Source organism: Miscanthus floridulus, chromosome 3 (genome assembly GCF_019320115.1).
Source record: "Miscanthus floridulus cultivar M001 chromosome 3, ASM1932011v1, whole genome shotgun sequence".
In the NCBI taxonomy this organism is placed as follows: domain Eukaryota; kingdom Viridiplantae; phylum Streptophyta; class Magnoliopsida; order Poales; family Poaceae; genus Miscanthus; species Miscanthus floridulus.
The window spans coordinates 48,690,571-48,762,659 of NC_089582.1; the positions used below are offsets into that span (position 1 = coordinate 48,690,571).

General features: G+C 44.2%; 1 protein-coding gene and 1 non-coding gene across 3 annotated transcripts; one reads left to right on the forward strand and one right to left on the reverse strand.

Moving 5' to 3' along the window:
• Positions 1–28,342: 28,342 nt before the first annotated feature.
• LOC136547686 (U5 spliceosomal RNA) lies at positions 28,343–28,462 on the reverse strand. Its single transcript, XR_010781650.1, has one exon. It is a non-coding gene; the product is annotated as a U5 spliceosomal RNA (small nuclear RNA).
• Positions 28,463–38,016: 9,554 nt separating this feature from the next.
• On the forward strand, positions 38,017–43,291 carry LOC136541630 (serine/threonine protein phosphatase 2A 57 kDa regulatory subunit B' theta isoform-like). 2 transcript variants are annotated; one of them, XM_066533613.1, is made up of 5 exons: positions 38,017–38,331; positions 38,480–38,550; positions 38,791–40,197; positions 42,382–42,761; positions 42,854–43,291. In XM_066533613.1, exons 3-4 carry the CDS (start codon positions 39,028–39,030, stop codon positions 42,739–42,741), a joined length of 1,530 nt encoding a protein of 509 aa, XP_066389710.1. In that variant the 5' UTR covers positions 38,017–38,331; positions 38,480–38,550; positions 38,791–39,027; the 3' UTR covers positions 42,742–42,761; positions 42,854–43,291. The 2 variants fall into 2 exon arrangements, with proteins under 2 accessions (XP_066389710.1, XP_066389711.1); XM_066533614.1 differs by lacking the exon at positions 38,480–38,550.
• Positions 43,292–72,089: the final 28,798 nt, after the last annotated feature.

The following is a 72,089-nucleotide window of genomic DNA, read 5'->3' on the forward strand; positions in this document are numbered from 1 at the left end:
GGTCTTCTTTGTGCCATCGTAACAATTTTGCATGTTCTTTGTTTCTGAACAGACGTTTCAAGCGTGGTATTATAGGAGCATACCACATAACCTTGGCAGGGATTTTCTTACGTGGACGTTCGCCCTCAACATCACCAGGGTCATCTCGCCTGATCTTATACCGCGACGCATGGCATACCGGGCATGCATCCAATTTCTCGTACTCTTTGCCACGGTATAGGATGCAGTCATTAGGACATGCATGTATCTTCTCTATTTCTAGCCCTATAGGACAGACAACTTGTTTTGCTTCGTAGGTAGTGGCGGGCAATTCATTGTACTTCGGAAGCATCTTCTTTTGGATTTTTAGTAACTCTCCAAATCCCTTGTCAGATACACCATTCTTTGCCTTCCATTGCAGCAATTCTAGTGTGGTTCCCAACTTTTTCTGCCCTGCATCACAAGTTGGGTACAACAATTTCTTGTGATCTTCTAGCATCCGCTCGAACTTGATCTTCTCCTTTTCACTTTCACATTCTCTTTGTGCATCACGAATGACCTGAGAAAGATCATCAGCCGGCTCATCTTCTACGGCTACCTCTTCTTCAGCTTCTCCCATTGCAGTATCATTGAAGCACGCACCATCAGGAATAATATCATTGTCGTCCCATTGTTCTTCTTCACCTTCTTCCATTACAACACCGGTTTCTCTGTGCTTTGTCCAACAAATATAGTTTGGCATGAAACCCGACTTGAACAAGTGTGAATGAAGAGTCCTTGAGCAAGGATATTCCACCGTATTCTTACATATGGCACATGGGCAGCACATGAAACCGTCGCGTTTGTTTGCCTCGGCCGCACGTAACAAAGAATGCACGCCGTCAATGAACTCTTGGGAGCGGCGATCAGCATTATACATCCAATGACGGCTCATCTGCATTACATGACATAAATATCATATTAAAACCTAGATCATAATTAATTATTTATACAACATGCGTGCCACCACAAAAGATACAAATTTATGAAAGCATCGCTACAATGTAGACAATCCCAACTACCACTAAAAGAACTAAAGCTAAAATACATTTCTGGAGCACAAGGATTTCGCGACCAATCTCAACTAAAACAGACAGATCCCCCGATTGTGCAACATCTTTGGGCTTCTTCGGCTGGATCACTGCCTCATTAGCCGCCGTATCTGCCTGTTGTGCAAGATATTTTTGCACGAGTTCAACATACTCTTCCTCCCAGTAGAAGCCTGAACATCGTCCATTGCCATCCCACTGAAATTAAAACAAAAAATTAGAACTTTAATCACAACCATCATAAAAATAGGTATAAACTAACCATAATCATTAAATACGATAAAATAACTCACATTGCGATCCGGACACTTGTAGAAGATACGATCCTTGTTGGGACCCTCCTTCTTCACTCGGTACTCCATCACAATCTTCGTCTCATCACGACACTTGCCGCATGGAATGAGAGGAAGGCCCGGCCTAAGTCGCTTTGGAAACCCATGAGAGGCCGAGGACCCGGAAGCAGTTGCCATCTACTCTCTATACTCATTTTTTAATACACTATAAATTTCTCCTTTTATAAACAAATAAAATTAACAAACTATAAAATTATCTAGATCTCTAAACAATGATATTTTTAATGGTCATTGTGTTCTCGTCTTTTACTGCGGCAGGTAAGTAATTCATATGATATTTCTGCAAATTAACAGAAGAATGGGAATGTACACACATAACAGACTACTACGACGATATCGGGACGTGTGAATAAATAACCATCCGTACTAGTTGACCTTGCTTACGTGATCATCTCGGCGAGCATTTCTCCACCGGACGGCACCGTACTTGGCCACGGAAGAGCTCCAATTCTACGAGGAAGGGAACACGGTCTTCCACGACCGTTGCCGCTCTCCCTCGTAGAATCAAAGCTCCTCCTTGACGTCCGTTACCGCTCGGCAGAGAACATGCTCGCCGAAATGAACACGGTCCGCTAGTTCAACTAGTACGGATTTTCTATAATTTTCTAACTATTTTCTAAGTTTTTCATTTCATAAAAAGTTAAAATAAAAAGTACGGTGATTGACAGACTACTGCGACGATATTGGGACATGTGAATAAATAACCATCCGTACTAGTTGAACTTGCTTATATGATCATCTCGGCGAGCATTTCTCCACCGGACGGCACCGTACTTGGTCAAGGAAGAGCTCTGATTCTACGAGGAAGGGAACACGGTCTCCCACGACCGTTGTCGCTCTCCCTCGTAGAATCAAAGCTCCTCCTTGATGTCCGTTACCGCTCGACAGAGAACATGCTTGCCGAGCTGAACACGGTCCGCAAGTTCAACTAGTACGGATTTTCTATAATTTTCTAACTATTTTCTAAGTTTTTATTTATATATACTACGTTTAGGTACGGTGATTGACAGACTACTGCGACGATATCGGGACATGTGAATAAATAACCATCTGTACTAGTTGACCTTGCTTACGTGATCAGCTCGGCGAGCATTTCTCCACCGGACGGCACCGTACTTGGTCAAGGAAGAGCTCCGATTCTACGAGGAAGGGAACACGGTCTTCCATGGGCGCAAGGTCCGGGACTAAAGGTCCCTGCCACCTCTGTCTGGCGCAGTAGCCGTTGGGCAGGGACCTTTAGTCCCGGTTGGATCTACCAACCGGGACTAAAGGTATCTCTAGTCCCGGGCACAAAAAATCCCGGGACTAGAGCCTATTTTGGCCGAGGATCAAAGGTCTGTTCTCTACTAGTTGAACTTGCAGACCGTGTTCAGCTCGGCAAGCATGTTCTCTGTCGAGCGGTAACGGACATCAAGGAGGAGCTTTGATTCTACGAGGGAGAGCGACAACGGTCGTGGGAGACCGTGTTCCCTTCCTCGTAGAATCGGAGCTCTTCCTTGACCAAGTACGGTGCCGTCCGTACTAGTTGACCTTGCTTACGTGATCAGCTCGGCGAGCATTTCTCCACCGGACGGCACCGTACTTGGTCAAGGAAGAGCTCCGATTCTACGAGGAAGGGAACACGGTCTTCCACGACCGTTGTCGCTCTCCCTCGTAGAATCAAAGCTCCTCCTTGACGTCTGTTACCGCTCAGTAGAGAACATCCTCGCCGACCTGAACACGGTCCGCAAGTTCAACTAGTAAGGATTTGCTATAATTTTCTAACTATTTTCTAACTTTATATTTATATATACTTTAACCTTCTTTCATGTAAATATGCAAGCTTGAAGTGATTTTGAGCTCAAATTGCTTACAAATGAAAAAAACCACAATAAAGAACCATAAATATATATAGTGAACAAAATGGCATAAGAAAATGGTAAAAAATGAGAGTATAAGATTGGTAACCTTTACAACTGAAGAATCGACGGAGGAATCGAAGAAATCGACGGAGGAATCGAAGAATGGATGGAGGAACAATGGAGGGAGGGAGGAAGCAAGAACACTACTGCAGTGAGCTTCAAAATGTGCTGAGCTTGGGCTCGGGGAGGAAGGAGGAGACGGCCGATTTATAAAGGGAGAACATTTAGTCCCGGTTGATGGATCCAACCGGGACTAAAGGTAACTTTCCAACCCCGGGCGCAGCCACGGCCCGGGAGTAGACCTTTACTCCCGGTTGGAGCCACCAACCGGGAGTAAAAGTATACCTTTAGTCCCGGTTGGTGGCTCCAACCGGGACTAAAGGTCCCTACCACCTCTGTCTGGCGCAGTAGCCGTTGGGCAGGGACCTTTAGTCCCGGTTGGATCCACCAACCGGGACTAAAGGTATCTCTAGTCCCGGGCACAAAAAATCCCAGGACTAGAGCCCATTTTGATCGAGGATCAAAGGTTTGTTCTCTACTAGTGATACTCATATGCCCGGGTCTATAACTCCCAAAACACTTCCAAAGTGAGCAGGTAGGGTTTACTATGAAGTCTTTCAAAGATTCGTCTAACAAGTTAGGACCATTAGATTCACTCGGCAAACAGATGTAGAGCCCCCCTCCCGATGGCACATTGACGCGCAGCCTATACACATGGAGACAGAGGCCGCACTATACCCGATTCGGCAAGCCATTCTTACGCCAATAAAGGTAACCACTAACAAGCTAGAAAAGATCCTCATACTGAGCTAAAGCCAGAGCCATGTAGCCCTCACAGCTGTACTATAAGTCCCAGATGATCACTTACAGATAAGTCCTTAGGGAGAGAAATCTGAAGCATTTAGAAAATAACTAAACACTCCAGCCCCTATTTTCAAGTTGCTAAAAAGTCATGTTTTAATGTTTATTGCATATTCCATTAGTCAAGTTACAAGATCATAGTTTAGTTGAGCACTAGCAAAGCTACCCAATGCATATCCCATAGGAGTCAAGGCATAAGTACAATTCTAAAAAATCCTTATCAAGGTGACACATGCAAATATGGATTGATTATTAGAGTGAATAGGTAACAAAGATGATCCCATGCTATACTTGCCTTGAACAAAGTGCTCCTGCTAATCCTGCTCATCAAAGTAGTACTCTTGATCACCCACGAATTACTCACCGTCTATACTCAATAATCACAGCAACATACAAGCATCCAGAAGCAATCATGCATAACAAACAAAAGTTATAGATTAGAACAGTACACCAACAGTATAAAATCAAGATAAAAAGTTTGTAAAACGAATCTACGTCTCGTTATGAACACACAGACGCGAAGATCACGGAAATCGGAGCTAAAACGAAGAAGTTACGAATTAAACAAGATTTCCTTTAATGAAATAAAAGATTAAATCTGACCTCAAATTTTAAAAGTTGAAAACATGTCTAACAGTAAGATGAACATGTAGATTATAGAATAACGAACCTAACGCAAGTTGAACGGATCAAATCGGAGTTAAAACTAAGATTTTATGGCTAAAACAAAATTAGTGGCAAAATTATAAATAGATGAAAACGTATTTTGAATCTAATCCAAAAGTAACTACGCTTTCAAAAGAAGAAAACGTATTATATGAATACGCTTTGGACTGGGGGTGCGATAATAAAAAACCTGAGGGGTTCTTTAGCAAATATAACAGGCGAAGGGGTATCTTAAGATCTAGACCGTTGGATCGGGATCGAACGACGCGGATTAGATCGAGAGGAGGAGAGAGAGTGCAGTCGCCGGAAAAGAAGGCCGGCGCGGCGGCTGCCATGAACGGCGGCGAGAAGCTCACCGGCGCACATGAATCAAGGCCTACGAACCACTGTTTGGCAAACTAAGAGCACGGGGAGAGAGAGAGAGAGCGGCACGGCGAACACGTTGGAGGGATTGGAGGGGCCTACGACGGCACGGTGGCGAGCTCACACACGATTCCACGGCTCAGAGCTCCGGCGGAACTTCGGCAATGCGGCACAAGCAACAGAAAGCGTAGGAGAAGAAAAAGCGGGTACCGGGGCTTGCTTACCTCGCTTAGAAGCTCGGCAAGACAGTCGCGGAGGCGGAGAAGCGGCGGCGCGGCAAACCGACGGTGGTGGCAGATCTCCAAGCTCGCGGCGGCGCTGTTTTAGGTCACGGGGCGGCTACGGCTTGGTTCCAAAGCTAGACGAGGAGGGGTGGGTGCAAGGCTCGGTATTTATGGGAGGGCCGTGCATGGAGCGCACGCTAAGACCGGGACGCGGCGGCGGGGCGGATGCGGACTCCATGCGCGGGACAGTCCGGCTCGGTGACGAGAGGAAAAGGATGACCCCGACAGGTGGGTCCCACCAGTCAGCGAGACAAGGAGGCGGGTCTGGCTGACAGACAGAGACGAGGAGGCGCGCTTGCGGGCTTCCGCTGCTGGGCTAGCCTGCTGGGCCGCTGCGCGAGAGAGAGAGAGAGAGAGAGAGAGAGCAGGCCGCACGGGGAAAGCGGCCGCGCAGGAAGCCAGGCCGAGCTGGTCTGCTCGGGCCGAAATCAAGGGAGGGAGAGAAAAAAAATAAAACTCATTTTCTATTTTCTTAACACAATTTCAAATCCAATTTAAACTCAAATTCAAATTCTTTTGCAAATTCCAGTCAAACCAAAGCATCACAAAATAAATATGCAGCAGCATGGATGCACATATATGTATGTAGACCTATATTTGATTTTATTTTTGACAAAGTTATTATTTTTCTAAATTTAGATGCTCACGAAAGGCATAATTAAATCATCTCTTCTATTTTAAAATCATGTAAATTCTTGGGTGTTACACTGACGCCTCGAAGTGCTAGCTTCTTGAGCATGGGGAACAGAAGCGCCTGGACGATGTCATCAGAGAGGTGGCATTGGCTGAAAGTAGCGACGCAAAGGCACGACGAGAACCGGGAGGTAGATGCTGGCATATCCTGAAAAATGTAGGGGATCCAGCAATCAATCTCTTGGAGATTGTCCAGTGCGCGGGGTCGGAGCCATGCATCCAGAGTGGCAGGGTGGTCCTGTAGGTGTTGTGCGGGGAAGCGAAAGTGGCGGCCGGGGCCCGGTGGGCGGAGAGGATGCGGGAGACGACATCGATGGGGAAAATGTTAACACCGTCGAGGTTGAGAGGGGCGGAACGCCAGAGATGGCGCCACCGGGTGGCGAGGATTCGGGTGCGGGCGGCATCCTTGGTGGGGAGCAGAGAAATGACCTCACCCAGAATGGCGTTCGGAAGGCTGCTGATTCGGTCGACCCCATCTTCTTCTTCTCCACCAGCTCCAGGCGGTGGATCTTGGATGTAGGATTCGTCTCCCCCAGCTCCAGGAGGATTGGAATCAGGCGCACTCGTCGCCGGTAGTGGTGAGATGTTTGCTTCGCCCTCCTGTTCCGAGCTCTTGGGTGTCTCCGGCTTCCTTCTCTTGGCACGGCGATGCCAGAGTCTCCATGGCTGGTGGGGTGATTGGGGGAAGGGGGAAACACGGCTGGCTCAAGAGCGCCGCCCACCGCCACGCTTCTCAACCTGACGAGGTCGGGTGCGTAGCGTGCACCGTGCAGCATCCAGGCCTCCCGTTTCCGGCCCATAGGCCCAGCCCACCTACGTTAGGCCTCACAACCACATTTCGAATACAGCTCCCTTTTCTCAAAAAAAAAAAAGAATACAGCTGCAGCACAACAGGGGATTGGTAGATGATGATCATGTTCCTAAAAAAAAGAAGATGATCATGACTTCCCCTCAAAAAAAAGAAGGAGATGATGATCATGACTTTGCGCTTAAACTAACAAGCTGTTTGGTTCCCTCACAAGTAAGGGAAATGTTATGGGAAACAGATTGCGCGAGGAAATGGAGTGCGATACTGTTTAATTATTTTGTTTGGTTGCACGTGGTAAGGGTATCAATACCATTACGGGTGTTTGGTTTGCTGCTACAGTATTATAATCCAATTTGAATACAGTACTAGTATTCTGTCGGGTGGCATGTCAGGCACAAGTAAAAAGAGACATGCTTATCAGAGCATTATCACAAGTAATCCATGCTTATCAGAGCATCATCACAAGTAAAAAGAGACCTGCCAGACAACACAAACGCAAGAATATCTTTTGATAATAACAATCGAAGATCAAGGCCGAGATCCAATCATATATAAATAAAACTCCAACACAGTTTAGCACTTGAGAAAGGGTGAAATGAAAGACAACAAGCATTCTCAATGCTCTTCTTCTAGCTTCAAGTCTTCAATGCATATGCAAAATCCTATCTTCCTCCACCTTCTATGTGCTTCCTTCTCTCCTCTAAAAAAAGGAGTTTATAAAGAATAATTCTGCAAGCTTGATCAAGTGCATGGTTTACAAAGACAAATAGTACATAGTATGTGCATAGTTAACAAAGACAGACGTATAGAATATCTGTAGACAAGCAGTCATACCGTTAAGCATGTCTAGAATGAACTCCCTCCTTAAAGACTCCTCAAAGACTATATGCATATGTATAGCACCTACTGTATTTATAGGAAAATAATAACCCATGGTTAGTCAAAATGGACTATGCTAGAAAGATTTGTGATTCAATAAAACAACAATTAAACCTTTATAGCACTATTTGATCTTCACACTTGATGCAAAACAGTTTGCAACCTCCCTATTATAACCCATGTTCAGCAACAACCTCCCTATTATATAAAGTATTGATACTGAAAAATATATCTAGGACCATATAAAGTATTGGTGCTGAAAAATATATCTAGGACCCTTCAATAAGATTCAATGCAAGATCTGAACCATCTCTATGCAAACTCTAATTCCTCCAAATTAACTAAGAATGCAAGAGCAAGCAATTTCACAGAGATGGACAGAACCCTTATTGAGATATATGTATAGAATCAGCTTCTACAAAGGGGGTTGGGAGACGACCTACACCGTGCAAACTACACCGTGCCTATGAGGATCAGCAAATATTCGCTGGACAAGAAACTAGTAAAAATGAGCTGACCAGCGGCCTTGCGACTTTTCTTTAATTCATTTCAGCAACTTTAATTCATTTTCAGCAACTTATCATAACAATTTCTAAGAGGAAGCTAGAAAGTGTGCCACGGTCACCCCCAATTCCAACCAAATACTGCAGCATGTATGGTCATTCTTGGTTGAGGAAAAGGTAACAAGCAAATTACAATCACAAGCAAAAAAAATGTGACTAAATTAGCATATCACCCCGGCCAGGACCTAGGAATGGGTGCTCCACTGGCCTCCTATTGATTTCAACTACCAGATCTAAAAAACTGATTAATACACCTATTTAGTGCTGATCTATACAAAAAGCAATACTCATCTCGACTACCAGATCTAATCATGGATCTGTAGAAGTGATGCATGTATATCTGCAAAAGAAGTAGGGAGACATGGCGATTTGAGGGAGATGGGAGAGCAGGGAAGATAACCACGACATCATACCTAGGACAAGACAGTGCAACAGTCGCCGGCAGTGAATGTAACACTCTGGGTGTTAAGCATGCATTTAACCTTGACATTGCATGAGCACAAGCATCATTGAGCATTCATGAGCATGAGCATGTCAAATATTATCTATATGTTGGCTTATATTGCATGTGTTGTCACTAAATTGCCTTACATATGCTAGGGTTTACTTGTAACCAATGTATGAAATGCTCGTGTGACCTTAGGAGTACCTTAAACATATTTAGAATATCACATGGAACAACTTTGGTATTCATGACTAAGGCTAATTTGGTATCTAAGTCATAGCTATAGTGTAAGTCATCATTTTCAAGTGGTATGTTTGACCTAGGTTGAACTATGTCATAGAGTATTTGCATGGCAAAGCACCCTTAAGCAAAGTTGTAGTACTTAATTAGAGCAACAACTTTTATTTTTGGGTCTTGAGCTAATTTAGTGTCTAACTTGGTCATTTAGAGCTCATAAAAATCAGCAAAACACTAGTTTTGGCACTTAGGAAATTTTCTAAGTCCTAACTGGTTTTTCAGTTCGTTGTGGCTGACTTTGTGATGATTTAACTCCATAACCATTGCGAATTAGGAGTTGAGTTCTAAAGCAATATTGTAGCCTGTACATAGCTCTACAAATCTTGTGTTTAACATCATGCCCTAAATCACCGTGGTTTAGGAGCTTGGAGACGTTGATTTGGCGCTGTCAGACTTGGAATGGCGCTCTAATGGCCGAGTCACGTCGCACCATCGTGGCCGACCGCGAACAGAGTCCGACCGTCGCGTGGCTGTCGTTGGCCGACGTCGGGCCACCGTCGCAGTGTGCTGGCGCGCGCTTAAGGAGAACCCATGCGGCTTAGTTCATTCACTCCCTTGCGCTCTCTCCCTCTCCACTGCCTTCACTCGCTAGAGTACCGCCCGCAGCAGCAGCGCTCACCGGCCGACGCCTTTGCCGGCCGCTCACCACGTCACCGCGTTCGCACTGCCCTCTCGCCGCAGTCATAGCTCCGTCGTGTTCCCACCACCTCACCGAACCCATCGTGTAGCTAGCCGTGCACGGTAAGGCCTCTTGTGTAGCGCCATAGCCGTCACCGTCGTTCTCGCCGTCGTGCCACGCCGCACGTGGCCGGGCCGCCTCTGACCACCGTTTGCCATGCTTGGGTGTGCGCTAGACTCGCCGTAGGATGTAGAAGCTCGGATGAACCCTAATTGGTTCCATCTCGGCCAACTCTGGCTGCGCACCGTCGACCCGCACCCGCCGTGCCGCCATTACCGCTGCCGTCGCCCTTATCTCTAGTAATCGACCCAGCTAACTAGCCCAGTGCATGCGGAAGGTCTCGGGGAACATTGTGGTGCCGGTGCTGTCGCCGGAGAGCTCGCCGTCGGTGAACCCCGGCCGGTCAGCACCGGTGCTCTGTTTTGAGCCTATGATGCACAGGCCCAATTGACTCATGGGCCCCAGCTGTCAACGGCTGTACATTTGAATGCTAGTGCATTTATTTCTAAAATGTATGCCAACTTTAAAAAATTATAAGTTGAGTTGTAGATGTCCAATTCTAGTGAACCAAATTTTGTTGTATTCCTCATAAAGTGTAGTATTTTATAAAAATATAAAATATACAGTTCTAGTATTTTTATAGGTGAATAAAATATAGCTTGATAAGTGCTTTTTGAATGTTTGCTATATTATAAAATGTATATCTTGAGCTAGAAAAGTGATAAAATTGTGATTCCAATTTTGCTAGTCTTGTGTTGACATGCTCTAGCTAGGAAAAATAATAAACTTGCTGTAAACTTGTTAGGAGTAGGGTCTTTCTATTTATCTATTAATAAATAGTAATTTTTTAGGAAATTTGTAGGGATAAAAATAAGTAACATATGGCCATGCAAATTTTTGTACAGTAGTATGGCACTAGGATGAAGCTAAAAATATATATAATCTGTTGTTTGACACTTTTCTATAGGGTTAACTATTTTCACTAAAATAGACCTTGCTAGCTTGTCATTTTTGTAGAGGATGTTATACATGTTCAAATGGTATGAAAATTTTACAGTAGTCTATTGGGAGCACTTGGAAGGTACTGTAATTTTCTAAGAATTTATTGTGCACATTTGATGTATGTTTGTTATTTTATCTAATTATCTAATTAAATTAATAAAGGCATTTAAATAAATAGATTAGGCTTGACCATTATGTTTTCTTGGGTGTATTTGATATTACTGAACTGTTGGTATGCTTGGTTATGTCCAATTTTGAATGCTCACATGCAATGAAAATATTATTGCTCTATAATTCAATTTAAAGTGGTTTAGGACAGATTCTGTTGTTGGGTATGTTACATAGTCATAATTATGTTTACTATAAAAATGGTTAATAATAAAGTTGTAGATAACTTCTTCATCTATCTTGTGTTAAAATTTAAGAGCAATAGGCCAAGTGGTTTAGGAGTTATAGCTATTTAAAGTTGATCTCCTGTAATGCTTGTTCTCTGGAATTTCTGGACAGAACTGAAAAGATTGCCAATTTTGGTTAGGATAGAATTTGAATTAGCTTTTGGTGATTAAATAAGAGTTGTAGGAAATTTTATAAGCTTTCCAGAAAGTCCAAGATCACAGCATTTAGATAGGTAGAACTTTAGTTATGATGTAAACTAGTAGCTGCTTTGTGTAGCTCTGAAATTGTCTTGTGTAGAATATCGGAAATGAATAGAGAAGAGATATGCACCTCAGTAAGCAAGGAGTTAGCATTGTTATCATTGTGTAACTTAACATCATTATCGCAGCATGTACATTCCCGTATCACATCATCCATGATCCTTCTTATGCATTCATGGGACCTACTTATGCATATGCATGCAATAGGTGCAACCGAGGAGATCACGTTGGTGGAACTCGATGTCGATCCACAGGAGGAGAACCAAGAGGTGCAGCACCAGGAGGTTCCCGAAGGAGAGCCTAAAGCAGATCTCCTTCCTGAGTGCCCGGATCACCAGCCTGCAACGTTCGTGAAAGGCAAGCCTCGGAGCATTATAAGTCTCCCTACTTTATTAATGTCACCTAAAGTTATTCGTATTGATGCATTACGTGATAGGAGTTGTTTAGAAACACTTGTTGCATATTACCTATCCTTGTCCAGAAATATCTATCATGAATCCTATTTAAGTCCAGGAACGCTTTTTATGCTTAGACCGGTAGAAGTCGGGTGATTTCCTGTCATCTGCGAGCTATAGGTTATAATTTGATCACGGTTGGCTATATTGTGCTATCATGGAACATAACCTGATGATGTTGAATAATTGGAGACCGAACGGAGTCTTATGTTGTGGTAATCATAGTGATTCTGTCAGTGTCATTTAAAGACCGATCGTTGGAGGTCATCTTGTCATGTTGAATGCATACCTCTCACATAGTTGGCCGGATAAGTCATTCCGACCGCGAAGCCGAGTAGCTCAACTCAGACCAGGGACACGAGCAGTTAAAGTGTGCACCCTGGAGGCAATAAGGATGTGCGGAGAGCCAATGGCGTAAGCCCAAGGGTGGGTTAGAGTCCCGAGCCTCCTGACAGATTGGTTGTATCTTTGAGGGTGCGGCACTAGTCTTACCCGTGATTGTACTTGAGTTGTCCCAAAGGTGACCTAATGCAACCCCGACGGGAAAAGTATGGGTGTGTGTTAGGAATAATTCCCCAGCTATGTAGGAATCGATTCGAATCGCCGTCTCTCCCGGATAGTGAGAACTTGAGAGGAGTACGCTTCATCGTAGTAATTGATGGAAGTGTTGGTTATGAGATTATGCAAGAACTCAACTGGATATGATTATTATTGTGATGACTTAATGGTACCAACATATTTGGCATAGGATAGTGCTAATGTAGTATGAGATAGGATTAATAACTGGTGATTTACAGTTTGAAAGATATTGGACAACTTATGCTTTTATGCAAATAAAATCTACCAGCTCTACTGATAAGGCCTTGCATACTCCTTGGTGTCTTAGTATTTTAGTAGATGACGGATAAGTCTAGCTAAGTACTTTCTCGTACTTAGGGTTTTATTCCCATTGTTGCAGATAATGTTATGTACCACAGCTACTGCAAGAACTGCTTTGCTCCTGCAGTGGATGAGGAATAGGACTATGGGCATGGTCATTCTGTATTTCGTCTCATCCTTATGCTTTTGGTTGGAGATGACTATGATACTGGCTATGTATTAAACTACGTGTGATGTTGATGTCAAACTACTTTGCTTCCGCTACTTTTAAACTTGGTTTGTAATAACTATGTGAACTCCGATGTACGTGAGATATTTGTGAACTATGATGTAACATGTGACTGGTTATGTTGAACTATGTACGATCTTGGTTTGTATGTTGGTTGTTTGAGATCCTTCGCGATTTCATCGGACTACCGGGTTTATATAGGCTTAAGTATGACGGTTTGATCGCTTCGGTGATTGCTATTGTACTTGTGTTCTTATAAATTGGACGGTTCTGTGACAGTGAAGTAGCTCGCTGCTCCTCCTCACGTCCTCGTGCTTTCCTCCCCTTCTCCACCGTGCAAGGACCTTGGACTGGAGAAAGAACATGATCTAGGGTAAGGTTACAAGAGAAATTATGCTCCATTTTTTGGGGAGAAACAGAGGAAGGGAGGGGGGGAGGGGAGCATGAGGGAGCCAGAGATCTCACCGTCGACGAGCTGCTTCGGCCGCCGGCGCGCATCGAACGAGGAACGCCGTGGGGAGAGGGAGGCGTGCGTGAGTTGCGAGCGGGGACAGAGGCGTGCGCGTGGCAGCTCCCCCGTAACGTTATCGGATAGGACTCCGGGAGGTGCTGGTATCAGGGGTGAATAGAGCCGTATATGATTCCAGGGTATATCTCATAACGTGGAGTGCTGAAACAAACGGCCGTAACGTTATCCAATACCCTCCGCAATTCGATTGCGTTACATATGGCTGAACCAAACACTGTGTTAGTAGGAGAAATAAAAACGATATAGAATCAGCATGTAATTGGGTCGGAGTCATTTATTATTTCCTATTTTTGAGATTCAGAATGATTTATTATTATTCATTTGAACCCGCAACCTGTTTCTATTGCACGATAATCTTTCCTTATTTTTCTAACTAGCAATACATCGCAACAGAAGGAAAAAAACTATCAAATGTTAATGGAAAAGGGGATAGGAATGTTACATATTTATTATCTCTTTTTACCTTTTTTGTAAGTCGGGATAGCCATGTCGTCTATAATATAAGTTAATGTTTCAATAATATATCCTATTAAGTCTATCTCAAATTAAAATACGGACTTGATAGATATACGCACCTAAAGTCATTTGTGTGTGGCTAGCGTCTAAGGTGATTTCTTACTCGGCACCTCGTTGCTCTCGTGCGTGAATTTGTCTAGACTAGATTCGTTACTATCTTCTACTCCTACTGATTGGGAAATTCAACTAGGTGCCTGGGATTGGAGAGAAAAAAGAGATCAATGAGATGCCATAGATCGACTGGGTGCGGTATCCATCGGAGGGCCTATTTTTTTCATTTTTAAAGAGTGCATTATTAATAACTGTTGTGGAAAGAAAATAAATTCTCTCCCTACTCCTTTTTAAGAGCTGAAATAATCTAAAATCTGAGAAGTGAGCTGTCGGAGAGACTCTTATATTTACAAATAATAATCTACTAATTCTTTCTTTGGATTCTCCTAAAAAAAATCTCTCTCGATTGTATGTGTAACAACCAAAAAATCCATACACTAAAAATACCAACTACAAAATTTTTCTTAAAACTCCCATACGATGATGAGTGTCATGTATAGAAACCCAACCTAAGAGATGCATTAGGTCTAACCCCAACCCAAGTCAACACATAAGCATGTCATATGTTAAATCCTGTTTATTTAAATACTGACAAATAAAGTGTTGCATACATTGTTAACTCAAATTGTGATTTGGATTTCCATTTGCTTTATGTTATGCTTAACAACTCCTCTAAGGAAATACACCATAAAAGTAATTATTACTCAAACCAAGGAATAAGAGTTTAAAGAGAAAATTAATTCTACTTTTGTATAACAAAACTACACCTATTTTTGTTATACAAAATAGTTAAATAAATTCCTAATATTTATATAAGAATGTTGTGGGCCTCATATCTAAAACTCCAATGAATATGGTGCACCAATTTGGAATTCAAATTTCAAACCAAATTTGAATTCAAAACAAAGAAGAAGAAAAATAAAATAGAAAGAGAAAGGAAAGAAGAGGGAGCAGCAGCAGCCCAGGCCTGCTCGGCCTTACGAACCAGCCTCGCCTGCCCTTTCACGCGCGTAGCCCACAAAGCCGGCCCAGCATCGCCGCCCGCACGCGCACAACCGCTGACAAGCCGAGCCCGCTCGTCAGCTATCACGCGCCACGCACAGCCACATCGCGCTAAGCGCCTCACGACCTGACCCCGCTTGTCAGCACAGTAGCATCTTCTTCCTCTCGCTCACACATTCTCCACCACGCGACCGGGAGCTGACCAGCGTGGCAGGCGTGGGTCCAGGGTCACGCAAATCGCATGACCTTGTTCCCCTTGCGCCGCACCTACGCTACCGCACGCGGGCCGTCGGATGCGCTGCACATATCACCACCGCCCGATCGCCGTCCGCCATTGGAGCCCTTGGAGCTCGGCTATAAAAGCCAATGTCCGTGAGCCCTAACCCTCAGCCCGTTCGCCGCCGCCGCTGGTGGCACAGCACCACACAGCGTCAAGCCGAGAGAGAGGGAGGAGGGAGAAGCAAGGAGGAGAAGGAAGCCGTGGCGGGGAGGACCTCGCCGGAACCAGGAGCGCCGCCCCGATCAGCTACAGCGATGTAGCTGCTCGGCACGGCACTGCATCGCCTCATCACGGCCTCGCCTCGCCACTGCACCGCCATCCTACCGCCACGAACCCTACGGTGAGCCATCTTGCTAAGACCACCTCCCTAGCCAAATGGAACGTGCACCGCCATGATCGAAACCTTGCTGAAGCTTCGAGCTCCAGCCTAGCCCAACTGGTTAGCTAGGGAGATTGCCATGGCCACGCTTGCCGAGACCTAGGACACGCCATGCGCACTGGCATCAGCCAAAAGGAGGACCCCAGCCATGACGTTGTACATCAGAACAGGAGCGCACATGCACGGGCACGCTCACCATGGCCGAGAGCACAACCATGGCGAGACCACCGCATCTTCTATGTTGCGGTAAAGGCACCGTTGACACCCCGACTGGCTCCGCCATGACGAGAGTCACACCGCACTCACCTTAGCCGAGGAAGAAGCCCACCAGAGCCCTGTGTTGCCGCACCGCACCTCGTCGGAGCACCACTGCCTCTGTTTTGCCCCCACCACCATGGTCGGAGCCACTAGGAGCACCAGGAGCACTGTCAAGATGCCCACCATGGCCGTAGAAGCACAAGGAGCTCACACGCTCCTTCAACTGGGCTCTCGCTACCACTACGGCCCTGTCCATGCACGCCGACGAACCCAAGCCGACCACGTCCCGAGCAGCTCCACCGAGCAGCTCGCCGACCACGACCACGCCGACCACGTCCCGAGCAGCTCCGCCGAGCAGCTCCGACCACAACCACGTCGTGCACATGAACCAAACCCTGGTAAGGAGTAAGTGGACCAAGTCCTTCATAGACCGGCTTTGCGGTCTATGGACCAACGCAGGCAGGTTCACCATGAACCGCTCCTCACCTACGCCCATGGACCACGGCCCGTTAGTGGCCTAGTATGACGATGTGGCCGCACCAGCGCGTGCCACATGGCAGGCAAAGCCCAGCCCGTATCTAGGCCCAACCAGCCCAGTCAAGGCCCGGCCTGTATTGACCATTGATCGGTCAACGTTGACCGTTGACCGGGGCCACATGTCAGTGACACCGCCATGCGGACCTCACCTGTCAGTAGCTGATGACGTAGATAACATCATGCTGATGTCAGCATGCCACATGGGCCAGTCACAGCGTGACACGTGTCAGCCCAGGATTAATTCAGCCTTTTTCCATTTTCAGAGATGATTTAAACTTCGGAAATTCATAACTAATTCATACGACCTCAGAAAAATACGAAACCAGGATCAAAATTCATCTAAAATCGAGCTTTACGCAATGAACCCATATTTGAGTGCATTTGGCTCTTTTGAATTTTCATTGCTTTTTATGCTATTCTATAGACGTCGCTAACGCGACTATAATGCGATCGTTTACAGACTCGGAGGGGAACCAGACGGACGAGGACCAAGAGTACCGTGAGGAGTACGGAGATGACTTCACTGAAGGTGCCACATCCCACCCAATCTCGTAGCACCTATTATGCATGGCTAATATAGAACTGCTATTGCTATACTTTACTGCTATAATCATACTATGACAGGACTTGCATGGTAGTATGCTTACTTGATGGCCTTTACCTTGATGCAACCTTACCCCTACATACCCTGCTATTAGGTTAGACACACGCTTACTGCTATATTACATTGCTTATACTTCTACCATGCTTATACTATATTAAATGCATGGTGGAAACTGGTGTTATCTAGACTATAGGGAGAGTGCTGCGTGTGTGACTTGGGTGTGTGGAGGGTGAGGGTTGTGTCGACCAAGTTGGAGTATACGATGAGCCTGGGGCAAGTCTTGCCATGGGGTGCTACCTGGGCACCCTTGGAAATGGATACCTGTGGTGGGTAAATGGTATATGAGGTGGTCCTGGGTGTGACCTTGTGATGGGAGGAGCCTGGGATGGTGGTGCTATGGTGGCACGATAAATGGAAACCCTGATGGAGACATTCTGGCTTAGTCATCCCTAAGGATTTACTAGTACTCAGATTCACCGGGAAGCCTTACGTACCACTCGCCCTATATGGTGCGGGACGGCCAGACTACTTGGTAGGATATTGCCACTACTGCTAGGTTGATAGCGGACAGTGTAAGGAGGTACGGGGCGCGGAGGATTTTCCCCACACCCTTCCGAGACTTCATGGAGACCTTGTGGACCCAGCTCATGACTCACAGTTTCAGCCACCCCAGACTAGACTTGGGGTGTACTAGGGCTGAATGGTAGAGTGGCATTATCCTAGGCTAGCAAGCGGCCGGAATCAGCCCAGTTGATGATGGTCAACGAGGAAGGCGGATCTTGTGGTTATGTAAAACCTCTGCAGAGTGTATGGTTGATCGATCGATACATGTGCCGACTTATCGGCTATGGGCCTTTTCCTGGGTTTCGCTTAAACTAGATAGAGAGATGAGTCCTTCTCTTCTTCCCCCGTGAGAGAGTGTCAGTCGTAGCCAGGGGCTACGGGCCTTGAGACAGTGCCGAGAGGGAGTTGGCCTATCGACTGAGCGAGAGTGTGGTGATGGTGTGGAGATGGTGGTATATCGATCCCAGGATCAAAACCTGGCTCTGGAAAGGGAATGGGATGGAATGTGTGTGGGAATGGTGTTAAAACTGACCAACTATTATTATATACTTGATATGCTAAAACATAGGAAACTCCAGCCTTATAGGTTCCTTTTGATTATATTCAACTTGCATCCAATTTCCACAAAGCAATGCTCATAGGGTGGGAGTGGCAAGTACAAATCATACTGATAAATTTTGGTACACAGGTTCTGCTGAGGAGTATAGCTCCGAGGAGTTTGACGGTTGAGGGGTTCGTGCCTACGCTCGAGTTTGGCGATCTTATCTTCAAGCTGTTCTGAATGAATGCTACTTTTGATTCCGCCAATGCGACGATGTAATAAATTATGTAATTCCACACTATTTGTACTCTGATATTATCGGTGTATGGATGTGGTATTCGACTGGAAATTTGGATAATATGATCTACAACGGTCTTATTACACTTCGACTCTGTGGATTTCTCTTTGCGGAAATCAGGTCGTTTCAGTATGGACTTTTTCTGCTACTTGTTGGGTCTTCACTGATTTATTCTCCGACTAGAAAATTCGAAATCCTTTATCACCCCCCAAATACTTGAAGCTCCAAATGTGCATTGGCCGATTCATCCCACTCCCATATCAATCAAGCCTTTCAATCTATCATTTTAGCTCGGAAAAAAGTCCATTCCACCTCCCTTAACTATTACGCGAGTCCGATTTACCTTTGTCAACTAGATAATCGGATTTTTAGACTACTTCAACTCTCGAAACCATCCAATTTACCTCTCTGACCAGTTTTGGAAAGCAGTTTTGGCTGACATGGTGTCATGTCAACCACAATAGAGGTAAATCAGTCTTCCACGAAATATTTTTCCCTAGAATAAATATGCATTTAAAAGTACTAAAATCTAATTTAATATTAAAAACCATAGATATGAAACCATTTTCATATTTTTCGTACAATCATGCTCGTTCCTATGAGTTAGACATCATAATATAAAGAAATAGGGGGGGGGCTTGGGCTAAAAAAAGATTGAACATGTGGTTTTGAGTTTCGATAACTTCTTCTGCTTTCATTTCCTCTCCTCTGTCTGCAAAATCACTTAGTTAGTTCAAAAGTCCTATTAGATCACATAAAGGCGCTTGCCGCTAAACTAAAATAGGATTAAATATGCCCCGCCCCCTTTTGAGATCTTCATATTGAAACAATAGTAGCGCATGCTCATACTCAGCCCTTTTGAGCTTGAGCACAGCTACAGGCAATCCCATCGGATCCTTTGCGCTAATTCATGGCACCTCTTGGAAGTGGTCTGTGCATCCAGGTAATCCTGGTTGGGCAAAACCACCTCCAAAAACAAGATATAGATCCTTCCCCATTCTCCCGTATATCTTGATAAGCTACCCGGAGAATAGAAAGATTATCCATTCCCTTAGCGACAAGCATAAGAAACCACCAAACTAAATTTTGGACAATAAAAGCATCTCCAGCAGACTACCTAAATGGACTACATATCTCCCATTTAGGTAGTGGGGGCAAGAAATCTAGCTCTAGCAGGCTACCTACTTGACCCAACAAATTTATTGGCTACCTAAATCCCCCTCCCACTACCTATTCCTGTTGGGCCAAGCAGACTATCCAAATCTTCTCTCTCCCACCCATGCGCCTCTTTCTCTCCCCTTCATGCTTGCCCGTCCGCTTGAGCGGACCTACGCGGTGGTTCTCCCGGGCGGTGCTCCTTGGCGGTGCTCCAGACCAGATCCGGACCTCCCCAAGCGCGGCAGGCTACCAGGCGGTGTGAGCATGGCGGGCAGAACAAGGCAGCGCGAGGCCGACGACGCGAGCCTGGAGGGCGCGCCTCCCCCGGCATGCCAGGCACGACGCGAGCCCCGGCGGCACGCGTCCCCTTCCCGGCGTGGCCCTCCCCGGTGGCGCGGCGGCCTGCCCCGACACGCACTACTACAAAATTCAATTTGCGCAGCGTCGTCCCGAAGGTCTCCATGGCGGGCTCCTATTTTTGTCCATCACGATAAATCCCACGATTTACCGCGGCGGGCACTTTTTATTTTCTGCAGCGGGCATTTTTGCCCTCCACGGTAAAACGATTTACCGTGGCGGGCATATTAAGATGCCCGCCACAGAAAATACCCTATTAACCGTGGCGGCCGTCTTAAGGTGCCCGCCACGGTAAATCGATTTTCCGTGGCGGACACATTATAAGACCCGCCACAGAAAAGGCCACGGCCCAATAGGCACACCAGCAAGGCCCGTATCCAATTCTGATTTATCGGGCTTATATATACGGGGGTTTTAGGGTTTCACTCCACCTCTCTCTCTCTCTCCACCACTCCTCCCTCAACCGGCAGCCACTCTCTCCCTCTCCTTCGATCCTCTCCTCCCTCAACCGGCGGTAGCCACCACTCCTCTCGGTCCTCTCGCATGAGGCACGGCGTCCCTCTTCCTCCCTTCCTCTCCTCCTCGTCCTCCCTCAACCGGCGGCCCTCCTCCTCCCTCTCCTCCTCCCTCAACAGGCGGTGGACGGTGGCTCGAGGCACGCGGTGGCGCGGCGTCGCGGCCGCGGATCCAGGCGAGGGTGCCGGTGTGGACGGACGCGGATCCAGGCGTGGATCGAGGGCGCCGGCCGCGGATCCAGGCGTGGACAGCCACGGGTCTGGTGGTGGCACAGCCGGGGAGGCTGGATCTGCCACGAGCCCCTCCTTCCCCTTCTCCACCAGGCAGATCCAGGCGACGGCGGCCCTGGCGGAGGCCCCGGTGGTAGATCCGGCGGTGGCGCGGCCGGGGAGGCCGGATCCACCGTGAGCCCCTCCTTCCCCTTCTCCGCTGGGTAGATCTAGGCGACGGCGGCCCTGCCGGAGGTCTCGGCGGCGGATCCGACAGTGGCGCGGCCGAGGAGGCCGGATCCACCGCAAGCTCCTCCTTCCCCTTCTCCACCGGGCAGATCCAGGTGCCGGCGGGCAGATCCAGGCGGGGGCGGCCCCGGTGGAGGCCCCGGCGGCGGATCCGGCGGTGGCGTGGCCTGGGAGGCCTGATCTGCCGCGAGCGCCTCCTTCCTCTTCTACATCGGGCGGATCCAGGCGGGGGCGGTCTGGACGGAGGTGCCGACGGCAGATCTGACGGTGGCGCGACCGGGTTGGAGCTGCGGCGGATCCAGGTGAGGCGGCGGATCGACGTCGACGGCGAGATCTAGGTCCAGTGCGGCCCAGATCCAAGCCCGTGTGGGCTTTTCTTCTTTTTTTTGTTTTTTCCAAATGATTTACCGTGGCGGGCTTCCTTAGGTGCCCGCTGCGGTAAATCGATTAACCGCGGCGGGCAAAGCAGCCCGCCGCAGGAAGGCCACGATTTACCATGACTTCTCGGCAGCGGCGGACCGGTTTGCCCGCCGCGGGAAACCAAAAACGGCCGCCGCGGATAAACATTTTGTAGTAGTGACGCTAGCTGCCCCTGGCACATCTCCGGTCACCTCCAGCTCCATCCATGGCGAGGAGGATGACACATGGGACCCACATGTCATTTCCTGTTAGGATGAGTTTGGGTAGCCAGTTTTAGGCAGTATTGCTGGAGTTGAGAGCAAAATTTAGGTAGTATAAAAATGGGTGGTTGTCCAAAGAGAGAAATAGATAGTTTGTTTTAGGTAGTATTGCTGGAGATGCTCTAAGCTAAATTTATTAAGACCAGTTTAATAATTAATTAACCTATTGTGCTAGCGAGCTCAACTAAAGAAGATCAAATAGAAGTACATTCAAAACGAAGCGATATCTTGACACTAGCTCTACTTTATTAACCAAGACTATAACAACATTACATGCAACCAACAACCTCAAACATTGCTAAAGCTGGAATCGAAACCTAAAATCAAAAAGCTTTCCTACTAGAGCTTGATATAGCCAAAGCTTTTGACAGACTAGAATGGAATTTCATCAACACTGCTCTTCTACGTAAAAGGTTTCATGGTCATTTCATCAACCTCATCCAATCATGCAAATCCACGACTTCCTTCTCGGTCCTTGTGAATGGCCAACCTTCTAAACCTTTTAGAACACAGCGTGGCATTCGCCATGGATACCTTCTGTCGTCTTATCTTTTAGTCATTCCAATCAATAAATTGTCCACTAGGTTGCAGAACAAAATGCATCCTAACAATCTTTAAGGAGTCTCCTTATGCCTGACATGCCCATTGATCCATTCCCTTCATTTTGCACACATGACCTGATTATTTATGGCCACGCTTCTATGGTCGAGGCTAATGCAATCAGTCACATTATATAAGAATTCTGCACCGTTACTTGCCAGAGTCCAAATCTTCACAAATCATCCATACTCTTCGGTGCCAAAGTGGGCACTGCTACCAAAAATGAAAAAAAAACATCTTCCCAGTAAATGATCTGCCTCCAGACACCATGCATCTTGGACATCCTACCCTCTTCACCCATCAAGACAAAACCAAAGGTTCTGGTTTTATCCTAAATAAGTCCTTTGTGTGGGCATGCATTTACTGCTCTGGCAAGCTTGGAGTGGAAACAAAGTGTGGAACTAAGCACCTTCATTGGGACTTAAAAGTCTTGTATATTTACAAAGATTAAATTGGTTGGGAACAAGACATTGTCACAACCATCTTAAGCAGGAGGGGTTTTTGTTGAGAACTAGAACTTTGATCACGACATAGCTAGTACGAGACTTGTTGCTATGATGGTGTTGCATGAATACCCCTTGGGTATGGTTGACCATGTTGACTTTAGGAGTTTTGCACATGCACTCCAAGTGCTATTTCCAGATTGGGATCCAGAAGCACAGTAGGTTATTGTGTGCAAATGTTAAGTTCAACTTGCTTTTATGCTGATGTTGATGCTAGTGTGGTGTTGTTTTGTATTGTTTGTGTATGTGTCATTTCGTTTCAGAAATACATAATTAATGAATATGAATTGGAGAGGAAGAAATCCATCAATATATGGTTGGAATCAAATCTAAAGTTGCCATCACTAGTGACATGTGGACTTCTGATAACCAAAGAGAGGTTACATGACCATCACAGCACACTATTTATTGATGAGTTTTGGACTTTAAGAAATATTATTATGAGATGAGCAACTTAGATTTGTGTACTCTAGTTCAATTCATATGTTCACTGATCATAATTTCTCATAATGTTTGCTGATCTTTTATAGGTTTCTTTATGTGTTAAGTCCTCACACTCATGAAAGTCATTGGTGATGAACTCTATGAGTCCCTTGTTGACTGGAATCATGATGAGAAGGTATCAAGTATCAACAATCACTCCTGACAATTGCAGTACAGATGATGTAGCAATTCCTTATCTTGTTAGGAAGATTGGCAAAAGTAGCTTATGGCTGATGGGAAATTCTTTCACATGTGTTGTTTTGCTCATATCCTTATTCTACTAGTTAAGGATGGACTAGAACAACTAAAAGATGCCAAATTTTTTTCGTGATATAGCTTAAGTACTAGACAACCACATCAAAAAGGTTTGAGAAGTTTAAGGAGATAGATAGTATGTGAATGTTACTATTGAGAAGAACACAAAATTTGCACCAACCTGTCAATTTGCCCCTCTTTTTCCCCACGATTCTCCTTTCTTATACCTTATCTTTGTTTTCATGTTAAATCTACATTATATTCATTCTCAAGTTATGTTATCATGGTAATGTTCAACAAAGATATCTAATTTGTGGTAATGAGATGCAAAGTACCTCCAAAGGATGGATTGCATGGACCACCAGGTAGACGGTCGAATGTGGGTATGATCAGCTAGGAAAAGTTAGGGTAGAATGTATTTGTTTAATTAGGTGGAACATAAAATATACGATAACAACAAGAGGATTTAGTTGCCTGCTATAATTGGCTCTAGTTAGATTGGTTTTATAACACTAAACAAAGAAATCATAATTGCTACAACATCGATGAAAAAGGACCAACAAAAGCATGTTATAATTGTGTGAAACATGGCTCTAATAAACACTATTTTAAGCTTCTAAAAGAAAAATTTGGTACAAGAGGGTGGTAAAGAACACACCAAAAAATTGTAATTGCACACAAAGATTTCATAGCTATTGATGTGTGACTCGATAGGACAATGATGGATGTCATGAATGGGCATGGGAACAAGGGTGGAGCATAGAGTTCTGTCATAGAAGAGGTGCAATGTACATTTCTTGAAGAGGAATAATAAATCAATGCTTTGAAACTTGTCTTCGTGCGACATTATATCTACTATGAATAGAGCTATTTCATTCTCACTTGTCTTTGTGTTTTTTGCTAATCTCTATTTAGTGCATTTATTTGCACGTATTTAGGATTATTTGCATACACTACCGGAGACTGTGTAGTTACCGAGTGCCCAGAAAATTACCGAGTGTCAAAAGTCGGGACACTCGGAAAACATTTATTACCGAGTGCCAACACTCGGAAAACAAAAACACCCGGTAGTAGACCTCTTTACCGAGTCCGAACACTCGGTAACCTCAAACACTCGGTAGAACTACAATTTTACCGAAGGGGCGCACTCGGTAAAAAGAGACACTCGGTATTAAGCTGCCACGTCTCCTAGTATGCCAACCGTGCGCCAAACGGCGTCACGGCATGACATGTTTGCCGAGTGTAGAAGTATTTGCACTCGGTAATAATAAAGTTTTACCGAGTGTAAGTTCACAACACTCGGTAAACACTATCTTTTACCGAGTGTACTGGCGCAACACTCGGAAAATTCAACCAAATTTCTTGTTTTTCCCTTCATTCTTTTTCCTCTATCCACATATGATATTTAGTACTCCATTCCAAAATATGGTGTTTATTTCGATTTATTTACTATATTTCACAAAATTTTCATTCTTTATGATAATTAGATACATATCGTGTAAATTTAATTGTAATAATTAAAATCGAACTCGATAAATCACGAGATTGGAAGAATTAACATTGAAGCATACATCTATATTATAGAAAAATTTTCATAACGTTTCGGAAGTATTTTTACATTCGTCGCTGCCGAATCGGTACATCTCCCAAAGAGACACTAAACATTCACAATGACGAATAGGATTTCTATTAAGAGTGAAATTCAACATTATGATTTGAACTTGGAATTTTTTAGATAGTAAATAAATGACATGAAATAGTTCATGTGAAAGTTTGGTGAATTTTAGGATTAAATTGGCATTTTTTCATTTTTGTTTTGCATGAAATAATGGAGACTTTTACCGAGTGTGACCTCAAACACTCGGTAAAGATTAGCCACGGCCCACCTGTCTCTTTACCGAGTGCCGTAGATCTAGGCACTCGGTAAACATGTACCAGGCCCACATGTTATTGGGCTGCGGTGCTTCTGTTTACCGAGTGCCGTAGATCTGGGCACTCGGTAAACATGTACCAGGCCCACATGTAATTGGGCTGCGGTGCTTGAGTTTACCGAGTGCCGTATATCTAGGCACTCGGTAAACAGAGGCATTCACTTAGTCGTTTCTCCCTCAAATCGTGCAGACGACACACACACCGCACGCCCGCGCATCCCCGCCGCACCGCCGCCGTCCCCTGCGCCGGCGCCTCCCCGCCGTCCCCCGCACTTGCGCCCGCGCCTCCCCGCGCCCGCGCGCTCCACGCCGACGCCGGCGCCTCCCCGCCGTCGCCGGCGCCTCCCCACCGCCGTGGCCGCCTCCTCCCCTCCACGCCGTCGCAGAACCGGCGCGCGCGGTGGAAGACGAAGCAGCTGGAGAAGGGGAAAGGAAGGGCTGAAGCTCCAGCTCGACGCTGGCCGTCCTGGACGCGAGCGCGCTGGACACCTGGGCGATCCACGGCGTCGTCTGACTCCGACGAGCTCCCGGCCTCCCGCTCGACACCGAGCACGCGGACGCGCAGCCCCCGGCTCCAACTCCATCCAATCGTCCACCCTTTTCTGAGGTATTCTGAGGCTCTTCATCTTCATCATCCTCGCTAGAACACTAGAACAGAGGCGCGGCAGACATGTGTGTTGTGCTTTGTGGTTTACTTGGGTAGTAGATGCAAAGTATCAATGTAAGAAAATAGTAATCTGAGATTTGTAGCTTTCGTAAGAGAAGTTTCTGTAGATTCTATCAAAAAAAAATGCTACTGCATAGTTGTCTAAGATTGAATTTGAACAGGCTTTCTGAGAAGTATTTATTTTGCTGGTGCTCCAAATTAGAGAAAGAGATCATGCATAGTTGCCGCGGATCATGCATGTTTGCAAGAGGAGAGAGAAAGCAGCAAATTAGAGAGAGAGAGAGAGAGAGAGAGATGAAGTTAATAAGGAAATAAACAAAGTGAGTTCTGAGATTGAACTGGCCCTTGCAATAGTTTGAATCATTCGCTAAAAGTCTAAAAGACCAAATCAAACAATGAAACACAAAACAACTGAATAAAACATTGAAAGACGCAAAAAACTTCAGGGAAAATAATGACAAATTGCAACAACTGGAAAACTGAAGAAACATTGACAATGATGGTGTCACCTTTGCCTCATGTCCTTATCAGTTCATGGTGCCCTCTATCATCGATGATTGGCAGCGTGGCACGACGTTGATCGCGTGCAAACTGGTATCACTGGAAGACTGTAGAAACCATTTGAAGCATATATCTCAACTTGTAACCTTGGTGGCCTAGGTTTGACCTGTAATTAACAGAGGAGACAATTAACACATAAGAATAGACTAATAGTTGATCTACAAATTACATACATCATAGAGGTACCTCTAGTTATTTCTCATGGTATATAATAAATTGATTTCATATCAAACAACCTGCATGCCACATTGATCAAGCAACCTACGCTTCACTGTTTTAAGCTCTGACTACACGAAAACAAAGTTCAGTATTTATGATATGCAACCCCAATATCAAGGTTAAGGAAACAAATAAAGCCACCTGTCTAAATCTGAGAAGTATCCTGTGAACAAAAATACAAGCCACCTGTTCTTATTTTCTCTTCGATCAGCGTTGCCCGTTGCCCCATTGCAGGGTGCAGCAGCCATGGGTGGGGCCCCTAAAGCAGTCCTCTCTCTCTCTCTACCACTTTAGCATATCCTGCATTATTCATCTCTCTCTGCAGTGCCTAGGCTAGCCGGCCGCTGCCATCTTTTATCAGAGTGGGGAGAGTGGAGAATGTGGAGGCATGCATGGCACAGGACCGGCCTGCTGCAGCTGGTTAGTAGTAGTATGTTTGTGTGTGTCGATGATCCCTGGCCGGGCACGGCCAGCTTTGTCGGTGCACCACTCATGAAATTCAGCTGATCTGACAGACCATGACCTCCTTACCTTTTGTTTAGGTTCCTATTCTCGTTGAGGACCTGTTAGTTACAACCAGGAAGTTCAACAGGAACAAAAGATTCCAGAGGAATGTGGTGGACTGGTGGTTATCGGCCCATGATGAATCAACCTCAACTATGAGATAATGATAGTGTGATTCTGAACTTGGAATATATGCTATGACCGAACTTTGACCCAGCATTTTTCTCTGGAGCCTCTCACTGCTGGATTCCCCATTGGGATATGCTAGAGAGATGCTGGCTTGCTTGCATTCGGGGTTGAAAATTCTGGTATGGTACCATTGTTGTGTAGTTGGGGTTTGGCAGGTTTGATCTAGGGGCAGCGTAAGTGCATAGAGTGTGAAATGATGTGGTCAATTCTGAAATAACTGCATGAAGTGGGGGAGTCTGTTGAGAGGACTTTTGAGGCGTTGAGCTTTAGGAAAGGGAGGAGACCACAAAACTAGTTTTATAAACCAGAAAAACAACTGAAATATGGTTTGGTTCACATGATCACTTCCTTCTTGCCAAATGCACATTGTTCAGCGTAGGGTATAATCATATATTAAAATCAAGAAAAAATAACTCACAGAAACTTCCATGAATTGCACAATAGGAGATATACTCTTATTTTTTCTTTCAGAAATATGTAAATTCTGTTTGAGCTTCAGATCATAAATGTTGTATTAATGAATTAGCTACAATCTAAAAATAGATTAGATGTACCCCACAAAACTAGTATTGAATTGTTGGGCTCCTCAAGAACAACCCAACTTTGCATTGAATTGTTGGGCTCCTCCTCACAGAGAGGAAGAACCCTCCAAAAATAGGCGTATGCTGCTTGGTGCAGCGGGCACACGCTATTCTTTAGTAAAAGGCGAAAGAATAGTTCGCTCTGTGCCCACTGGGCACGGCCAGCTTTGCTGATCTGAATTTCATGAGTGAAGGCAAGGAGGGCACGGCCAGCTTGTCATCGGTGATTTGTTTGCCATGTGACCTATAGTGCTGCGATAGAACCTAGCGCCCCTTTGTGTGCTAGCCACATGGTTGTGCTGCTAGGCGCGCGCTGGTGCTCGGGTATATGGTTGAGACACGCTACAAAACCTGCTGATGCTCTACCTCAATCTTCGATAAATCTTGCTAGTGATGGTTGTGGCTACAAAAAAATTGGTTCCATGTATTCCTCCATCTACAAGTGACATAGCGGCCTTTCAACCTTAGGTAAAATCTCATCATCCAATCTAGCAAACATCTTCTATGTGAATCGACCAAGAACATGAATGTCTCTTTATCATCTCATATGGTTTTTCTCTAGCACTACTACTCTATTGCTCTAAACTGCAATATCGTCTATATGTTAGGATGGATGACCGTCAGTGGATGTACACGGGCTATCAGAAGAGGGGTCAATACACAAATGAATGGATTGAGAAGGCCAATGATTTCATGACGAAGGCATTTGCAAACGGACGGCGACATGCCTGGTGTCCCTGTAGGAAGTGTAAGAACAAGGCAATGAAAACATATGAGGAGATGAGTAAAGATCTTGTCAACAATGGATTTGTAGAGAACTATACCCGGTGGACCATGCATGGTGAACGCCATCGTGCGAGAGAAGAGGTCGTGAGACAACGGATCGAGGAGTTTGATTCTGAAGCCGGGGTGGCAGAAATGTTAAATGACCATGACATGGCTTTCGATGAAGGAAGTGCAGAGCAGGAGCCAGAGCAAACTGCAAAGGCGTTTTACGCCATGTTGGATGCGGCACAACAACCCCTTCACGGGCGCACCAATGTTTCTAAACTGGATGCCATTGCACGTCTAATGGCTGTGAAGTCCCAGTTTAGCTGGAGTAGAGAATCCTTCGATCAACCGTTGACAGTAGTTGGCACCCTACTTCCGGATGATCACGTTCTGCCAAAGAACACATATGAGTCAAATAAAATCCTTCGTGCACTCAAGATGTCATACGAGCAGATACATGCTTGTCCGAACGGATGCATCTTATTCAGGGGAGAACATGCTGATGATAAGTACTGTCCGAAGTGTAAGGCATCTAGGTACATTGAGTTAGAATCTGGTGATGGTCGGAAGACGCAAACAAAAGTCGGCGCAAAGATCCTGAGGTACCTTCCTTTCATACCGAGGATCCAACAGCTTTTCATGAGCGAGGAATCCGCAAAACAGATGACGTGGCACAAAACTGGACGCCGATACACTGACAAGATGATACATCCGTCCGATGGTGAATCATGGAAAAGCTTCGATCGGAAGCATACCGACAAAGCTGATGAGGCTCGTAATGTACGCATTGCACTGGCAACTGATGGGTTCAATCCTTATGGAATGGGTTCTTCACCATACACATGTTGGCCCGTATTCGTCATCCCTCTCAACCTCCCACCTGGCGTCGCCTTTCAACGGCAAAATATTTTCTTGTCACTTATAATTCTAGGACACCCGGGGGCTAATATGAGTGTGTACATGGAGCCTTTGATAGACGATTTGGTCCGTGCATGGGACGAAGGGGTAGTGACATACGACCGATTCACAAAGACAAACTTCAGAATGCATATTTGGTACCATTATTCCATGCATGACTTCCTGGCTTATGGGTTATTTTGTGGCTGGTGTGTTCACACGAAGATGCCATGCCCGATATGCAAGTCAGCTGTGGAGTTCTTTCGGTTGGAGAAGGGGGGCAAGTTTTCTTCGTTTGACAAACATCGACAATTCCTCCCTCTTGACCACCCATTCAGGAGAGACAAGAAGAACTTTCGAAAAGGTGTCACAGTGGAAGACTCTGCACCGGAAATGATGACAGGTGCCCAGGTTCTTGAGATGTTAGATGGTCTTGTGGTCGACAATGAAAAGGGGGGCTTCGTGGGATATGGAAAAGAGCATGCCTGGACACACAAGTCGTGCTTGTGGAAGCTTCCTTACTTTAAGGACCTCCTTCTTCCACATAACATTGATGTAATGCACACTGAAAAGAATTTCGCCGAGGCGGTCCTTCACACAATCATGGACTGGGAAAAGTCAAAGGACAATGTCAAGGCTAGATTGGATCAAGCAACGCTGTGCGATAGACCAAAGCTAAACATGTTGCCTCCCTTACGCGGGAAGTCATGGAAGAAGCCTAAGGCCGACTTCGTCCTAACGAGGGCCCAAAAGAAAGAAGTTCTTCAATGGTTCCAATCGTTGATGTTCCCTGACGGGTATGCAGCGAATTGGAGGAGGGGTGTGAACTTAAGTACCATGCGAATCACAGGGCTGAAGAGTCATGATTACCACATATGGATTGAGCGCCTTCTTCCGGTGATGGTTCGTGGCTATTTCCCTGATCACATCTGGCGAGTGATGGCAGAGTTGAGCATGTTCTTCCGCAAGCTATGTGCTAAGGAGATATCTCGGACCGAGATTGAAGAAATGGAAAGAATGGCCCCGGTGTTGCTCTGCAAGTTGGAGAAGATCTTTCCCCCCGGCTTCTTCAATCCGATGCAACATTTGCTCTTGCACCTACCATATGAGGCAAAAATGGGGGGCCCTGTGCATGCCCGTTGGTGCTATCCAATTGAGCGATGCCTAAAGGTTCTTAGAACAAAATGCAAAAATAAATGCAAAATTGAAGCTTCCTGTGCAGAGGCATCCATTGTGGAGGAGGTGTCATACTTCACAACAAGATACTATGCCGACAACCTTCCTAACGTGCATAATCCACCCCCTCGTTACAATGCTGCCGACAATCAGTCGACCCTCAGTCTTTTCCGAGGGCAACTCGGAAGTGCAAGTGAACCTACCTTGAAGATGTTGAGCCTAGAAGAGTGGCGCTCTATCCAGCTGTATGTGTTGTGGAACCTTGAAGAGGTTGGCCCGTACATTGCGTAAGTTTTACACAAACTTGTTTCTTTTCTTGTCAGTATTTCGCATGCACCCATCCAACCCTCTTGTTAACGGCCGTTACAGCAAATTTGTTCTCCTCTACCATCGTCCATCACGGAGGGAACCCACCGAAGCGGAAGTTGAAACCCTTCTAAGACATGGCGCGGGAGAACGAAATCCCACTTTTATTTGTTGGTTCAAGGAGGAGGTAGTGTTCAATTTCATTTGTTGTTTGTACTTAACTCTCAACTTGACAAATATATAACGAATCATCCTACTTGAACTAGCAGGCCAAAACTGACGTGTCTATGAGTGCCGAGTTGAGGCAAGTTGCCAATGGATTTGAATTTAGGGTCAAGTCATTCTCTGTGTACGATGTCAATGGATATCGCTTTCACACAACTCGGCATGAGCAGCGTCGGCCGAATCGAAGAACCACAAATACCGGTGTTTTCACGCCAGGCACAGATGGGTTGGACTACTATGGAATAATTGAAGAAATATACAAACTCAAGTTTCCTGGTTGTGTACCTCTTCATCCTGTCATATTCAAATGCCATTGGTTTGATCCCAAAGAAGTGATAAAGACCCCTGAGCTTGGGTTAGTCGAAGTTCTAAAGTCATCCGTCTTGTTAGGAGACGACGTGTACATTGTGGCCCAACAGGCCACGCAAGTTTATTATCTCTCATACCCGTGCCAAACCAAAGACCGTCTTAAGGCGTATGATGTTGTGTACAAGGTATCGCCGCATGGTAAAGTACCCGTCCCAAACGATGATGATTATAACATCGATGCAAACACATATGACGGAGAGTTCTTTCAAGAAGAAGGATTAGAAGGGAGTTTTGAGATTGTCTTAGATGTAGATCTCGCAATGGAAGTAGACAATGATACGATCATTGTTGACGGGGATGATGGAGAGGAGGTTCACAACGCGAAGGACTTGTTATTACTTGAGCAACACCATTCAGGCAGTGTCGCTAGTGATGAGACTTTGAGAGACGATCATAATTACGTCGACAATAGCGATGATGAGATTTTTGGCCCACCTATCGATGATCTTGATGATTATTTCTAGTACATGTAAGATCTGTAGTACTTATGGCAATTTTATACATGTATGATACATTTACTTATTTTGCATCTCTTTTATACATGTATGATATATTTACTTATTTTGCATCTCTTTTATACATGTATGATACATTTACTTATTTTGCATCTCTTTTATACATGTATGATACATTTACTTTTGTATATGCGTACTGATAGTTTATTCCTTTTGTTGCAGGTGATTGATGGTGGGCGGTGGAATCAGGAAGCTTAGGTCGGTTATGACCTTACTGGCTGGTGGCGAGGGGTCCAGCCAGGGTGGAGGAGGAGGGCGTGCACAGACTGAGGGTGGAGGGCGTGCCCAGGGAGGAGGAGGAGGACGACGACGAGGGCGTGCCCAGGGAGGTGGAGCCCAGGATGGAGGAGGAGCCCAGGGTGGAGGAGGAGGACGGCGACGACGAGGGCGTCGAGAGCCGACACCTCCTCCACAGGACGACGACCACGAGTTCGTAGCGGCCACGGAGGAGGATGAGGAGGAGGAGGAGACCAGGGAGGAGATAGCGGAGGCGGTGGAGGAGGCACGGAGGGAGGATGCTTCCGAGCGGGTTGAGCGCGAGGAGGATGCCGACTTGGTGGCAGAGGAAAATGGGGTGCCTACGGTTTGGATGCGAGGGTCGTCGCGCCTCCCAGACTTACCCATACAGAGACGGCCAGTGATTCGACCATCCGGAACTAAGTAAGTAATTTTTGCATGTTAACACTAATTCACAGGTTTTTAAGTTATAACAGAAACTAATATTCAATCTCAATAACTTTGTGCAGGGATTGGGAAATGGTGATCCCAGGGAGTCACTCTCGCCGAGTAAACGGGATCCTGGGTCTTCTGTGCAGGGCAAACTACCCCGGGATGGTGAGGATCGATGGTGTTGTGCAGCCCGCCATGAAGTGGTCCCACTGGCACGCCGCCAGCGATCAGACTGATCGAGCTGGCAGGTGTTATAACAGCAAGGCCGACCAGGTGATGAAAGAGCTGTGGGTACGTGTTCATCGCACTATGCTGATAATAACATCACATTAATTGTATATTACTGACTGTATTTGCTTGTAGGATTACTACACCTTGGCGGAGGGAGTACGTAGGGAGGACGCGGATGACGTGGTGAACAGAGTCTGTGTTCACCGAGTGCAGGACCTCTTCTATGAGACAAAGCTCCTGTGCAGAAGAATTTACCATGCCCGCAGAGGAAACAGAGTCACCAGAGCGCAGGCAGTGCACCTGCCCCTAACTAAGGAGCAATACTTGACGGTAAACATGAGATTACATCGTCTGTGATTAATTGCACTGAAATTGATTTATGATTTGTCATGTGCTCGTGTACGTGCAGGTGCCTCCTGCTTGGTGTGCGGGGATGGACAACTGCTGGGAGGCCATTGTGGACACGTGGTTGAGTGAGGAGTACGAGCAATATCACGCCGTACGCTCACGTTGCCGTGCGATGATGCAGGGTTCCTCGCACAAACAAGGGCCCACTACCCTCAAGGAATATGCAGCCAGATATGTACGCGGATTTCATTTCGTTGTTGCTACGCTAACTTCTGAATGCATAATATCTTATTGTTGTGCTTCTTCCTGCAGACGCGGTTCCACCCCGGCCAGGAGTGCGCCTCGTTCAAGGCATATGCCTTGGCACACAAGGGCAAGGCAAAGGACCCCGACCTCGTCTACAACCCGGAGGACCCGCCCGAGGCATACAGTAACCTGAGCGTGCACAGTCGCCTCAGCGAGTACACGGCGATGGCGAGAGAGATCCATGGGCCAGAATTTGATCCGAGCACCGCTGACCTCGAGGGTGACATCGTCATGAGGTTGGGACCAGGTAAGCCACACGGGAGGTACTATATGGGCAACAGCACCATAGACACGGCCAACACTCAGACACTCGCCCAGATTAGAGCCCGGAGCACGAGTTCGAGCCCGGCCATACACCCACGCTCACAGCCCCAGGTGGTAGCACTCCAGGTTAGTTCTGTTGCATTCGTTGTCCATTCATTTTCTACCCGTTCTTTATTTGCATTCTAACTATGTGATAAATAATTGTAGGCCCAGATTGAAGCCCTGCAGGAGTCACAGCAGGCCTCACAGAGCCAGTTTCAGGCCCTCCAGCTATCGCACCAGGCCGAGTTGGCACAGGAGAGGGCGCGAGTGCAGGCCCAGCTTGAGGCCTTCCAGCAGTCGCAGAAGGCCTGGTACGAGTACATGGCCAGCTTTTCTCAGAGCATGGGCCAGCCTCCACCGCCTCCGCCGCCGCCGATGATACCGTTGGTGCCTCCACCTCCGCGCGACGGCACTCCTGTGAGTCACTCTTCATCTTGAAAGGCTTTTTCAGTTCAGATTGTGCTACAGTCAACACTATCATGTTAGAACCTAGAAGAGAGTAGGATACATACATGTATAAGTTAGATTATTAGTAATATTGTTCAGACCTTGAAAGGCATCATGTTAGGTTCTACATGAGTACATAGGTGTTTGCCCAATTCATGTTCAGTCTACTCGACCATGTGTGACGATATCTTGCACATAGAGGAGACCTAAACAGCAACTAACTTGATATGTGTTATCTATTATATGCCTATATATTGATGTCACTGCTAACTGGTCTTTCGAAGGAATATTTGAATTTGGCATACTACCTTATGATTAATTGACAAATATGTTTATTTTCTTTTGCTCCCTCATTCCAGGGACCTTCTACAGCTGGATCGAACAACGATCAAGACTTGGACTTGTCTCCGTTTCTCGGTAGGGCTCCGACCATGTGACAGGACCATGTTTCACTTGTTTGTATGTTGAACTTAGAAGTGGGTTGAACTTTGTGGACTTTGGACATGTTGATGGTGTTTGTGGACTTTGCATTGTGCTTGTGACATTTGTTGTAGCTATATGTTGGTTATAATGAGTGGATGTGACATTTGTGGACATATATGTGATATATATTGTCTATCTGTTGGTAACTGTGATATTCTGTTATAATTGTTGTTAATTGTGGCTGGATATGCACTGAAACAAACAAAAAAAAATACTGTGGACAAGTTTTACCGAGTGTTACACTCGGTAATGGTCATGTTTACCGAGTGTTACACTCGGTAAAACAGAGAACAGAACCAAATTGGTTCTGATTCTGTTAATTTTGCCGAGTGGTGCCATTTTTTTACCGAGTGCCACGACCCCACTCGGATATATGTGCCATTTTTTACCGAGTGGAACACTCGGTTAACGAGTTACATGTTTACCGAGTGTTACTGGTAACTCGGTAAACTATATTAGGGAAAAATATTTGCGAAATTGTTTTAATCATGAAAATGGTTATCTGTTTACCGAGTGCTATGTCTAACACTCGGTAAACGACGCCGTTAACGGCGAGCTTGGGGACTGACGACCGTCACGTCGTAGTTGTTTACCGAGTGCCGGCGTAGCACTCGGTAAGATTTATTCTCCGAGTGCCCCGTTAGTTGACACTTGGTAAACTAACTTTACCGAGTCGTTGTTTACCGAGTCATGTTTACCGAGTGTGGCACTCGGTAAACAATTTACCGAGTGTTTCTCCATATTTGCCGAGTGTTTATCACACTCGGTAATTAATCAGTATCCCGTAGTGATAGTTCTTTTTTGTCTTAGGTGATATATAGCGTGAGTCTCTTTTCTATCTTTATCTATTTAAAAGTATATATGCTTGGAAAATAAGAATTGGGATATATTATGTATTAACTTGCAACAAATTATTTCACATCTTTTTTAATATAAATTCTGATAGAAATCCTAAGATATGTAGCAGTTGTTACACTAATAAATGCATGTTTCATGTATTTATTTATATAATTATTAAATATTAACTACCCAACCTCTTCTCCATGATTCTTATTTTTGATTTGATACTATCCCTGCCATGCATTTATTTCTATGAATATTGAATACTCTAGCAATTCTTCAAAACCCTATCTTATATTTGGATACCATCTCACTCGTAATTTATGTCTTTGACTATTGAATCTCTAGCAATTCTCCACAACTTTATCTTAGATTTGGATAATATCCCTCCCATGTATTCTTGCACATATTTATTTCTATGGCTATTGAATACTCTAGAAATCTCCACAATCTTGTCTTAAATCTAGGTAATATCCCTCCCATGTATTCTATAGCTAGAAGTTATTCCACTCAACTAATGTTCTGTTTTATTTTAATATTTATTTCTACTCAAACATCAATGCTCTAGATCTCCATTTTCCTTTTTCTACACTCCTTTGTTTTTTTGTAACTATAAACCATAGGTGAAGTTTGATTTTGTGGTCAGGTCTATGAAGATATAGAATTATCATAATGAGACACAAAATGGCATGAAGTGACAACATGCGAGATAGAGATAGATAGATAGATAGATAGATAGAGCTTAGAGCGTTGTGTGATGCATTGGTAATGTTTACTAAAGAAGTAAGGTCACATATGATGCACCGATGACACCTCATATCCACAGAGGACAACACGGATGGGTCCGGCCAAGGTGGAGCATATGGTATAATTGTGAGATGGAGGGGGTGGTAGAGCATTGTAGGTCGTGTGGTAGAACACTAGTAGATATATAAGACACATTTGCCATGTACAAAAATAATGTAATCATTTCCAGTGGGACAAATATAATGGTGGCATGCAGGAGCATGGGAGAGAGGGTTGGAGCAATGTCGATCCGATCACCTGGAAGATAATGTGTGATCACCATGTTGGTAGATTATATGCTTAGAAGCATTGTATAGAAGATCTAGATGATGAATAGAATGCTTTGTTATAGTTGCCATAAATGATCAATGTAACACTCAAAAGCAACTAAAATTATCACATTGTAAACTGAACCCAAAAATCAACATGGAGGGGGTGGGGCAAAAGGACTCCGATGGCTTGTGAAACATATGTTACAGTCAAGTGGTGGAACAAAAATGTGTGACCGAAATGTACATAGCGTGATGTGATTGCGCAATGGTAGCCTTCTCCAACTCCAATCGCCTTCCACGTGAATTTAGAACAATTAAGTTTTTGTTCATTTCTAATTTCTACTACATTGGTCAACAACGGGTTGACCGCAACACCGTGACATGCGAATATGGCGTGAGCGAGTGGAGAGTGCCTCCATGCGGTGAGTTTTTAGTGTGCCTGCCACATCACCCACCCCTATGTGATAAGCATCCGGGTGAGTCATGACATGAGGCGTTCAAAGCAAAGGTGAAACAGAGCGCCCTCCTTGTCCGCGCCTTGGGCTTACGCTTGCCTGCAAACACGGCTCAACAAAACACCCAGCCGCGTCTCCGAGGAGAGAGAGAGAGGAGAGGGAAAAGAAAAATAAATAAAAAGAGACGAAACAAACACCGTGGAAAGAGCGGAAAAGGCCAAAACTGCTCTGCTACGCCCGTCTTCTAGACGGAGGAGAGGAGAGAGACAGGTTGAGAGGAAAGCAGCAGCGAGCGGGGGGCAGCAACGGAAAGAAAGAAAGAAAGGAAAGAAAATAAACTAAAATAATCGTACTGTAGAAGAAGCCCCGAGCCCAGGAGGAAACTCCCCCTCCTTCCTCGTGTTCTTCTCCCTCCTGGCTCCTGCCGGCTGCCGCCGCGCTCCCCTCCCCACCCGAGCCGCGCTCCACCTCCACCCTCCGCTCCCGTCCCGTCCCCCGCCACCACCCTTTCGCCGCACTCGAGTCGTTCCTCGAGGCTACCTACCTCGACCGACGGGCCCCGCACCCGCCCGCCAGGCGCCACCTCCCGCAGCCGCAGCAGGACGAGCTCGCCGCCGCCGTGGACTAGGTACGTGCGCCTCCACCTCCCAGTCCCGTTCTGGCGGTTCTCACGGCGGAGCGGGAGGACTCCTCTCCTGCGCCGCCGTTTACTGGCCCGCGCCCGCAGTCCGTGTTGACCGTTGCGTTGCGTTGCTCTGCCTTTTGTTTTTCGTCAGAAGGAGAGGTCGCTGTCGGTCGCCCCGCCCCATCCTGATTCCTGGACCTGCGCCGCGTGGTTTCGTCTCAGGTAGGCTACCCGTCTTCGCCCCGCGCGTCAATTTCACCTAGGCCACGCCGGTTTTAGAGGAGCTGGGGGGCGTTCCGACTCCGAGCAGTTCCTGACATTCGTAGTGCAGGGGTAGTAGACGATGAGCATTCTAGGTTGCTCCTGCCTGCGATATGCCTGCAGATTCCTGCTTATAGTGTTGCCATGCCTGAGCTGTTCATCCTGTTTATGTTTACTGATCCATAATTCCCGCTGTTGCAGGTTGTTGGAGAGGCTCGATTTGTCAGGATAACTTGCATAATTGAAGCTTTCCTTTGTTGATGATGGGGGCATACCATGGACCGGAAGTCAGGGGGTTAGGGTTTGCTATGTGGTAGTAGCTCCTGCTTGAGCAAAAGAAGCAAGGATCTCTTCGCTTCTTTTGTCGCTTGTTCCACGGAGTATCTGAATCCTGTCGGCGCTGGTTCGGGTGGCGTCAGCTGTTCTGGGTGGGGTAGTATGATGAAACAGATATTTGGACGGCGCAAGGCGTCCAAAACCGCAGACAAGGAGTTCGCTGGCGGGAGGACGTTCAACCAGCTGTCGGGGTCTGGAGCTGCTGACCTGAGTGGCCAGCCGCCGTTTCTGTCGGGTACTGGGAACACCTATGGGAGTGGAAACCGTACCGGGTTCCAAGACTCGAGGATAAACGATGCTTTGTTCTCTTCCACCTTCCGGCCGTTGCCGAGCTTTAAGGATGTGCCTAATACAGAGAAACAGAATCTGCTCATAAAAAAGCTCAACATGTGCTGCACTCTGTTTGACTTCACAGATGCGGCAAAGAACATAAAGGAGAAGGAAATAAAGACCCTAATGTTGTTGGAGATAGATGAGTATGTCAGGACTGCTACCGTGAAGTTCCCTGAGATTGTTGTGGAGGCAATCACAAAAATGATCTCAGTGAACTTGTTCAGGACACTAATTTCCCCACCCAGGGAGAAGAAGGTGCTTCAAGCTTTTGATCTAGATGAGGATGAACCGTTGATGGACCCTGCGTGGCCACACTTGTACCATGTGTATGAGTTGCTCTTGACATTTGTTCAGTCTCCAGAAAATGATGCTAAACTGGCTAAGAGATATATTGACAATTCCTTTATTCTAAGGCTGCTTGAGCTCTTTGACTCCGAGGATGCTAGGGAGAGGGATCGCCTTAAGACGGTTCTTCACCGTATCTATGGGAAGTTCATGGTGTATCGGCCATTTATCCGGAAAGCTATCAATAACATATTCTACCAGTTCATATATGAAACTGAAAAGCACAATGGAATTGCAGAGCTCTTGGAGATTTTTGGAAGTATCATCAATGGGTTTGCTTTGCCACTCAAGGAAGAGCACAAACTGTTCCTTGTAAGGACCTTAATCCCACTTCACAAGCCAAGGTGCACTACAGTGTACCATCGACAGTTGTCTTACTGCATTACACAGTTTGTTGAGAAAGATTGCAAGCTTGCGGATACTGTTATTAGGGGCCTCATAAAATATTGGCCGATCACCAACAGCACAAAGGAGGTACTGTTCTTGGGTGAGTTGGAAGAGATACTAGATGCAACACAGCCTGCCGAGTTTCAAAAATGTATGGTTCCTCTTTCTCACCAGATCGCTCACTGCTTGAACAGCTCTCACTTCCAGGTAACAATTGTTCCCTCTAAGCAACTTTATTTGTTATCCGTTTCTATTTTGCTTGAGTTGTTTACTTGTTGGGCCTACTCTTCGGTTGTCAGCATTGGATTAATTGTGCCAGTGAGATAATTATCATATTTTGCTTTGGCTAAATGTTATTCTATGCTGGTTGTTATAATAGTATTACCTCCTTTCACCACTAACTTAAAAATCATTTCACTTGTTTATTCTGTTGATTTCCAGTTTACTTTGTCAGAATTCTTTGTCAAATGTGTTTGCTTGAATGTGCATATCATCAATTTAATCTCCCTCTTTGTTTAGTATTTATTTTCTATAGCCTTAATTGCAATAGCTGAACGGAAGAAACATAGTTTCTGTTTCCTAATTTGTATTTTGATTTACTGTCATTGTCATCTTGAATTGCTGATGATAGAAAAGGCAGGCCTCATTTAGCTTCTGAGCATCACTATTTCATGGTTTTTTTTTCTGTGCAACCTAGTTCACCACAACTATTTTAGTACTTAATAAAATAGCATATGCTCATGCCACTAAATGTATTCTTTTTGTGAACTCAAATTAATTTGTCATGTGCTAAAATTTTACTATCACCTATTATCAGAGTACTTGATTTTTTGATTTTAACAGTTATTTAACTTTGTGAAAATTTGGGCTTCAGTTATAGTTGGTTGCTAATAGCTCATTGTGTGCACATATTTCCATTCTGTCTAGTCTATAGAGATTTGCTCTTTGAATGGCCTTTTACTTTGATAGTGCAAAATCAAACCATCGACTATCTAAAGAAAGGAAATGATTTAAGGAAGAGGTACAGTACTTTCAACAGCTAGAGGTTTCTTCTGAAACATTTCTACCCACATTGGAGTTAATACTGTAAGCAAAAAAAAAAAAAAAGTTCCCTTATTTTTTCAACTAGTAATTGAACTGATTGATCTCCATATAGTTAGGACTCTGGATTCCTAAACGTTTCTTTTGTAAAAAGATATGCTCCTGATGATGTTACATAGGAAACTAAGATTGTTTTTCCTTAAGGTTAAGGCCCTGTTTGGATGCGAAGTATGTTTGGAGTTTTAGATAAATACCATGGTTTTATGAAATACATTGGTTTTAGAGTGACATGAAGTGTTTGGATGCAACAAACTTTGTGGTTTTGAATACCATGGTATTGCTAAAACTGTAGTCCCTTTTGGAGTTTTAAGAACTCCACTCCATACTTTCTTTTTTCTAAACCATGGTTTTGCACATCAATGGGTTCTAAAACTGTAGTTTCTTAATACTACAACATCCAAACAAGGCCTAAAGGGTAGTATATGAGCTATGAGGATGAGAATTGTAGCGATGATTTCCCAAAACTAAAATGTTTTGGTTTCCCCTCATTTTTGTACATTGGCTTTGAGTTGTGTTGACGGCAAGAGGAAGCATGTTGCCAACCATGGGCATGCACCATCAAGCATGTAGTATCCATGTAAAGAAATGTTTTGGAACTCAGGAATAAGTTACTGCAAGTGCTGAGATTAATCACTACCTGCATATGAGCTCATAAATGTTTTTCATTTCCTTGGTGTTAACTATATGCTGTATATGAAAACCTTAAAATGCTCTGCATGATCATGGCAAAATAGGCATTGACCTAATGAAAGAGTACACACAAAATTACATAGGTGGCAACTAGTGCTATATACGTGTGGTACCTCTATCTGGAATTTTCTAGATTTGTTTTGTCAAGCTGATCAGTGCATCATATTGCCCTTACTAATAAAATCAACTCATTTCGAGTTACTTATCTTTTTTTACTACCTCCTCTGATCAGAAGTATGTAAGTCCATTTAGTTTGTTCTAACTTTATTAGCTTTGACCATTAATGATTCAAAAGTTATATAGATTGATAACATGAGGTTGTGCTACTATATTCATCATGGAACATAATTTCATAATATATAACTCTTTCTAGTTAAACCAATATTCTTATAAATATTATTAGTCAAGACTTGATTTATTTCTCTATTGCTGTCTATATTAGACGTTCTGATTGCTAAAGTGTTATTTGTGTACTTGCGCAATAAAAGGGAAAATGGGGCCTGACCTTGTTACCCAATACTTATTTACTTTTACCATTGTCTTTTTGTTCTGTTCTGGTAATTGGCTTGTCTGTTTACCCATGGTTTTGTGCTTATTTAGGTTGCTGAGAGAGTATTGTTTTTCTGGAACAATTCCCACTTCGAGAATTTCGTTAAGCAAAACAGTAAGGTTATCCTGCCTATCATCTTCCCTGCATTGGAGAAAAATATAAATGGGCACTGGAATCAAGTCGTGCAAAGCCTTAGTCTGAATGTACGAAAGTTATTCTCCGATCGCGACCCTCAGTTGTTTACTGAATGCTTGCGGAAATATGAGGAAGACAAAGACAGAGAGAAGGAATTTAAACTGAAGCAAGAGTTGGCATGGAAACGTCTAGATGAGATTGCATCGGCAAAGGTCACAAGTGGTGAGGCTGTCCTTGTGTCTCCAACCTTGCCTCGTCAACCTTCAGTCTTGTAGGAACCTGCACTACATGAGTGGTAAGCAAGTTTATTGTCTTTTGTTCAATTGATTCAGTTATTAGTTGATCTCCTGCAGTTTTGGTAATACCTTGTGTCATTGGTATTTCCAGGTCCTTGCAGAGTCGTTAGACATTGTACAGGATTGGGTTGTAGATAAAAGGGGGTATATGAAGCCACCAAGGCAGGTGTGCGAAACTGAGGAAAGAGATCTGAGAAGCCAATTGTGCATCATTTCTTTAAATCCCATGCCATGGCTTCTTTTGGCATCCTGGTGCTTCAGTCTGCTTCTGTAGTCCGTTGTTAGGGAGAATGGATGGTTTTTTTCCTTCTTATTATAGAAAATGTTGAGATGCCGTGCAGTCAGCTTAAATGATAAAAGGTATAAGTTTTTCCTTTCGCATATAGTTTTGATTCAATTTGTCATGATTGTGAATGCAAGCGAATCATGTCGAATCCCTGAGAATGCTGTAGCGCGGAGGCGGCAGTGAAGTTCATCCTGTGTGACTCCTCTCCGTACGGTCGCATTTGTGGGGAATTTGTTTTATTTTATTTATCCCCAGGTAAAAGTATTTTAATTCTTTCCATCGCACCGAGAGCCATGACGCGGCATTTTTTTTTGAGAAATGACGGGGCAGATTAGTATATGGATACGGTAGCGTTGCTATGAACATTTATGGTTATATGCTAGAGTCGCCGCGAACATTTTTTTTCTACATATATGCTAGGGACCCTATATGCTATGATTGAGCGATAATGATTAATTAATGATACAATTAAGACGTCCGGACAGATGGACGCCTCCCACTGCTCGCTCCCGTACGCACCACTCTGACCCATTCTTATCCCTTCCGCGCTCGCACCCTACCCACACCGATGACGCGGCCATGTCTGCCTCAGTGGCCGGCAGCGGCACCCTCACCTACCCCACCATGCGCGCTTCCGCACCTCCGTGTCCTCCTCCCCCACCCTGGCGGCTCCTTTCCCCACCCCGGCGCCGCCCCTCCCCCCAACCTGGTGTCCTCACCCATTGGCCTAGGCCTCTATCCCTCTGTGTTGCAAATGTAAGTTTTAATTGTTTCAGACGTTTCAGAGGCATGCTGCAATAGTTTCATATGGATGTTGCAAAAGTAAATCGGGGGATGTTGCACATGTTGCATATGTTACAAGTGTTTCAGGGACATGTTGCAAGCATTTGTTCAAACTGTTTCATCTGTTTCTAGAAGTATGTTGCAAGCGTTTTGATCTGGATGTTGCATATGTTTTCACACATATGAAGTGTTTTCATGTGTTTTTTGCAAGTGTTTCATACACATGTTTCGAGTGTTTTAGCTGTTTCGTACATATGTTGCAAGTGTTTCATCTAGATGTTTTAAAAGTAAATCCGGTGTTGCAGCTAGTGTTTCAGATGCATGTTTCATGTGCTTCATCTGCCTTCAAACGTATGTTGCAAGTGTTGCATCCGGATGTTTTAGAAGTAGATCGGGTATTGCATCTCTATCTTCGCTTTTCTGTTGCCTCACCTTCGCCTCAGTGTCTCTTCCTCCTCCTGGCGCTGGCTAGGCATCCGCCGCCCCTCCCCCTCTTCTGAATGCTGGCGCAACCACCTGCTATAGTCACTTGCTGCAGTATGCTGGCCGCGTGCATGTGCATGAGAAGCCGAGGGGTCACGAGCGGGGACTCCCCACGTGTAGTCGGGCGGGTCAAGCGGTGCGGACCCCGCCTCACGGGATGCAGGTGCGCGAGGAAGATGGAGTGCAGGCGTGGACGTCCGATCAGACGTTCGAGCGCTAGCACTGCCCATGATTGAGTCACATTGGCGTGACTGTTATGTTGCCATGAATACTTTCTAGTTTCTACCTATGGCATGATTGAATCATTGAAACGATCAAGATGCCCAAGAGGGGGGGTGAATTGGGCTAATTCTAAATTTTCTTGCAATAATTAAATCCTACGGTTAGTCCAATTAACCCCTTGTGCCTAGAAAAGTGTTTCTATTAAACTAACGCACAACGGACTTGCAACCTATATTCCAAATTTACTCTAGCATGGCAATTCTATGAATGTAAAGACAAGTATTGAATTGCTCAAAGTAAATGCTCAAAGTAAATAGAGAGAGAGGAACGCGGCGATGTTTTGCCGAGGTATCGGAGAGTCGCCACTCCCCACTAGTCCTTGTTGGAGCACCCGCACAAGGGTGTAGCTCCCCCTTGATCTGCGCAAGGATCAAGTGCTCTCTACGGGTTGATTCTTCGACACTCCATCGCGGTGAATCACCCAAAACCGCTCACAACTTGAGTTGGGTCACCCACAAGCTCCGCTAGGTGATCACCAAGCTCCCAATCACCACCAAGCCGTCTAGGTGATGGCGATCACCAAGAGTAACAAGCACGAACTCTCACTTGACCACTCGAAGCTTAATGAGAACGGTGGATGCACACTTTGCTACTCTTGATTCACTAATGAGGCTACTCTCTTGGATTCTCAAATCTCAATCACCTCACTAGGACCTTGCTTTTCTTGGCACTCACAAACATGTTTCTCAGCTGTTGGAATGAGCAAAAGTGACTCCACACACGAGTGGAGCTTCTATTTATAAGGCAGCCTAAAAAATGAACCGTTATGAGCTTCTGCGGGGTGACCGGACGCTCCGGTCATGTTGACCGGACGCTCCAGTCAGTTCAACCCACATTCCAATGTTTAAGTGTTGACCGGACGCTGGCAGGGTCTGATCACTGACCAGACGCGTCCGGTCGCATTAATTCCTCACTGGATGCTTACTGTACTCGACCGGACGCTGAACCCCCAGGGTCCGGTCAGTACCAACCGGACGCGTCCGGTCGTAGATTCCCTTCTCTGGAACCTTACCGGAGTCGACTGGACGCTGTCTCTCAGCGTCTGGTCACTTGACCTCTCCAGCGTCCGGTCGTACCAAACACAATCTCTTGATCAAATGAACTGACCGGACCCTACGGCCAGCGTCCGGTCACACCGGAGACAGCGTTCGGTCAGCATTTGACCCTCCATTCACTTCCAACTCTCGAACATATGTGAATGAAGTTTGCTCCATAGGATCATAGGGCTATTGTGGAGCTACCTAGTGCTAGTTTTAACAAGTGTGCACCACACCTAACTCACTAGACTCACCTAGGTCAAGCTACCCATCCATACCCCCCTTAATAGTACGACCAAAGGAAAAACAAAGTCCTAAACTACTCTAAGTGTCACTCCAACTCCAATCGACACTTAGAACTAGTCATCCTTAACCTTGTCGTCCATCCTTTGAAAACCGAAACGATTTCCATCATAGGGGCATGACAACCTTGATTGCCCAATTGATCTCCATTACCATGACCTAACTTAATTGCCTCTGCAAAACACACGTTAGTCATAGTAATCTTGTATTATCATTAATCACCGAAACCCAACTAGGGGCCTAGATGCTTTCAATCTCCCCATTTTTGGTGATTGATGACAATACCACCTCGAGTATGTGAAAGAGTGAGATTTTTGACGGGCTTGGTTCATATAAGCTTTTGTCAATGAGAACAAAAGAGTTAGGCAAGCTTATATGACCCAAGCCAACACGATATACTCAAAGGATGTGAAATAAGCATGAGTACAAGTAATAAAGCTCATTTGCATCGGAGTATAAATGTGGAAGCAAAGGCAAATGAGCATAACACAAGTGATATGACATATACATAATATAAAGTAGAGAGCACACATGTCATATATCACAATTACGTAGATATCACTATCATATAGATATAATAGTATGCATGAAAGTAACACACGAATGCATAATAGTAATAGTGTATCACACAAATAAAACTCCAAATGTTTGTAATAGACTAGACTAATAGATAACTAGGCTCCCCCTAAAAACCGCTCCCCCTGAGTCTACATACTCAAACCCTGTCCCCTTTGGCGTCAAACACCAAAACCTAAGGGTCAGTCGGCGGGGCTACAGCGGATGAGCCGAGCGGTGAGGTACGAGGAGCAAGATGAAACTAGGCGCCATCATCATCGGACCCTGAGCTCTGTATTGACTGACCCTCTATGGCTAGAAGTGTCTCTAAAGCGGTCTGGGTCTGAGCTAGGGTAGGTGCGGCCTATGATGCTACTGGTACGTCTGTCGTAGGATCTGAAGAGGCGATAGACGAAGGGAGCCTCTGAGTAGTCACGGCGACAGGGGCTGCTGTAGAAGGACTGGTAGTATGCATATGTGGTGGTGTAGGCATGCCAGTCAACTCACTGAAGGATGCTCCAAGACTCCTAGAGACTAACGTGTTAGGCACAAATAGCAAGGATGACTGATCCGATGAGAAGCCCATATGATATGGTGTGAACTGCGGGGCAACCACTGGAGAGGACAACCACTAGGACACCTGTACTGTGGGAGAAGCAAACGGAGCTGGAGGCAGTCCCTGACTCTAAAGCCCACTGGGCTGTACTGCTGGAGTCATCGTAGTGGTGGCAAGCTGAGTAATCTAGGGCGAGAGCTGTGGCTGTGGGGCTCCAAGTGCTGTTACTACATGCTGCATAAATCCCATAAGTTGCTGCTGCATGAGTAACTGCTGCTGATGCATCTACTGCTGCTACTGCTGAAGGAGTTGCTGTTGTGGCTGGAACTCGTCTTGATGAGCCTAAAACTATGCAAAGTTGGTAGTTGTCTCCTGAGCCTATCGTGCCTGATCCTGCTGCATCCGCTCAAGAATAGCAATCAAAGCGGGTCCATCTGCGGTGCAGGTGGAGCTGAGCTAGAACTACTGGTCTCTGCATCATGTATGCATGGAGGCATATGAGGAATCGGCAGATAGTCATCATCCGAACTATCACTAGACTCTGTCACCTCCTGCTGTGCCTCAAGCTGCTCCTCCTCAGTAGCGGCTATGCCTCTAATATTCTTGTCCTGCTAAGCTGCTAACTCTGGAACATCTAGATGATGGCTAGGCTGAGTGGGTGCCTGTGGTGTGCTGTGCCTGATCCTCTATGCCATGTTATAAGCCAAAAACTCTATGGTGGCACCTCTGTACTCGGCAACCATCTCTAGGGTCCTAACTTGCATAGACTTAAGCATCAGGAATGTGATCCAATGTGCATACGGAAGCTGCCTATGACCCTTGAAGCCCTCAGCTATAGTATCCTCCATCTCGAATAGAAGGAGGTCCCAAATGTCGAACATGGTCTGCTGCATCAGGGCATTGAGGAGCCAAAGCTGTAGGCGAGTCAGACCCTCTCTGTATCCCAACCTGGGAAGTAGTGTCCTCCTGATGATAGCCTCTAGCACTCGAGCTGTAGGAGTAAGGTCACTGGGGTTCCTCCTCGACCCTCACCAAAAGGCTCCTTGAAGCAATGTCACACAAGATCAGTAGGGGGCACTAAACCTCCATGAGGACGCCTGGGAGGCTCCTGCTGTCCATAACTGAAAGGACCTAGGATGCCGCATAGAGGGGGGGTGAATAGGCGTTTCTGAAAATTAACACCTTTAAATGCGGAAATAATTAGAAAGGGGTGGAAACTCCAAATTAAGAGTACTACCACCCCTCACAAGTTAGTCACAAAGTAAACAAGGTCTAAAGAATATATTTAGAAGCTACAACCCTGCAACACCAAGTTAGAACAGAGAATAAATATTTTCAGTGCAGGCATGAAATACCGGACGTGTCCGGTATGAATACCGGACGTGTCCGGTATACACGATTTCTGCAGATCAGCCCCGAACTTGCTCCTTTCGATTTCTATCTTCAAACCAAACTGCAGGCACCTAATGGAGATGACAATATACACAGAGAACCTGCAGCACAGCTAGAGCAACACAAATATCAAATGGAATGCGAATTAAGACACGATATTTGTTTTACCGAAGTTCGGTATCGTTCGAGTCCTACTCTCCGTTGAGGGGGCTGCGGGCGACCCAGCGAAGGTCAGCCCTAGAGGATACCACGAAGGTCACTCTAGCTGGAGTCTTTTCCAACTCCTTTTCCTCCTTCCACTAATTTGATTCCAAGGCGGCGGAATCGACCGTTACAAACTTTCCGAAGCAACCACAATCTCTCGGTTGCTCTCCGGCGACGCCTAGCCGTCTAGGACCGAAGAGTCCAAGAGTAACAAATGCGAATCATGAGATTGACAATATGCACAAGTGCTCAAGTGGTGGCTTGCTCTCTTTTTCAAATTCTTTCTCAACCCACAAATTGATTTTGCAATTTGGATCACACACTCACTAAGAGAGGGTTTAGGAGAGTTGGCAAGGCTCAAAAACGTGTGTCTATCTCAGCAGAATCAGCAGCCTCCAAAGGTGGAGGCTTGGGGGTATTTATAGCCCCCTTGAAAAACTAGCCGTTTTATAGCCGTTGCAATACCGGACACGTCCGGTATGCATACCGGACACGTCCGGTATGACTCATACTGCGCCAACGGTAACTAAGTTACAGTGAAGTTGTGAGGCGTCGGAACTCCCGAAGAACGCCGGGACTTCCGACCATCGGAACTCCTGACTCAAGTCGGAACCCCTGACCCTCAGTAATTTTGAAAAACATGTAACTGAGTTATAGTTAGTGAGGTGTCGGAACTCCCGACATATGTCGGAACTCCCGACCGTCGGAACTCCCGACTTACGTCGGAACTCCCGACCCTCACGGCTTTTGAAAACTAGCCATTGGCTACTGGTCATCCATACCGGACACGTCCGGTATGCATACCGGACATGTCTGGTATGACTAGGACAGTGAACCCTCAAGTCAGTTAAAGTGCGACACGTCGGAACTCCCAACCCATGCCGGGACTCCCGACCATCGGAACTCCCGACCTACGTCGGAACTCCCGACTAACCAACCCGAGAACAACAATTTTACAGCTGCTGGACAAATACCGGACACGTCCGGTATGAATACTGGACACATCCGGTATTGCCAGACCAGCAACAAATCAGTTAGCTCTTTTGTCTCTCAAATACTCAAAACTCACATGGGTTGGCTTGAGCACTTATGAAACATTATCTATCAACATGATGCATCCCTCTTAATAGTACGGCATACCTATTAAACTCAGGATAAACGGAAATATGAATTTGTACCACTTGAGTTGTTCTTTTTGAATTGATGCCGTCCCTTCCAATCTTCATCAAGTAAGGGTGCTAACATGTTGATGTTGATCTTTTCACTTGAGCATGGTCATCTTGAGCATGTGACTTGATTCCATTCATCAAGTTTGAATAATCCCAAATGTATCAAGTCACTTCCATCAAATACTTCATTATAGATTTGATCCTTCACATCAATATGACCATCTTAGCTTGATTAGTACCTCAACTAAATGTAAGTACTTTCTTCTTCACCCTAGCTAGGTTCTTCGGCCGCCAAGCCGTCGCTTGCCCTTCACCCTTGCTTAGTACCTCGAAGCCTTTCCTTGCTATCTTCACCATCTCAAGCCATCAAGTCACATCTTGTGTTGAATCATCCATTCATATGTATTGTTATCTTTTTCATTTTAATTTAGCAAGCTTCAAATATGAGACCATTCCATATGCAATCCCTCATGTCTCATTAACTAATAATCATGAACTTGCTTTCTCATAGTACATGGAAATCCCACAAGAAATAAGCCTTCACATGAATTCCATTTGTATTGTTGTCTTGTGCTTGAACTAGATTGTTTATACAACAACACATCATTTTGGCTTTCATTAAGTACCTGTGAGATAACCTATTACCTGTTCACACTTAGCAAACGGATTAGTCCTTTAATCACGTTGTCATTCAATCATCCAAAACCCACAAAAGGGCTAGATGCACTTTCAATCTCCCCCTTTTTGGTGATTGATGACAACTTGATTAAAGCTTACAAAATGATATAAACATTTAAACTTTTGGGTTCAATGATTTATGAGAGGCTCCCCCTTAATATGTGCTTATGATTAGAATCCACAAAATGACCTCAAATGTCAATTGCACATACTAAAACAAATAGGAGACTCCCCCTAAATCATTGCATCCGTGGGGTGCATGTGTGTGTGACAAAGAGAAACCGTGATGCATATGACATGATATATCATACAAGAATAAATATAAAGGCATCACATCAAATATTTTCATTCTAGCATGCATAGTCCTTATGAAAATAAATATGACACATGTAATTCACACATAGCACTCATTACAAATTTTCTCAAGTCCAGAAACCACTGATATATATAGATAAAGATCATGTCTCAAGAGATACATAGATAAAGCATAAGTAAGTCTCATCTCTCACATGATACAATCTATCTCAAATCCAAGATACATCAATGAAGCTCAAAAACAAACTACAGCCTGCAGTACATATCTTCAGGTACAAAGATAAGCAAATGAAACTATCCTGAAGCTTTAATCAGTCTCTCTCCCCCTTTGTCATCTATCACCACAAAGGTCCAACAATGACATACTAAGGACAAAGGGGCTACAAGCTGTCACACAAATCACAAAAAATGCTTAAGGTTCAAACTTTGTACTAATCTCTCCCTTTGTATTAAACTCTCCCCCTTTGTCATCTTAAAGAGGTTGTACTTGTCACTTGTTTGCAATTTAAAAAGATCAAGTACATGGGTTCACTAGCTCATGAACAAACTCATACACTAACCACTAGGTCATATAATCAGTCAAGCAATAGTGGTAGTCTATGAATCTAAAAATTTTCATTTGTAATGCATGATCCTATAAGTATGTACTATATGCACTAACCGCATACTAGTAAGGGATGAAAAATGATCATGCACAATACAATGATACCTTTGCTATGTTGGAGAGGAAGATAGTCATATAGATTTCAATTCATTTCTCCAATAGCACCATGAAGTCCAATTATAAGCTTGGTGAAGACCAATAGATACCAATTCTTTGAATTCCTATTCTTCACCCATATGAATTGAGAATCACTAATGATCAAGTGCACTCTTCTTGTTGTGGTTGGCTTGCTTCTTCTTTGATCATTGCTTGCTTGAGAGAACTAAAAGATGCACCACTTGTAATACCACTTGAAATTTTATGATACCACTCAAAAATTCATGACTTGTTCTCTTTTGGGTGTTGCTTGCTTTCTAGACCAATCTCCTGATTTTCTTGAACCAAGTACCTCAAATGTCCCTTTAGATTACCACTTCGATTTTAGCCATCCAAGCCTAGAGCGAAGTGACCTCTCTCCAAAGGACCATCCTTGATACTCACTTGAAATAACTTGAAAGAAAATCACTTGATCCACTTGAAAGATTTTGTTTGATTGATCCATATTGTTGGACTTAATTTGATGAATAACTTTGAATCATTCTTTAAGTCCTTTTCTTGCTACTTGTTTAAGTCCTTTTCTTTCTATCAAAAGATCTCCAATTATCACTAGAATTTAAACTCCATCTTCATCTTGATCTTGGTCTTGATCTCTAGCATGAGTACCAAATGTGTACTAGATACACTCTTCAAACATATTGTGTTGTACTCATCATTTGTCATGCTTCTATCTCAAATCAAAACCAAAACATAGGTACCTCAATCACTTATAGATATGATTCTAATTTGAGGACCTTTGAATCTAAGTGACTTTTGATCAATCCAATAATTGTCACTTTCCTGGCAGATTCTGTACTCTTCAAAGAATAAATCATATCTCCCAAATTACATATCCAAAAATCATGAAATTTGGTGAAGATGTGACACACTAAGTCTTCTAGTAGCTGTAAAAATTTGAGATTCTTTTGACTTCTATATTGCTACCAGATTTCACATCTTTCCACACTGCTACATGCTGAAAACTGCTGCACTATAGCTGACAAGATCTACTCCAAATCCGAAGTATCACTTATCCAAATCTCATGAAATTTGCACAGCAACTAATACCATAAGTGTAGAGCATGTAGACCAAATTTCAAGCCAATACAAATAGATTTGATTACTTAAACAGGTCTATGATCACTGCTAGCTCAGATTTTCAATATTGGACAGATTTGAATAATTGAGCTATTTTTCTCCAATTTGAACCAAACTTAAAATCAACTTGTTTGAATACTCTCACAAGACATATGTCCATTCAAACCACTTACTAGAAGAAATCTTATGAACATATCCAATCAAACCAACTTCAAACTTGATTACTTAAGCATTTAATCCATTCAAACATCTCATAGCAAGCAACATATGCATATATATCCAATTCAATTAACTCATATGCACCCAAATAAACTTTGATCAACAAGAGATATACCTTGATAGCTTATGATCATCTTTGCAAGCTTCAACTCCACTTATTTGCAGGCCTTCAAATATATCAATAAATTCCCACAACTTGAATATGACACTTGTATGTTGATAGCATATGGACTTCACTCAATTTTGACTTGGCATTGGGATAGAATTGCACTAGGCTTCAATACTTGACTCAACATAAGATGAACAATAATAATTCCATTAAATCAAGTCTCCAATGCCATGGTACCTACAAACGATCATCCACTTTTCGATGGTACCCCAAACTAGTTTGGGTCCTCTCATGTTAGATACAACATACTTAGGCATAGCCTTAGTATGAATAGCGGAATTTTTTGCAATACTAACCAATAAGGTACCATAATAAACCTTCCTAGGCATAATATTTGTATCAATTGAAATAGGCTTAGGATTCTCACTTAGGGGACATGAATTAGCCAAGAATTGATTTTCTCTTTTTTTCGAATATTTGGCAAATTTATAATTTTCAAAACTTGAGAGAGATTTTAGAGGGACATAGGGATTTTTATGGACTTGAGAGAACCATGTCTCATGTGATTAGGCAAATAATCAACCAAGGGTAGCAATAATCACAATATGACATGACTAGGTCACAAAGACCAAAAAACCACATGATTTTCAAAAACCACACCACCTACACATGCTAGTTAGGGATTTTGAAAAACATCTATCCTATATCACACAAATGCACACACTAGCATATAAAGGGCCTTAGATGCACTTACAATGCATGTATGTAAATACATACCTTTGCCTTGAGCCCACAATATCACCACTAAGATAATACATGGCATGACAACATCATGTTGACCTCACTTGTCAAATAATCATACCATATATGAAATCAATTTTCATCCAAAGGACTACAAATAATGCTAGATAAATTTGTTAGTCCACAATATCACCACTGAGATAATACATGGCATTACAACATCATGTTGACCTCACTTGTCAAATAATCATACCATATATGAAATCAATTTTCATCTAAAGGACTACAAATAATGCTAGATAAATTTATTAGTCCACAATGGTGCAAAATAGAAATTTAGCTCCCCCTAAATAAGTGCTTCAAGTATTTTGAATCACTTTCAACAAGCATTTTTATTCTGATAAGAAATTGAGAGCCAATTTTCATTTTGACCATAAACCAAATAAGATTGCCATATTTAAAAGTGAGTTTAAGAGATGCTCACAAACCACTTAGATTTGATAAAACACAAGCTTCTGAGTATGTTAGGGATATATGAAAAATGTATGAATCGAATACTCAGTTGCAATCCGATTAGTGTTCTGATTCCTGTAATACCGGACATGTCCGGTAGTATCCGGTAGTATACCGGACACGTCCGGAATACACAGAATAGAGACACTGACTTTCTGTCCCTGGCCATACCGGACACATCCGGAAGTAATACCGGACACGTCCGATAGGTTCAGGACAGAACCAATTAATTCACTGCATGTAATTTTTTGTTTAGCTTTATTATTTATTGTATACTAGCATCTCAACAGATAAATTACTCTACTAGAGAACGATCAAAAGCATCATATGGCAAACATGATAAATCTCAAGTGAAATTAATTAGCCACTTTTATTATTTCACAAATGTCCCAATTTGTGAACTATAGAACACGAAACAAACAAAGTGGCTATCCTACAAGGTTTAGGTACTTGTTACCAATGGTGAGGATGAAATCTATGATATGTTCATTGAATTATCTTCGGGTCAACCATATAAGAGATTATGATGAGAATTGGTTGATAGATTGAGTGAATATTGTCAATTTGCTTGCTCAACCACCCCGAAACCTTCATCCCATTACCAAGAACCTACATCATTAACCTAAGCACACTTTGGTACCCAACTCTTGTTGGGTCCTTTTGAGTTAGTCAATAAGTGCTTAGGCACCCAAATGGCTTTAGCATTAGTTTGTGGTGAACACATCACCTTACTAGTGCTAACTCCATTTGTGGTCTTCCTAAGCATATCATTATAAACAAATGTGTTTGGCTTAGGAGTTTTACCATTTGGGCATTCATAGCTTAGATGCCCCTTTCTTCTACAAGCATAGCATATGCGGCCTTTGTGTGCTCTATGCTTGCTTTGCTTGTATGGACATCTATCAACCTTGTGGCCCATCTCATTGCACCCATAGCATCTTCTAGTTGCAACTTGGGCTTCCTTTCTTGCTTCTTTGTACATTGGGCATTTCTTGGTAGGATGCCCCAATTTCTTGCTCATGAGACAAGCACTTTGTCCATGACTCTTCACTTGCTTGGCCTCCTTGGTAGAAGCCTTTTGATTGGCGGCTTCAACCTTGTCGGCCCAACTCTTGTGTGGACACATAGCCCACTCATGTCCATACAATCCACAACCATAGCACATCCTTTTTGCATGTTTCTTGCTCTTGGTTGTGTTGGCCTTGCTTGAGATGTGATTCTTTTGTTGGGCTTTGGAGGAAGCAAGGTTTGAACCCTTCTCAAGCTTCTTCACCATGCTATCACGGTTATCTTGAGAAGGTTGTGCTTTCTCCTTACCCTTCAACCGAATCACATCTTTCTTTAATCTTTGCACTTCTTCTTTGAGCTCTATGTTCTCTATAAGATTTAGCTCAATCGAAGATTGGCTTGCTTGAGTAGCACATTCATTAGTACAAGAAATATTTAATTGAGATGGTGTACTAGTGAGCGGATGTATGAGAGGTTGAGAGAATTTTACCAATGTAATCACAACCTCATGAGCCACCTCAAGCATGATGCTTGATTCTACTACTTCCTCATGAGAGCACTTTAGATGAACATAATTTGCTTGTAGCTCATTATACTTGCTTGATAGTTCATCTAGCCTTGCCTTGAGCTCAAAGTTTTCCTTCTCTAGTTGTGAAACACTAGAAGAGGAGTTAGTAACTAAAGCATGCTCAATTGACAATTTTTCATACCTCTCATTTATTGCCTTTAGCTCTTGTAATTTGGAGATGAGAAACTTTTCTTGATTTTGAAGCGATTGCTCTTGCTTCTCAATCTCTTCTTCAAGCTCATCATTCTTTTCAACTATCTTCATGATGATGAACTTGTCTTTATGGTTGAGATGATCAAGGTTGTAGTTGTCTTCAACTTCAACATCACTCTTATCTTGATCATCTACTTGTGCTTTCTCCTTTTCTTGATCTTTCTTGTTATTCTTCTTCTTGCTTTTCTTGGCCATGAGACACAACTGATGAGTATCATGAGATACTGAGGTTGACTCATCACTTGGTCGCCATCGGGCTTGAGCATCGCTGCAAACAGTTGCTTGCTGGTCTGCTGCCTCGGCCATACCGGACACGTCCGGTAGGCATACCGGACACGTCCGGTATGTGCAGGCAGACAGCACGTCATGTGCTGCTTGCACTTCTTGCTCCGGCTCGGTGCTCGTGAGGTCTTGTGAGGCTTCTTTGCTGCATGAAGACACAATGGACATACTTTCCATTGACTCGACCTCAAGTGCATCATCGCATTTGGATTCTCCATATAACTCAACAAGTTTGGTCCAAATGAGATGAGCACTCTCCGGAGGTGGTTGTCCATTGAATATTGCCTCATCTTGAACCTCTGCACTCAATGTACTCAAAATGATATTAATAGCTTGAGCATTGAGTTGCACGCATATCTCTTCCTCTTTTGATAAATTCTTATAGTTGCTCCAATCAACTATAGGAAGAGGTATGCTTGCAAACACAATATGCTCAACAATAGGACTAATATGTCTAAAAGCATTGAGTACATGAATTGACCAAGGTAGAAAGTTTGAATCATCATTTTGGAGAAGCACCGGCTCCGACTTGATAGGCGTCGACATCCTTTTCTCACGGCGGTGAAGCTTTAGGTGAGAACCTCGCTCTGATACCAATTGAAAGGACCTAGGATGCCGCCTAGAGGGGGGGTGAATAGGCATTTCTAAAAATTAACACCTTTAAATGCGGAAACAATTAGAAAGGGGAGTTTCCAAAATGGAAACTCCAAATTAAGAGTACTACCACCCCTCACAAGTTAGTCACAAAGTAAACAAGGTCTAAAGAATATATCTAGAAGCTACAACCCTGCAACACCAAGTTAGAACAGAGAATAAATATTTTCAGTGCAGGCAGGAAATACCGGACGTGTCCGGTATGAATACCGGACGTGTCCGGTATACACGATTTCTGCAGATCAGCCCCGAACTTGCTCCTTTCGATTTCTATCTTCAAACCAAACTGCAGGCACCTAATGGAGATGACAATATACACAGAGAACCTGCAGCACAGCTAGAGCAACACAAATATCAAATGGAATGCGAATTAAGACACAATATTTGTTTTACCAAAGTTCAGACTCGTTCGAGTCCTACTCTCCGTTGAGGGGCTGCGGGCGACCCAGCGAAGGTCAGCCCTAGAGGATACCACGAAGGTCACTCTAGCCGGAGTCTTTTCCAACTCCTTTTCCTCCTTCCACTAATTTGATTCCGAGGCGGCGGAATCGACCGTTACAAACTTTCCGAAGCAACCACAATCTCTCGGTTGCTCTCCGGCGACGCCTAGCCGTCTAGGACCGAAGAGTCCAAGAGTAACAAATGCGAATCACGAGATTGACAATATGCACAAGTGCTCAAGTGGTGGCTTGCTCTCTTTTTCAAATTCTTTCTCAACCCACAAATTGATTTTGCAATTTGGATCACACACTCACTAAGAGAGGGTTTAGGAGAGTTGGCAAGGCTCAAAAACGTGTGTCTATCTCAGCAGAATCAGCAGCCTCCAAAGGTGGAGGCTTGGGGGTATTTATAGCCCCCTTGAAAAACTAGCCGTTTTATAGCCGTTGCAATACCGGACACGTCCGGTATGCATACCGGACACGTCCGGTATGACTCATACTGCGCCAACGGTAACTAAGTTATAGTGAAGTTGTGAGGCGTCGGAACTCCCGAAGAACGCCGGGACTTCCGACCATCGGAACTCCTGACTCAAGTCGGAACCCCCGACCCTCAGTAATTTTGAAAAACATGTAACTGAGTTAAAGTTAGTGAGGTGTCGGAACTCCTGACATATGTCGGAACTCCCGACCGTCGGAACTCCCGACCCTCACGGCTTTTGAAAACTAGCCGTTGGCTACTGGTCATCCATACCGGACACGTCCGGTATGCATACCGGACATGTCCGGTATGACTAGGACAGTGAACCCTCAAGTCAGTTAAAGTGCGACACGTCGGAACTCCCGACCCATGCTGGGACTCCCGACCGTCGGAACTCCCGACCTACGTCGGAACTCCCGACTAACCAACCCGAGAACAACAATTTTACAGCTGCTGGACAAATACTGGACACGTCCGGTATGAATACCGGACACGTCCGGTATTGCCAGACCAGCAACAAATCAGTTAGCTCTTTTGTCTCTCAAATACTCAAAACTCACATGGGTTGGCTTGAGCACTTATGAAACATTATCTATCAACATGATGCATCCCTCTTAATAGTACGGCATACCTATTAAACTCAGGATAAATGGAAATATGAATTTGTACCACTTGAGTTGTTCTTTTTGAATTGATGCCGTCCCTTCCAATCTTCATCAAGTAAGGGTGCTAACATGTTGATGTTGATCTTTTCACTTGAGCATGGCCATCTTGAGCATGTGACTTGATTCCATTCATCAAGTTTGAATAATCCCAAATGTATCAAGTCACTTCCATCAAATACTTCATTATAGATTTGATCCTTCACATCAATATGACCATCTTAGCTTGATTAGTACCTCAACTAAATGCAAGTACTTTCTTCTTCACCCTAGCTAGGTTCTTCGGCCGCCAAGCCATCGCTTGCCCTTCACCCTTGCTTAGTACCTCGAAGCCTTTCCTTGCTATCTTCACCATCTCAAGCCATCAAGTCACATCTTGTGTTGAATCATCCATTCATATGTATTGTTATCTTTTTCATTTTAATTTAGCAAGCTTCAAATATGAGACCATTCCATATGCAATCCCTCATGTCTCATTAACTAATAATCATGAACTTGCTTTCTCATAGTACATGGAAATCCCACAAGAAATAAGCCTTCACATGAATTCCATTTGCATTGTTGTCTTGTGCTTGAACTAGATTGTTTATACAACAACACATCATTTTGGCTTTCATTAAGTACCTATGAGATAACCTATTACCTGTTCACACTTAGCAAACGGGTTAGTCCTTTAATCACGTTGTCATTCAATCATCCAAAACCCACAAAAGGGCTAGATGCACTTTCAATAACATACCTCATGTAACCTGACAGGCTGCTCCTGTAGCCTCAGTATCTCCCTGGCCCTGAAACTCATCACCCTGTAGTCTCTGCCTCTGAATGCAAAGTGTATGAAGTTATGCTGTGGGTCAACGTAGAGCGAAGCATAAAACTGCTGAACCCAAGATGGTACATACAGTCTAGTCCGGCCAATCAGATCTGTCAGCCCCGGCAAATATGATAAGTAAGGGCGGATATGCTCTCTGGCTGCTGCCACAATAGCCTCAATACTGCAGACTCTTTGAGATCTGAACACTACCCCACTGTTGAGATAAACATTGTAGAAATCCTCCTGTAGTGGCATGTAGAAACCCTCTGCTGCTCTCTCATCCCTCCTCGGAGGAAACCACACCTCAAACTCTACAAATCTCAGCTACCGAACCTACCTGGCCATGGTGGCCCTCAAGTCAAGATGTACCACTAGAGGTGGACCTTGTGGTCTAGGCAGTGGGCATGAACCCCTGCGCTGTGTAGCTGGCCTCGGTGGAACTGTAACACTAGTATGATCAGAGCGGCGTAGCTGGGGTGCCTGCTCGGTCTCCTCGGCCTGCTGGCCCTCCTGAGTCTCTTGAGCTGGCTGAGGCTCTGCTAGTGGGGGCTACTGCTGTGGCTCCTGCTGGGACTCCTTCTGAGGCTAAGGCTCCTCAATAGCCAGATGATGTCCTGCCATCATGACAGTCCTAGGTGGACCACCATGATGATGCTTAGCCTCCTCAACTGCTGCCCTCTGTGCTGGTGTAAGCTGCTAATCTACAATGACAACACCACTGCGAGCACCACCTCTCGGCACGCTCTACGACCTTAGCGACTGCTGCTGCTCTCGCTGTCTCTGCGTTGGGGTACTTGCGCTTCTTAGATGTAACCTGCTTTGTCGCCTTGCCTTTAGGTCCTGCAGGCTAGCAAGGCAGGGGCCTCCGATCGTCATCTCCTGGACCACCCACAACATTCTTCGTGTGAGCCATCTGATCTGACAAGAAGATGAACTGCCGCTGATGAAGATCAACTGTCAAACTAACACTCCTGAGGCTTGGCCTCGATCCGTACTCGCGAGCTTGGCTCTGAGTTAACTGACAACTGCACCTGTCACCTCAACGGCACCGACTCGCTGCATGATGGAATAGATGGATATACAGGTAAATACGATATATCTAAAAGATGCGAAACCCTATGAGAGCAAGCATTGTAGGTACAAAATAGAAACAACTGGCTTGCTACCTGATGAACCGGCGATCTGATGAAAAGAAAAGGAGCGACGTCACGCGGGGAACCTTCAGAACCGGCTAGGGTTAGGGTGGAGCGGTGAATTGATGGCCCTGGTTGCAATTTAGGTCAATGCAATGAAGATGATCTAGATCAAACGAAGAGGATGGTAGGGCATGGCCTTACCGACGCTATGAGAGCTTTGCAGTGACTCGGCGGCAAGGGAGCACGGTAGACGCGTGAGAAGTAGATGGCAGTGGAGGGCTTGGTGGCGCTCGGTGCATGAGAGCAGATGGCGGCATGCGTGGGCGGCTAGAGACGGCATGGACACACGGGCTCGGCTGCGGCGACGTGGTTGCGGTGGCGCGCGGTCGCGCTAGCTGGCATCGGGAGACAGCGGCTGCGGGGCTCGGCGGCGATGGCGTGGCAAGCTGGTGCGGCTAGCTGGTGAGGCGAGCTGCGGTGACGTCAGTGGCTAGGGCACGGAGTAGGCGGTGGTGGAATAGATCAGCAAGGTATGGCCGATTAGATTAAATAGGTCCCCCAACGCGACAAGAAAGGAAACAAAAAAGAGTCCTAATGCCGCACGAGATCTACTAATCGGATGCTCCGGTGGTAGCGACTGGACGCTACCACCCAGCGTCCGGTCGATTCTAGAGAGGTCCAATTCCTCTGGAATCGTGACTGGATGCGTCCGGTGGTCCATGACCGGACGCAGGCAGGGTCCGGTCAGTTGCCTTGAACTCCATGTAGATTGACCGGACGCTGGAACCCTTCCTGACCGGACACACAAACGTAGAGTCCGGTCACTCCTTTAGCTTCTGTTCACCTCCTATGAACTGACCACACGCTGGACTGCAGAGTCCGGTGCAGCGTTCGGTCACTCTTTTCCAGCAAATCTTCAATGTTTCTCTGCGCTGCCTGTTCCCAATCAAGTCCCAACATGAATAAGATCCAAATAAACACCAATTGGGACTGATGTGAGTGACCTCTCTCAAACCCTCATATTTTTCAAAATATTTTACCTTAGGATATAATTCTTTTTAAGAAAATAGGCAATAAGAGGGCAAATGGAACAAAACGACAAAACAACATCCATGCACATGCAATACTTTATAAGTAAATCTAGTTCCTTGTCAAGTTTGATCCAAGGTTAAGCTTCTTCACACGCTTTTCGGCGGTTATCTTAACCATGTTAGACAAGCCCTATATGCATTGCCAAAAATTAAACATGTTGTATATTACAATGAATGCAAGGGACAACACAAGCTCAATTTTTAGTGAAGTTACTAAAATCAAGTACATTGAGCTCATTCCGCAATCTACAAAATGTAGCCTCATCTAGCGGTTTAGTAAAGATATCCGCTAATTGATCTTCGGTTCTTACACCTTCTAGTGATATATCATTTTTAGCAACATGATCTCTTAGAAAGTGATGGCGGATATCTATGTGCTTGGTGCGAGAGTGTTGAACTGGATTATTTGCAAGTTTTACTGCACTTTCATTGTCACACAAAAGAGGTACCTTTTCTAGAACTACACCATAGTCTAGCAAAGTTTGTTTCATGTATAAAATTTATGCACAATAAGCACCCGCGGCAATGTATTCCGCTTCGGCGGTGGACAAAGCCACACTATTTTGTTTCTTGGAGGACCAAGACACAAGTGATCTACCAAGCAAATGGCACCCTCCGGATGTGCTTTTTCTATCAACTTTGCATCTGGCGTAATCCGAATAGGAATAGCCAATTAATTCAAATATAGCTCCTTTGGGATACCAAAGGCCAATGCTTGGTGTGTGCTTAAGATACCTAAGGATTCTTTTTATGGCAACTAAATGTGTTTCCTTAGGATTAGCTTAAAATCTAGCACACATACACACACTAAACATGATGTCGGGCCTAGATGCGGTTAAATATAACAAGCTACCAATCATGGAATGGTAGAGAGTTTGATCAATAGGGTTACCTCCCTCATCTAGGTCAAGATGTCCATTGGTAGGCATTGGTGTCTTGATTGGCTTACATTCATCCATCTTGAATCTCTTGAGAAGATCTTTTGTGTATTTCTCTTGAGAGATGAAGATGTCTTCTTTCATTTGCTTGACTTGAAAACCAAGAAAGAATGTAAGCTCACCAATCATTGACATCTCAAACTCCTTCGACATCAATTCACCAAATTCTTTGCATGAGTCTTCATTTGATGATCCAAAGATGATATCATCAACATATACTTGACAAATGAAGATATGCCCATCAAGCTTCTTGGTGAATAGTGTGGTGTCGACCTTCCCAATGGTGAAGCCCTTCTCAATGAGGAAGTCCCGAAGACACTCATACCAAGCTCTTGGGGCTTGCTTAAGCCCATATAGTGCCTTGGACAACCTATAAAAATGATTAGGATATCTAGGGTCTTCAAACCCGGGAGGTTGATCAACATAGACTAGTTCATTAATAAAGCCATTTAAAAATACACTTTTCACATTCATTTGATATAGTTTCATTTCATGATGTGATGCATATGCAAGTAGGATATGGATGGCTTCTAATCTTGCAACCGGTGCAAAGGTCTCCCCAAAATCCAAACCTTCAACTTGGGAGAACCCCTTTGCAACTAGTCTTGCCTTGTTCCTCACAACAACACCTTGATCATCTTGCTTGTTGCGGAACACCCACTTTGTTCCAATGACTCTTGCACCTTTTGGTCGCTCTTCAAGAGTCCAAACTTCATTATGAGTGAAGTTGTTCAACTCTTCATGCATGGCATTGATCCAATCCGGATCTTTAAGAGCTTCTTCTACCTTGGTAGGCTCATAGCAAGAGACAAAAGAGTGATGAGCAATAAATGAAGTAAGTTTTTGAGATCGAGTCATTACACCCTTTGATGGACTCCCTATGATGAGATCTTATGGATGATCTTGTAGGAGAGGTGTATTTCTTCTATTGACCACTTGAGGAGGAGGTTGTGGAGCATCAACATCTTGTGCTTGTACCACCATTTGCTCATGGAAGATATGAGTATCTTCATTTTCTACTCTCCCATCTTTTTCACCATCTTGTGGCACACTTGATGAAGAAGGTTGATCAATGACTTATACATCATCTTCATCATCTTTTGGCTTGATGTCTCCCACTGGAATATTCTTCATAGCCTCCCTCAATGGTTCATCACCTACATCATCAAGATTCTCATGTGCTCCTTGGGAGCCATTAGATTTATCAAATTCCACATCATATGTTTCTTCAACCAAGCCGGTGGTATGATTAAATACTCTATATGCTTTGGACTTTGATGAGTCACCAACAAGAAAACCAATATCACAACATCTTTGGAACTTCCCTAGGTATTGCCGCTTCTTATAGATGTAGCATTTGCAACCAAACACCCTAAAGAAGGAGACGTCCGGCTTCTTCCCATTGAGCAACTCATAAGGTGTCTTGCCAAGGAACTTTTGAAGGAATAGGCGGTTTGATGCATAACATGCGGTGTTGATTGCTTCTGCCCATAGAGCTTCGGGGGTGTTGTACTCATCTAGCATTGTCCTTGCAAGAGTGATCAAAGTCCGGTTCTTCCTCTCAACTATACCATTTTATTGAGGAGTATAAGTTGCGGACACTTCATGCTTGATCCCAACTTCATCACAATAAGCTTCAATGTTTGTGTTGTCAAATTCTTTTCCATTGTCACTTCTTATCTTCTTGAGCTTCACTTCAAATTCATTTTGAGCTCTCTTGGCAAACTTCTTGAAGCAAGATGCAACTTTGGATTTGTCATGAAGAAAGAATACCCATGTATACCTTGAATAGTCATCAACAATCACAAAGCAATAAAGATTTCCTCCCAAACTCTTGTATGTTGTTGGTCCAAATAAATCCATGTAAAGGAGTTCTAGCACTCTTGTGGTTGACATGAAAGCTTTGGTTGGATGAGTATTTGCAACTTGCTTGCCGACTTGACATGCACTACAAAGCTTGTCCTTTTCAAACTTCACATCCTTCAACCCTCTCACCACATCATTCTTCATAAGCTTCTTGAGTGAGCTCATCCCAACATGAGCAAGTCTTCTATGCCATAACCACCCAAGTGTTGTTTTGGTGAATAGGCAAGTCTTCAAGTTTGCATCTTCAGAGGTGAAGTCCACTAGATATAAGTTGTTGTATCTAAATCCATTGAATATCACTTGATTATCATCTACCTTAGATACAACAACCTCCTTCTCGGTGAACAAGCATTGGAAGCCAAGATCACACAATTGTCCAACAGATAGCAAGTTGAAGCTCAATGAAGCAACATATAGCACATTGGAGATGGAATGATCATTTGATATTGCCACTTTGCCCAATCCTTTAACCTTGCCCTTTGAGTTATCTCCAAATGTTATTTTCTCTTGTCCATCTACCTCTTCATCTAGTAAGGTGAACATACAAGGATCACCGGTCATATGTTGAGTGCAACCACCATCAATAACCCAATGACTTCCACCGGTCTTGTAGTTCACCTACACACAAGAGATTCAAGCTTTAGGAACCCAAAATTGTTGAGGGCCCTTCACCTTCTCAACAAGTGACTTAGCCACCCAAATCTTCTTAGGCCTATTCTTGTTAGAGGGACCTAAGAACATGACTTTCATCTTTCCACTAGAATCCTTTCTAAGCATGTAGTGAGCATTAAAAGCAAAGGGTCTAGCATGCTTGGGTAAGGGTTGTGGCGGTGGAGTTTGGCACTCATGAGCAAAATGGCCTTCTTGTCCACACTCAAAACATCTCTTTGGCTTTGGCTTTGGCTTTGATTGTTGTTGTTGAACTTGAGCCTTCTTCTTCTCTACACTTGCCACATATCCAATGCCACCTCTATCCATCTTCATGACGGTGTTCATGAGTAGTTCACTTTGGATATGCTTGCCTCTTGCAAACTTGCTCAATCCCACCTTGAGATGCTCTTTCTCCATCTTGAGCTTCTTGTTCTCTTCCTTGAGAACATCATTGTTCTTCTCTTCCTTGAGCTTCTTGTTTTCTTCTTTGAGCTTCTCATTCTCAAGGATCAACTCTTCATCATGATCATGAGTTTCTAGCATAATGGCGTTGTGGCTTTTGATCTCTTCATGATCTTTCTTGAGCTTCTCATTATCTCTTGAGCTTGACATATTCATCATAGTCATTGCACTGAACCACTTGCTTGCCTTTGCCACTAGATCATTGCTCAATGCTCTCATCAATCAAATCATCACATGATGTAGCTATATCAATCTTAACAACATAGTTAGTAGCATTATGTGGCTCATTTGGTAAAAATTCTTGAGCAATAACAAGAGTATCATGATTGATCTTAAGAGTGGTGTATTCATCTTTTAGCTTGTTGTGGCTAGTGATGAGCTCATTGTGCACCCACTCAAGTTTATCATGTTTATCTTTAAGCTCTTTCTTAGAAGATTTGAGCTCCTTGAGTTTGGATGATATAGAATCATTTGTTTCTTTGAGCTCAACATTAGCCTTTTCCAATGTATCACATTTTGCTAAAAGTGAATTATTTTTAGCATCAAGCTTTTCATTTTTAGCTCTACTCTTTCTAATGATCTTAGTGTATTTTCTTAGTATTTTGATAAGATCATCATATGAAGGTGAATCATCATCATCGCTATCGCTATCACTATCATCATCACTAGCATGTTCATCATCACTACTATCACCATTATTTGATACCTTGCGTTCACCCTTGGCCATAAGGCATAGGTGTGTAGAGGATGATAGCGATGGTGGCGGTGAAGATGAAAGATCAATAGCAATGGCGGCCACCTTCTCATTGTCACTATCATCATCGGATGATCCACTAGATGAATTAATGTCCGTGAGCCAATCATCGACGATGTAGGCCTTTCCACTCTTCTTCTTATGGAAGTCTCTCTTTTTGCCATCTCTCTTCTTGTATGGCTTGTTCTTCTTCTTCTTCTCATCTTCATCTTCATTGCTTGAGTCATCTTTCTTGCCCTTGTTCTTGTTCTTGTTCTTGAACTTGTCTTTCTTGGGCTTTGTGCATTGATGAGCTAGATGGCCAAGTTCTCCACAATTGTAGCAATCCATCTCAGAGATTGGCTTTCTTCTTGAGCTTGTGAAGAACTTCTTCTTCTTGCCATCGAACTTGATGCCACTCTTATTGAGCTTCTTTAGCATCTTAGTGGTCTTCTTCACCATGAGAGCAAGGCTTTCATCATCAACTTCACCTTCACTTGAGCTAGCTTTGAATGCTAAGTCTTTGTCTTTCTTCTTGTTAGAGGATGAGCCATCTTGTGGCGTGATATGCATGTACATCTCATGAGCATTGATCTTTCCCAAGATTTGTGTCGGTGTAGCGGTGGAAAGATCACCTTGATGTAGCACGGTCACAATATGGCCATATTTGTCAATGGGGAGGACACTCAAGATCTTTCTCACAACGTCAGATGGTGACATTTGAGTAAGTCCAAGCCCATTGACTTCCTCTACAAGAACATTTAAACGTGAATACATCTCATTAGCACATTCTTTGGGAAGCATCTCAAATGAATTTAACATGATTACAAGATGATAGCGTTCCTCACGCTCACTCTTGGTTCCCTCATGGAGCGCACAAACGTCCAACCATAGTGCATGTGCGTCTTTGTGGTTCCTTACGCGGTTGAACACATCTTTGCAAAGGCCTCTAAAGATGGTGTTTCGAGCCTTTGCATTCCACTTTTCATAATTAACCTCATCGCCTTGTAAGTTAGTAGCATCTCGAGGTTTTGGGAAGCCTTGTGAGGCGGCTCTAAGTATACCAACGTCTAGAGCTTCTAAGTACGCCTCCATGCGGATTTTCCAATATGGAAAGTCATCTCCCTCAAAGATAGGAGGAGGTCCATCCCCGTGAGACATCTTGCTCAAAGCGATTAAGCTTAAAATGTGAGCACGAGGCTCTGATACCAATTGAAAGGATCAAGATGCCCAAGAGGGGGGGTGAATTGGGCTAATTCTAAATTTTCTTGCAATAATTAAATCCTACGGTTAGCCCAATTAACCCCTTATGCCTAGAAAAGTGTTTCTATTAAACTAATGCACAACAGACTTGCAACCTATGTTCCAAATTTACTCTAGCATGGCAATTCTATGAATGTAAAGACAAGTATTGAATTGCTCAAAATAAATGCTCAAAGTAAATAGAGAGAGAGGAACATGGCGATGTTTTGCCGAGGTATCGGAGAGTCGCCACTCCCCACTAGTCCTCGTTGGAGCACCCACGCAAGGGTGTAGCTCCCCCTTGATCCGTGCAAGGATCAAGTGCTCTCTACGGGTTGATTCTTCAACACTCCGTCGCGGCGAATCACCCAAAACCGCTCACAACTTGAGTTGGGTCACCCACAAGCTTCGCCGGGTGATCACCAAGCTCCCAATCACCACCAAGCCATCTAGGTGGTGGCGATCACCAAGAGTAACAAGCACGAACTCTCACTTGACCACTCGAAGCCTAATGAGAACGGTGGATGCACACTTTGCTACTCTTGATTCACTAATGAGGCTACTCTCTTAGATTCTCAAATCTCAATCACCTCACTAGGACCTTGCTCTTCTTGGCACTCACAAACGTGTTTCTTAGCTGTTGGAATGAGCAAAAGTGACTCCACATACGAGTGGAGCTTCTATTTATAAGGCAGCCTAAAAACCGAACCGTTATGAGCTTCTACTGGGTGACCGGATGCTCCGGTCATGTTGACCGGACGCTCTGGTCAGTTCAACCCGTATTCTAGTGTTTAAGTGTTGACCGGACGCTGGCAGGGTCCGATCACCACTGACCGGACGCGTCCGGTCGCATTAAACCCTCACTGGATGCTTACTGTACTCGACCGGACACTGAACCCCTAGGGTCCGGTCAGTACTGACTGGACATGTCCGGTCGCAGATTCCCTTCTCTGAAACCTTACTGGAGTCGACCGGACACTGCCTCTCAGCGTCCGGTCACTTGACCTCTCCAGCGTCTGGTCGCACCGAACACAATCTCTTGATCAAATGAACTGACCGGACCCTACGGCCAGTGTCCGGTCACACCGGAGCCAGCGTCCGATCAGCATTTGACCCTCCATTCACTTCCAACTCTTAAACATATGTGAATGAAGTTTGCTCCATAGGATCATAGGGCTGTTGTGGAGCTACCTAGTGCTAGTTTTAACAAGTGTGCACCACACCTAACTCACTAGACTCATCTAGGTCAAGCTACCCGTCCATACCCCCTTAATAGTATAGCCAAAGGAAAAACAAAGTCCTAAACTACTCTAAGTGTCACTCCAACTCCAATCGACACTTAGAACTAGTCATCCTTAACCTTGTCGTCCATCCTTTGAAAACTAAAATGATTTCCATCGTAGGGGCATGACAACCTTGATTGCCCAATTGATCTCCATTACCATGACCTAACTTAATTGCCTCTGCAAAACACATGTTAGTCATAGTAATCTTGTATTGTCATTAATCACTGAAACCCAACTAGGGGCCTAGATGCTTTCAATCATGTATGACTATTATGGAGTTCAAGCCGATTAAGAAAAATCTAAAACAAAAGACAACTTTTATGAATCAAGTGTGCGATCTATTTTGCTTGATCTAGTGGAATTATAGATTTTATAGTTTCAAAACAAATTCTTCTATAGTTCCGAAACAAATTCTTCTTGTAGTGCTATATCTAAGTTCTCCATTAAGTTGTTTTTTTCTTGCCAATCCGAAATGAAGTACCTAAAGACCTTTAAAAATCTTATAATTCTTTTAAGTAAATGCTAAAATTCAAACACAACCCATTTTACTTGGATGTAGTACTATAAAATAAAATTATTTCTAGAATGGTGTATTTGAGTTTTCTGTTAAGTCGTTTAGCCCAAAATGGTTTCTGAAAAACTAAGAAAAATCATATAAATTCTTGGTCTAAAAATTAGTATTTTGTCATATAATTTTCCAACATACGTGCTCAAGTGAAATCAAAGTTTCTTAACAAATTGCATGTTTAAATTAGATTTTTAATTTGAAATAGAATTTAAAAGCATTTAAAGGAAGTTCAAATTTTCTATGGATGCTAAAAACAATGCCCACATATGACATGTGATGCATATAGTGCATGAAACATAGAACATGTGGTCATTTAATCATTTTTGAGAGTTTTAAATTAAATTATTTATATAAGCATTGCAAAATGTTAATATATGGGCTATAGTATAACCTGTAAATCAACTCCGTTTATGATATTTTTCAAGAGATGACATACATTTATGACAAGAAGATTGCTTTGTTGTCACGAGGGCAACCCCAAAATCATCACGACATACTTCAGTGTCTTATTTATGACGGTTTTTATGACAATGCTTGTGTCATAACTGCTTACTTATTTTTTAACAAAGGAATGCTTATGTCATTCATGCCAACAAACATAGACTGTCGGTAAGAGTGGGTCCCATGAATTAAAAAACATCACCGTATACATTTGAAGTATCTTTTGAATTTCGTAGGTCATTAATGATTAAAAATCTAGGCATAACCTTGAATCCATTTTGTGGCAGAACCGCCCGAAATAGCATACTTACGGAGGCGCTCGTCTTCCATCAGACACTAAGCACCCCGAAAGCAAGCTACAACGAGCGGTGTCCGTCGGGCACACCCCGAGGGAGAACCCGAAAGATCCACATTTTTTCCAAGGATCCAATAATGAGAACGAGTTACAACACAAGTCCATTTCATACATTAGAGTTTCTTAAAAAATACATTATTACAATACCAAATACCAGAGTGCGGAATGATAACAGTGGAATTTTAAAAAAATAACATCTAGCAGTAGGGGCGAGGATTCCGTCTGAGCCCACCAGAAGGATCCTCCACATAAAGGTACTCTTCAAGCATCACCTGCAACAGGGGTAAATAAACCCTGAGTACACAATGTACTCGTAAGACTTATCCGACTAGTGGGAATAATTTCCCGACTCCAAGGAATATGATAGGCTTTATGGTTTGCTGGTTTTCGTTAGCAAAAACAACGCTAATAGTGAGTCCTTATTTATGTCTTATTATTAGCCGTATTAAATTATCATCTAGCCAGTCTATATAAGCACTTGTTCTACTTTCAAGCAAGAGTTGAGCAATCAATTCCATGTCTTCTCCTTTCAACTTTCAGTTCTTACTACGATGCTAGAGTTAAGACAAGTCGTACCGACTCGGCGACGATTCGCGAACCAATGTGCCCAGCTGGGTGCCCCAAAAACACACGCCCCGCTTGTACCCCAGGCATAAGCAGGACTAACCCATCACTCCCATGTCCCCTAGGTCTCCATCCAAACTTGGACTCCAAGCCCCCACTCCCGAGTCCCAGACTTAGTGTGGTGCAAGGACCTCCACCATCTCCGCCTCCAATCAGTCGGTCCGGAAAGAGCCGGATCCGCAACAAGAGAGCAACAAGTCTTCCTTGCGCCCATACCCAAGTATGCGCACAGGACAATAGATCTATGACTTGCCTAGCGTCCATTGCAATGACCAGTCCTTAATCGACACGGATAGGGAAAAAGTATAACCAAGTCATGCCCCATTGGCCGTAGGACACAACCCCTTACACCCACCAGTACCCAAACCATATCTCTGCCTGGTCACCATTTTCCTTTCCACCATTTTATCATGAGTGATCATATTTTATCACCTATTTGCGAGTAACAGCAGGTTACTCACGCTACCGATATCCTGAGCATAGCAGCTACTCGACCTGTACTAGTAGGAGTGTAGGACTCATGGGTAGATATATTTATGCAGGTAGTTTCCATAAAATGCTTGTAACTTAAATGCACATCACACACACACACACAGATATATATATATAGTGATCATAAAAATATAGGTTATGCTCCGGGGCTTGCCTTGGGCAGGCGTCGGGTCAGCAGGGTCAGCACCAACAGGCTCCTGGGCTCCCTCCTGCACGAGGATCTCCTCCTCGTACTCCTCGATCACCTCGTCATACTTCGGCTCACCAACGGGCACGAAGTCTACCAGTTCGTGATCTACATGAAATGATGATGCAATGTTTAATAATACGGCAATAGAAATTCTTAAAGTAAAAGTACCTCGATTTAACTCCTAAGCTAATGATACTGACCACGATGATAAGTCATCTATTGTTACTGATAAGTTTGAGGTATGACATTCATTATTATTATAACAACTACGGTTATTCTTACTCCTAATGCTGATTTATGTTAAAGACGATAAAACAAGAGTAATAGCTATTTTATTTAACACCCCATGCTAAGGCTACAAAATTTACAGCGAGTACATGACAACCTAGTAGACCTACCGTAAAATTTTTGTGGCTACATCTATCACCAATTATCCACAAATATTCCTACAAGTATTAACCTACCTAATATTAACTCTCTAGTTTTGAATTTATGACCTAATACTCGTCATAGCTAACTGCAATCCAACTATACTATCAAGTAGATGGTATTTTTGTGAACCTAACAAAATTAGTCTCACTATTTTTGGACAACTACGCAATTTACTACGATTTATCGAAGTTTGACTCATAACTAAAATAAATAAACATTTCTATTCTTCTGGAAATTAAGAA

Excerpts from the sequence above, each read along its gene's own strand:
- LOC136541630 (XM_066533613.1), top strand. The coding sequence starts at position 39,028 with ATGATGAAACAGATATTTGGACGGCGCAAGGCGTCCAAAACCGCAGAC. Across the intron at positions 40,198-42,381 it reads TGAACAGCTCTCACTTCCAG|GTTGCTGAGAGAGTATTGTT; the intron begins GTAACAATTGTT and ends GTGCTTATTTAG.